Here is a 72,089-nt window from a genome sequence, read left to right as displayed (position 1 = left end):
AGATCCGCCATTATTGAGTACAAGAATTCAGTTGATCAGTTTTGTGTTTACTAAACTGTTTAGTTATGGGTGAAAGACAAGATCATTTACCATTTAACCCCTCTTTCTCTCTCCTCCCTACTCTACAATCTACATCAGCTTCAATAATTCCTTAGTCTCCCCACATAGTATTATCAGATTGGCGCAGCACTGGAATCAGAGATGGGACTTAGGGATTAACACTAAAACAGGTGGACAAAGGGGTCAAATGGCAGCCAGCGTGGAAGCTGATGGCAGACACCAAAGTTAATGTGCAAACCAAGCCAATGACGAGCCAGCTAACCAAAGGTACACTATCATCATTGATGGTGCTTGGAAGGAAGTGGATAGCAAGCATAGCAACGCATGGAGAGCAGCTCGAAGTGCGCCTACGTTAAAAGCATGTGTGAATATGCTTGGCAATCATAGGAAGTGGGAATTGACATTATGATTAGGGACAACGATTAGGGACAAATAAAGTAGGGAGCCGCCAACAAGTTTTTAAGGAACTTGTAAACCGTTCACGGATCATAAAAGGCAACCACGAATAAGGGACAACGAAGGCAACAACGATTGACCCGTGAAGGTACGAAGTGAGTCATGGAGTCACATTCGCCCGTATTGGCCTCTACTCGATTCTTATATTGAAAAGCATTCCTGTGATCTTAAAGGCATACAAACAATAATTCAATTCGCTCCAAACTATTATTTAACTAAATTAGTTGAATATTAATGCACACATAATTCTAAAAATTTGGTGATCACTTCAATTAATAATAAGATTAAAAGGGATCCTAAACCGGTTGTCCAAATTATCTTATTAGGCGTGATTTTCAATTACATATTCCCTTTAACATGCAATATGGTGATCATAACAATTATAGAACAACTTTAATATTAAAACCAATTTTATCACAATTCCAACAACATAAAATCGTTAGAAAAATAATAAAAACAAAAGGAGCATGATCCTTACTTTGATTCTGTTTGTTTGCAACTACAAAATAATAAACCAGTTAGTAACTTCAAGGAAATAATAAAACAATAATTAAATTAAATTAAATTAAATAAAGTTGATTTTGGGGGCCAAACCCTCAAACAGTTCTACCTTTCACGCCTTGGCTTAAGGAAAGAACCTCAAGTAAAATATGGACTCCTTTGAGTACTTGAAGAAGGAATTTTGAAGTGAAAAGGGTAGGCTAGTGTTAACGCTAAAGCATAGAAGAGAGAAAATAAAATAAGAGAATTACTCGGTGTCCTGTTCATCAGAAATGAGGGGTATTTGTAGGGAAAATGTGCTGAGGGAGCACACGGAACCCTAAAATGATAAAAACCCTAAAAAAGTATCCCGTGACACGGTCAAACTGTACCGTGACACGGGAAGCTCTACCGTCAGACGATACACTTTCCCGTGACACGGTACATTTTTGGTATGACGCGGGAAATTTTCAGAAAACGGAATAAAAAACGCGTTAAGGGTTTACGCGGAAAAGACACGGAATGTACCGTGTCACGGCAGACCTCCCGTGTCACGGGAAATTCCACCGTCAGACGGGAAGGATTCCCGTGACACGGTAGGTACCCGACGTGGCGCGGGAAATTCCAGCCTGTTTTTCCGTCTAAATACATTTTTAACCCTAATTTCCTTCGGTAATTTATTAAGTGCCGATTGATAATTTCGGGCCTTTTCTGACTTTTATTATTCGGGCTAAAATAAGAAAATAATTAAATAAAAATAAATAAAGGGTTTGGGCCAAAAATAATAAAACAATAAAATAAAAAGGTTTGGGCTAAAAATTAATTAATAAGTTTGGGCTGAAATTAAAACTATGCTTTTACCAAACATCAAGACTAATCCATGGACTGTTCAAAAATATGAATTTAATAAAATACGATTTTTTAAGCACTCTCGGGATTAAATATTAAACCCGACCAATAGTGGCGGTGAAAGGTTGTTCATCATCGGGTTTGGTTTTGGGGAGACATTTTTAGCAAACCCACTCGTGCTTTCGACAAGATCAAACAAGGAGAAAGGCAAACAAGATCAGGACCCGACCAGTGTCTCGAGGTGGTCCTAGGAGCGGACGATCGAAGCTGGCTTCAGTTTTAGCTCGTGGCTTCGACATGGAGGATACGACGGCTGAGCAACGAGTGCGGATCTTCATCCTGATCCTGATCTTTATGACCCTTTCTCCTGATAGGAGTTCACGTGTACTCCTTTGCTACCTCCCTGCTTTGGTCAGGATCCATGAGATAGGATCCTATAGCTGGGCCAGCCTTGGATACGCCGATCTTCTCTTATCGCTACGTCATGGCTGTCGGCAGCTGAATGACGAGTCTCCCATCACCGTCTATGGTCTATGGAGAGTCGTAGAGGTGATGATCTTTTCCCTTTTTGTTTCACTTTAATTTGTTCGACTCATGTGCTAAAGATTACTTTTCATCGCAGTTATGGTTCTACGAGTACTTCCCAGGCTTGGTTCCTCGCCGGCGTCGTGGAGCGGTCCATGATTTCCCCGTCGGGGCCAGCTGGTGTGATCGAGGAGAGTCGCGGGTGGAGTCCGTCCCTGCACTGCGTGGACTACTACGCCGAGGCACCTCTTCTGTTGGCGTAAGGATTAGTTTTATTGCTTGTTATTTTCCTTCTGATGTTGTTTCCGTCGTTTCACGCCAACTTTTTTTATGATTTTCAGGTTGCCATTGACGTCCAGTATCGTCCTTGGGCCGGGATGACTGATCTACCTGAGGCCTTACGTCTTTCAGCGCACCGTACCATTTTGGTTGGTACCGGACGCTTTGTCTGGTATTTGGGGGAGCGAGTCGTTCGTCAGCATAGCGGTGATCTCTTTGTGGTGCCCTCATCTCCACCAGAGTCGATGCTGGACTCACGCTTGATCAGAGAGTTGATCAACAGGGGAGAGCGCTATATTTTTCCATGGCAGGAGCTTGTACACATGGAGAGTGACTATGCGCGGGACTTGCTTCCCTCTCTGGCTCCTCCACCTCGTCTTCCTGAGGTATGATTTCTTTTGAGGATCTTGTTTACTAGTCTCTGTTTTAAATAGTCGAATAACTTGATTATTCGATCATATTTTCAAACGACTATTCGCCCTGTAGGGAGGATCGAGATTCCTCCTCAGTCCGTCCGCTATCCAGGGCCGATTGGTACCACCGAGGACCATATTGCTAACGCGCCAGAGGGTTACAGACAGGCGCATGAGTCTCTGCCCGAGGTCTTTGAGCCGGTGAGTTTTCTTTGATGCATTATTCGTCCTTTTAACATTGCTTGTTACTGACTTTTCTTTGTTTTATCCTCAGCCTAACCGCCCGGAGATGATGGGACTCATGAAGCTAGTTGACGCCCTGAAGTATTGCATCATCAAGCTTCGGCGTGGTGCGAGTTGTCGGAGCTCTAGTGACGTTCTTGAGGTATCATTTATTTTTTACTTCTGCCATTTGTTTTATTTTGCACTGTTGACACCTTTTGATTTTGTATCTTTCAGGAGCGACGGAGGTCCCGCTCGCGCTCGAGGCCTAAAGGCTCGGACGAGGAGGAGCTTGGTCATGGTAGACGATCTCCTTAGATTCACCGGCGTTCTTATTCTCAGCGAGAGCCTCAGACTACTCAGCCATTTCAGGAGGCTCAGTGGCAGCAGCCTCAGTCTTCCCAGCGCTTTCCGGGCCAGAGTCAGGGGCAGCCACAGTCGTTTTCACAGCCTCCACAGCCTGAGCTTGGGTCTGTTTTAACTCCCTTGGATCCTGGTTCATTTTCAGCTCCATTGTCCGGGATTCCTCCACCGGTGTCGAGCTTGTTCTCAATTCCGATGTATGGGACGATGCCTTCACCGACGATTCCAGTGTCTTTGGGCCAGTCTAAACCGTTTTCCGGCTGGATGGGTCCTGCCTTGAGCTTGACTAATGCTGGGGTTACATGGACTAGTAGGGACACTACTCCCCGTACTCGGATGGTGGAGGGACTCTTCGGCTCACCGTTCCCATATGCGCAGGGTGGAGATGATACTGATTCTGGCTCTAGAGACTTTTGACTGAGGGTTTTTATTTGTACATACTATGATGACACTTGACATGTTTATTTATCACGACTCTTTTGTACATTATTCACGGTTTATGTATTTATTATTGTGTGTTAGTGTGTGCTTGAAACTCCTTGTGTGTGATTGTGTATTTATTAATGACGCGACAAAAAAACATAAGTGGAGTAATGGAGGGTACTGACCTTCCCCAAAAGAAACAGAAATAAAAAGACAAGCAAAAATAAAATTACCTTCCCCAAAAGAAAAAGAAATAAAAAGACAAGCAAAAATAAATAAAATGATAAAGAAATAAAATAAATAAATAAAATTACCTTCACCAAAAGAAAAAGAAATAAAAAGACAAAAAATAAATAAAGTGATAAAGAAATAAAATCTTAAAGTGATGAATAAATAAATAAATAAAATAAAGATAATAATAATAATAAGAATATAGATAAAAAAGGTGAGAATTTTATTAGAAATAAAACTCTCAAAAAAACTGAAAAATAAACGGTGAAGATAAAATACTATAAAAACCCGGATAGATACGGGAAAAGATGATAAAAGAAGACGCGTGAAGTGCCGTGACACGACACTGTGTACCGTGTCACGGCAAAACTTGCCGTGTCACGACAAAAGTTCCCGTGACACGGTGGAACTTCCCGTGTCACGGGACGCGCATTACTCAGCAGTGTGTTTTACGCGTATGTAAGATAAATTCTGGGTAGTTTCGAGCGCTTTTGCTATAAAATAAGACCAGTTTATTCATGATATGCATAATTACGAAACACAAAATAATTTAGAATTTCATATTTCAATAATCATGTCTCAGAATTTTGATAATACATTGCGCGACTGGTCTTATTCTTTGACCAATGCTGAAAAAAGAGAGTTAGAATTATTTCATGTCAAGGGTTTGCTAGCCTTGCGACACGTAGCTATTGAACATGATTTTCTTAGGGCAGCATTAGATTATTGGATTTCAGAAACACACTGTTTCAAATTTGATTATGATGAAATCTGTTCCTTGCCGGAGGAATTCGGCGCAATCTTTGGATTTCCTGCTAGAAATCTTATTGCCATGCCTACCCTACCTGAATATTATTACCGAGATTTTGAACTCCATCTGAATCTAACAGATCCAGATTTAAATAGAATTGTTTGTGGTAATGAAGTAGACTTAGAAAAACTTGCTAATCTATATTTTAATCGTCCTATCTCCGAGTCATATCATGTATATCGTAGAAGGGCATATATTTTTTGCATGTTTAACAAGCTTTTATTTGCAAACGGTAGGGTAGGACATGCTTGTCTAGCGTCTGTGCTTGAGCATGTCGAATCTGGAAGATCTCCTATGCCGGCGTGCCTTGGAGAAACATTTCGTGGCCTTAACGAGGCAAAAGCTGACCGGAAAGCCATCAGGATGGGCTCTCTGGTACTACTGCAAGAAAAAATACGCTCCGAGTAGCCCCCGTGACACCAAACAGGCACCGTGTCACGGTGGGTGTCTGCCGTGACACGGTGAAACCTGTCGTGTCACGGGAATCTGCAAATTTTTTTTTTTTTTTTTTTTTTTGCAGATTTGGTTGATGGAGCGTTTGAAATTATTTGAAGCCCCCGACAATGTTGAAAAATATGGCCCTAACGACCTAGTCCGCAGGAAAAAGAATTACTCTGCGAACATGTCGTATGAAGATTGGAAAAATTTCTTTGCAAAGAGGGAGTTTTCCATTCGTTGGGTGGTGCCTTGGTGGAGGCTTACTAGGATGGTTGGCACGAATGAAACTCCATATTGCCGTGTTCCTAGTATCTCAAAACTGACCTTTTATTGTCCTTCTCGACTGATGCGGTAGTATGGACTTGAACAAGTAATTCCACGCTATAACGATAGTCCTCGTGAAGTATCGTTGCATGAAAGTAACGTTCACAAGTACGAGGCTTATTGGATTGGAAGACCTTTGTGGACCGTTTCTGCAAGTGACCAAGCTCCTCCTCCTTTATCTAGTGCATACAAGGCATGGTTGAACCCTAGAAGTAGGAGGGAACGATTCGGATCACGCAAGTCTGATGTGAAGAGTCGTCTTGGAAATAAGAAAGCTCCTCCTAAAGATCGTCTAGGTCCGAGAACACAAGTGATTGAGTTTAAGACTCTTATAATGCCAAGAAAGAAGAATTATGTGAAAGGAAAGGGTAAGGAAAAGATGGTGTATAGGGAGAAGCAAGCGAGAAAATTCAAGAAAGGTGAAAGGGGTGAAAGTTCGACTAGGGGTGTGACGGTTCTGGCTACGAAAGACACATTAATGGTGAAGGTCGACCTAATTGATCAAGAGAAGGATGTTCCTAAAGAGAAGAGAGATTAGATCAATAGTGCTTTGCTTTTTATGATTTATAATTTTTATTTAAAATAAGGCAAATGATGCCAATACTTGTAGTCGCATTTATTTTAATAGCACATTTATTTCAGCCTTAAAAATAAAAATTACAATGACTTTTATTTATTATTTATTTATCTTAGTCAAGGAGTCGGATGCAATGGAAGAACGAAAATAAAAACTCGAACAATGAATTCGTAACGAATGCGCCACTAAAAAAACGAAAAACCTGAAATTCCATCGTGTCGCGGTGAAAAGATCCCGTGACACGTTACAAATTCCGCGTCACGGCAATTTTCCTTTTTTTTTTTTTTTTTTGCTCAGGGCCACCGTGTCACGGTGAACAGTACCGTGACACGGTGGGATGTCCCGTGTCGCGGCAATTTCCCCCTTTTTTTTGTTTTTTTTGTTTTTTTGGTCGTGACGCAATGCTGAACTGACGCGCATACCAGAGGGAGGATTTTTATTTTTTAAAGTGGCCAGGCCCCCTTGAGGGGTTGCCTACGTATCCTAAAAAGGAATCAGGCCAAACGTAGCTCTATTGGGTCATGAACCCATGCGACTAGGCATAGAATTTGTTGAGTTGATCCAAGTTGGTTAAATTATGGAAGTCGTTACCGTCCATGTCTACCAAATGTACGGACCTGACCAATTCGTTCTGAATTTTCCTCTTGGATCTAACACATTTTTACGAAGTGTCTTAAGCACTAGGTCACCCTCTTTGATATTTCTGGTCTTGACTTTTTTATTAAAATGCCGTGCCATACGCTGTTGGTAGGTTTGGACATGATGCAAAGCTACCAAGCGTTTTTCATCAAGTAAGACCAGTTCGTCGTATCTTGCTCTAATCCAGTCGACTTCATCTAGTTGGCTTTCCAATGCGATTCGAAGGGAAGGGATTTCGAGCTCGATTGGTTGTACAGCTTCAACTCCATAGACCAAAGAGAAAAGGGTTGCCCCCGTTGATGTACGAACAGAGGTTCGATAACCCCAAAGGGAAAAATGTAGCTTACATGGCCAATCCTTGTGATTTTCTGTCATCTTTTCGATGATAGTTTTCACATTTTTGTTGGCCGATTCGACTGCTCCGTTTGTTTGTGGTCTGTAAGGTGATGATCGGTGATGCTTGATATGATAATTCTGTAATAATTCCGCGCATTCGGCTTGGAAATGTGTTCCATTTTCACTGATCATCTCATGTGGTACCCCATAGCGGCATATGATATTTCTCTCAATGAATTGAGCCACATGTTTCGCTGTCAGCTTAGCATATGAGGCTGCTTCGACCCATTTGGTGAAATAGTCGATTGCTACTAGAATGAATTCATGCCCTCCTTGTCCTGGTGGTGTTATTTTTCCAATGATGTCGATGCCCCAAGTGGAGAAAGGCCATGGAGAAGTATACGTGTAGAGAAGCGAAGGTGGAACATGCTGTAAGTTTGCGTAGACTTGACACTTCATACATTTCTTGACGTATTCGTGACATTCTCTTTCCATTGTAGTCCAATAGTAACCTTGTCGTTGAATCTTTTGGACTAACATCTTTGCATTCATGTGTGTTTCACATATACTGGCATGAAGGTTTTCCATGGTTTTATGTGCTTCTTTCTTGGCTATGCATAAGAGATTTCTTCCCATTGTAGTTCTCTTGTGGAGTTCTCCCCTGATGAGCACATACTGTGAGGCCAGGAGCCTCAAAGCACGACGTGCCCTTTTATCAGTGTTAGAAGGGTATTCTCCTCTTGTCACATAATTAAGGATGTCTGTATACCAAGGCTCTTCATCTTCTTCCTGTGGTTCTTGTTCATCGTCAAGTGCGTGAACATAAGCCGGCTCATATCTTCTTTCTATGGTTAGTGGCATTCTGATTGTATCAGTTGGAATTCGCACCATTGATGCTAATTTAGCTAGTGCGTCGGCGAATTGGTTTTCTTCTCTTGGCAAATACGTATATTCCACTTCATCTAGTTGCTCCGTGAGAGTTTCTAGATTAGCTTGATACGTGGCGAGACTTTCACTTCTCACTTTCCATCTCTTCGGGATTTGGTTAATGATTAGTGAAGAATCACCATAGATTCTGAGTTTCTTAATTTCCAAGGCGACATCTGTTTCTACCCCAAAATGCATGCTTCATATTCTGCGGCATTGTTGGTGACATCAAAATCGAGCTTCATGGAAATTGGGATTTGTTCTTCATTGGGTGATACGAGCAAGACTCCTACACCACATCCCTTTTGGTTTGAAACTCCATCGAAATAGAGCGTCCAGCTATCATCTTCGGTCATGAGTAAATCTTCGTCAGGGAAATCGTACTCATCTTCTTCTTTTTCAGCCTCTTCTAGCGGAAAGTCTGCTAAGAAGTCAAAAACTGCAGAACCTTTGATGGCTTTTTGTGGCACAAATCTCAAGTCAAACTGAGCAAGATTGACTATCCACCTTGATAATCTGCCGTTGAGTGTTGCTTTTTCGAACAAGTATTTGAGAGGATCCATCTTGGACACGACATGCACTGTATGAGTGAGCATGTAATGTCTTAGTTTCTGTGCGGCCCATACGAGTGCGAGACACAACTTCTCAAGTGGTGTGTATCGCGTCTCATATCCTTTAAGTTTCTTGCTCAAGTAATAGATTACATTATCCTTGCTTTCGATTTCTTGTGCTAGCATTGCCCCCATCGTTTCTCTTGTCACCGTAAGGTAGAGTCGAAGAGGAAAGTCAGGTATTGCCGGCGCTAGCACGGGTGGGTTTGCCAAATACTCTTTGATTTTGTCGAAAGCCTTTTGACAATCATCATCCCATGTGACTGGGACATTCTTCTTAAGCTTCTTGAATATAGGTTCACATATCGTTGTGAGCTTTGATATGAACCTACTTATATACTGCAACCTTCCAATGAAACCTCGAATTTCCTTCTCACTTTTGGGTGGTGGCATGGCCATGATCGCCTTTATTTTTGTAGGATCTATTTCAATCCCTCGAGAACTGATCTATCCAAGTAATTTGCCTGACGTGACTCCGAATGCACATTTTGCTGGATTTAATCTCATGTTGTACTTACGGAGTCTTTCAAAGAATTTGCGAAGTGCAATAATGTGACCTGGGCAATCTTTAGACTCAACGATCATATCATCGACATAGACCTCCACCTCTTTGTGCATCATGTCGTGTAACAATGCTGTAGCTGCTCTTTGGTAGGTGGCACCCGCGTTTTTCTACCCGAATGGCATTACCGTATAGAAATATGTACCCCATTGCGTGATGAATGTGGTTTTCTCCATGTCTTCTTCGGCCATCAATACCTGATTATATCCGGCGTAACCATCCATGAATGACAGGAGTGCATGGTTTGCTGTATTATCGACCAGAATGTCAATGTGAGGTAGAGGGAACCCATCTTTTGGGCTTGCTTTATTAAGATCCCTGTAATCAACACACATTCTGACCCTTCCATCCTTCTTTGGAATTGAAACCACATTTTCTATCCATTCCGGATATTTGGATACTCTGATGAAACCTGCGGCCAACTGCTTCCTGATTTCTTCCTTGATTTTGAGAGCCACATCCGGTTTCATACGGCGCAACTTTTGTTTGATAGGCTTCACACCTGGAATGAGTGGTATCGTATGCTGAGCTATATCCCTGTCAATTCCTTTTATGTCTTGGTATGACCAAGCAAATACATCAACAAATTCACTAAGCAAGTTAATTAACTCTTTGCGTTCATCTTGACTTAGTGTTAATCCAATTTTTACTTCTTTAACAGTCGTATTATTGGAAATGTTAACTGTTTCTGTATCTTCAATAACTGTTGTTTTATTTTCGTGTTCTTCCATTGCTTTTATTATTTCTTGGTCATTTTTATCATTAGCAAAGCAATATTGATCAGGGCTAGGGGAATGACACGGATTGTAAGCAAAGGTATTCATTTTATTGAATTTATTGGCTAATACATCAAGAGAGGCAAGGTCGGCTGCGACCTCACCAGAATTATTCGAACTAGAAAGAGAGGACTCAACAAGAGACTAAGGGTTGAACTCTATAGCAGAAAGAGGGTCGGCCTCAGACTCTAAGGACTCGTTTACAGACTTAGACTCAGACTCGGACTCGGACCCAGAAGACTCAGACTCATCAAACATAGGACCCTCGCCAGCGGTTATTTCCAACTTCTCTCCACTCGGCGTAGTGATCCTTAATGTCTTGCGCCATCCCCTTGAAATGTTGTCAGCTTGGACGTTTAACCTGGAGGGGTCAAAATCCTTGTTCGCTATGACAGCTTGAACGAGCTCGGATTTATCATTGCGGACCATCTTGGACTCATTTTTCTCCATTCCAAAAAGAAGGTTGATTCCTAGATCATCAGATTTCAGGCTAGCCGGCTTCTCGGTTGTGAAGAGCTCTTCGTCTTCATCAACGAAGTCACAATCGAGGAACACCTCAAATCCTGGTTCACGGATCCCATCATGGACGAATGGCACAGGGAATTCATAGCATGGGAACTCTTCCCCTTCATTGATGTACTGGCCATTGAGGGTGAACGGATATGGATCCATGGCCATTTCCGTCTTCATGATTTGAGAATTATAACGAGCCTTCATCTTCAATGAAGCTTGTTTCCTATCTTCTTTTGTTGGCTTGAATCCCAAGCCAAAAGTATCCTTCTTGAGTGCACCAGGATAGCCCCAAGATTCAGCCATTTTCTTCTTGAGTCCAAGGGTCATTCCAGGTAAATGACCTTGCTTCTTCAGAATGGCATTGATACTGGTGTTTGAATAGGGATCGAAGTCGAGATAACACTTTTCCTCCTCTCCGATCACGAAAACATCAGCTAGTGAAAACCCCCAAAGATCTTCATCTTCTTCGTCATGTTCAACATGGACGATGGGAGTATCAATAACTTGAATGTGAATAGGAGAAGCACCGATAGTAATCGGAACCCCTCCAACTATGGCTTTCACTTTCTGGTGAAGCGATGATGGAATCGCCTTTAGCTCATGAAGCCAAGGGCGTCCTAACAACAGATTGAAAGAGGCCTTAATGTCCACCACCTGAAATTTGGTGCGACGTTCAATGGCCCCAGTAGTTATATTCAGTATGATAGTACCCACGGCTTGACGACAAGTATTATCATAAGCGCGAATCCCTTGAGTGGAGGGAGTCAATTCTTCATTCTTTATGCCCAACTTCTTTGCAGTACGGAGTGGGCACACATTGATTGCAGAGCCATTATCAACCAGGCTCATGGGAACATTCATCTGCCTACACACCACAGTGAGGTGTAAGGCCTTATTATGTTGGTCCCCTTCCGGGGGTAGATCCTTATCAGCAAACGAAATCAAATTGCTAGTACTTGGCATCTCAGTAGTGAGAAAGTTGACCAATCTTTGAGGAGTCATGTCATCATCAACTCCTATCTTCACCAGAGCATTCATTAGAGCCTTTTGATGCTCGTGGGAAGTGGCCAAAAGCTTCCATACATTCATCTCCACCTTGGTCTTTTGAAGTTGTTTAACCACATCGCTGTTCAAAGGGTCGATGGGATCAACTATCAGATGTGATTGTGGTGGAGGTGGGTTAGGTTGTTGCAACCGTCCACTTCTGGTGAAAACCTTGACCTCAAAGTCCCCCCAAACATCTTCACTGGTGCCAAGAGATGAACAGGCTATATCCTTGAGATAGACGTCTTCATCATCACTATCCCAAATCCCATTCACTTCTTCAGTACTTGAGATAAATACAACATCCGGCAGAGGTTCATTCACAGGTTGAATGAGTATCGACGGATCAAAGGAGACTTCATCTCCCATGATAGCCAAAGCATTAGAAAGAGGACCTGTTTGAATGTTAGGCTTCTTGCCCCCTGGAGGGACAGGAAGTTGATTAACATCGATCAAGTCTTGGATTTCATCCTTCAGCCTCCAACACTTCTCAGTGTTATGACCCTTGCCTTGATGAAACTTGCAATAAGCATTGGGGTCATAGCTAGCGGTCCTATTCTCAGGTCGAGGTTTTGGAAATGGTCTGATTGGCATAATCAATCCTTGACCATGCAAACGGTCATAAGCAGCATCATAAGTCATTCCCAAAGGCGTGTAAACCCTCCTTTGCCTTTTAAATCTTTGAGGAGGAGCATTAAGGGCCAGCACATCATTGATGTTGATGTTGTTGGTAGCATTATTGGGCTTAGAAGACGAAGAAGAAGGAGTGTCGTTCTTCTTGTTTTTCCAAGTGCTGTTATTGTTGTTGCTACCAACAGACTTCATCAATTCATCCTCGATATTGATTCCGATATCATATACAGCTTCAAAGGTACTCAGAGGCAGAAACTTCAAGTGTTGCTTGTACTTATGAGTCAGATTGGCAATGAACAAGAGAACCATTTCTTTCTCCTTGGGGGGATCCACCAGGAGCGCAGCTGTTTCCCTCCACCTGCTTAAGTAAGTGGTGAAGCCTTCATTCTCTTTCTGTTTAAGAATGGAGAGTTCACGTTCAGAAGTCTTGGCCTGGATGTTACACTTGTAACGATTCATAAAGCTTTCAGCAACATCCTCCCAGGTCGCGACATGTTTGGATTCCAATGAATAAAACCACTATTGACAGGCATGCTCTAAGGAAAGAGGGAACACCGTAGGGAAGAGTGTCACATCTACTCCCTTAAGAGCCATAGTTGCAGAAAAAGCCTTCAAATGGAAAAGCAGATTATCAGTAAGCTTGAATTTGGGAATGTCAGCAGTGGAAAACTTCTCAGGAAGCTTCTCTCTTATGGACGAAGAGATGACAGGCTGTTCCACATAAGTGAACTTGTCCATTGCAGCATTAGTGACATTGTTTTGATTATCTTGTTCTACAGTACTGACTCTAGTGGTGAGTGTCTGCATCATGTCAGACAATCTTTCAATTGTCCTGTTGAGGTCCTCAATGTTTTCCTTAGTGGCCATTGGTTGAAAGTAGACTTGTAGACACCTAAAAATGTCTCCCCAAAACCAAACCCGATGATAAATAACCTTTCACCGCCATTATTGGTCGGGTTTAGTATTTAATCCCGAGAGTGCTTAAAAAATCGTATTTTATTAAATTCATACTTTTGAAAGGTCCATGGATTAGTCTTGATGTTTGGTAAAAGCATAGTTTTAATTTTAGCCCAAGCTTATTAATTAATTTTAAGCCCCAACCTTTTTATTTTATTATTTTATTATTTATTTTTGGCCCAAACATTTTATTTATTTTTATTTTATTATTTTCTTATTTTAGCCCGAATAATAAAAGTCAGAAAAAAGCCCGAAATTATCGATCGGCACTTAAAAAGCCGAAGGAAATTAGGGTTAAAAATGAATTTAGACGGAAAAATGGACTGGAAGTGACTGTGTCACGGTACAGTCTGACCGTGTCACGGGAACCCTTCCCGTCTGACGGTGGGAAGTCCCGTGACACGGGAGGTCTGCCGTGACACGGGATGTTCCGTGTCCTTTCCGCGAAAACCCTTAACGCGTTTTTCATTCCGTTTTCTGAAAATTTCCCGCGTCACTCCAAAACTGTACCGTGTCACGGGAAAGTGTACCGTCTGACGGTACAGTCTGACCGTGTCACGTTATACTTTTTTAGGGTTTTTATCATTTTAGGGTTCCGTGTGCTCCCTCAGCACATTTTCCCAATAAATACCCCCTCATTTCTGATGTAGGGCAACCAAAATTTTATTATTCTTATTTTCTCTCTTCTATGTTATTAACCTAAACACTAGCCTACCCCTTTTCACTTCAAAATTCCTTCTTCAAGCACTCAAAGGAGTCCATATTTTACTCGAGGTTCTGTCCTTAAGCCAAGGCGTGAAAGGTAGAATCGTTTGAGGGTTTGGCCCCAAAATCAACCTTATTTTATTTAATTTAATTTAGTTATTGTTTTATTATTTCCTTGAAGTTACTAACTCGTTTATTATTTTGTAGTTGCAAACAAACAGATTCAAAGTAAGGATCATGCTCTTTTTATTATTATTATTATTTTTCTAACAATTTTTTATGTTGTTGGAATTGTGATTAAATTGGTTTTTAATATTAATGTTTATTCTATTATTGTTATGATCACCATATTGCATGTTTAAAGGGAATATGTAATTGAAAATCACGCCTAATAAGATAATTTGGACAACCGGTTTAAGATCCTTTTTAATCTTATTATTAATTGAAGTGATCACCAAATTTTTAGAATTATGGGTGCATTAATTTTGAACCAATTTAGCTTAATAATAGTTTGGAGCAAATTGAATATTTTGTTTGTATGCCTTTGAGATCACAGGAATGCTTTTCACTATAAGAATCGAGTAGAGGCCAATACGGGCGAATGTGACTCCATGACTCAGTTCGTACCATCATCCCCGATCCTCCTTTCGTGGTTCCGAACTATATGGAGTTAGTAATCTCATAGATTATGAATGGGGTGTAACCTTCACGGGTCAATCGTTGTTGCCTTCGTTGTCCCTTATTCGTGGTTGCCTTTTATGATCCGTGAACGGTTTACAAGTTCCTTAAAAACTTGTTGGCGGCTCCCTACTTTATTTGTCCCTAATCGTTGTCCCTAATCGTATTGTCAATTCCCACTTCCTATGAGTGCTAAGCATATTCACAACATGCTTTTAACGTAGGCTCACTTCGAGCGACGCCTACAATTCGGCGACTCCACTGGGGAGGATTCTTAATTATTTATCGATTTGAGCGATCGGTATTTAATTAAGATGAGTGGATGAGACTTGAAAGATTCTTGAAAAAATATTCCTGTGATTAATTTGGCATTTTTGCATCTGCATAGACGTTTTAACGTCGCATTCAAGTCTGTCCTGTAGGAAAAATTGGATAATTTGGTTGCGCGCAAAAGCAAACAGGGCACCAGTCAGATTTTCTGACTGCCGTGTCATGGCAGAGTCTGCCGTGTCACGGTACAGTGTACCGTCTGACGGTACACTGTACAGTGACACGGGAATTTTTGCCGTGTCACGGCAGTCCTAAAATCAGTCCGGTGGCTTATTTTCTTTTCTCACAGTCGACTTCCTTCGATTTTTCTGAAAAAACGTATGTGTTCTACATGCGTCTTAGCCCCGGGGGATTTAAGCTCTATCGACCCAAAAACGCTCATGGCAATAAGGGTTCATCCGAGTCATTAAATCCACCCAAACCATGGAGTCGAGTTCGTTTCATCACAAACTCGCGGAGCCGCCCGTTGGCATACACCCTCAAGGGAGGCTGCCTTGCTAACGCGTCCAAACTCTTAACCATGGTACCATTTTGACACCCAAAGCTTGACCAATAGTTGAACATAGATCTTGACTTTAGGTTGCGAACTTTTTTTTTTTACATCATCGTGCCTAAATGCCATGTGGTTGTTTGGTGCTAACCCTCACACGTTTGCTCTTTTTGTTTAACCCATGACCGAGGGTTTTTATTCTCACATAGTAATTAGTACGGACTTAAAATCGATTAAAATTTGAAAAAAATCACAAAACTGACCTGGAACTGCGTACCGTGTCACGGCATGTTCTGCCATGTCACGGTGAACAGTGCCGTGATACGAGAAAGTCTACCGTCTGACGGTAGACTGAACCGTGTCACGCCAGTCTGCACCGTGACACGGTGCCCAGGAAAGTGTCCTGTCAGTCTTTTTTCTCGATTTTTGTGCGAATGCAGTGTCCAGTTCTGAGTCGTGTCTAGCTATACGGTCAAAACACGCGTCTATAACCTCACCTAATCACTCACATATTATGTCCACACACTTTTTTCTTTAGTCGTACACCACTCTTGACCGTATTTTAGGGAAGTCTCGTTTTTTGTATCGTTTTTTTTCGGAGTAAGTCGGATGGTATCCTCCCATGTTTTTCTTTTTTTAAAAAAATATAATAATAGGTAAAGCTTCAAAATAAAAAAAAATAAATAAAAAAAAAATAAAAAAAAATTTCTTTTTTTTTCCGGATAGGTTAAGGTTAAGTTTGGTCATTAAAGGTGTGTTTGTTTCGGTGTCACAGCGCTGTGATAAGAAGCAGGGGTAGATTGTTAAAGTTCGAATCCATACCTCAACAACCTCTTATACCAAAGAGGCGTACAAGGAAACCACCTCAGTCATCTCCACAAGATCCGTCTCCAGTCTACTTTCAACTAATGGCTACCAAGGAAGACATTGAGAACCTCAACAGGACAATCGAAAGATTGTCTTACATGATGCAGACACTCACTACTAGAGTCAGCACTGTAGAGCAAGACAAGCAAAACAGTGTCACTACTGCTGCGATGGACAAGATCAAGGATCAGATGAGCAAGATTTCCGAAGAGTTCACTTATGTGGAACAGCCTATCACCTCCTCGTCCATAAGAGAGAAGCTTCCTGAGAAGTTTTCCACTGCTGATATTCCCAAGTTCAAGCCTACTTATAATCCACATTTCCATTTGAAGGCTTTTTCTGCAACTATGGCTCTTAAGGGAGTAGATGTGACACTCTTCCCTACGGTGTTTCCTCTTTCCTTAGAGCATGCTTGTCAACAGTGGTTCTATTCTTTGGAATCCAAGCATGTCGCGACCTGGGAAGATGTTGTTGAAAGCTTTATGAACCGGTACAAGTGTAACATCCAGGCCAAGACTTATGAACGTTAACTCTCCATTCTCAAACAAAAAGAGAATGAAGGCTTCACCACTTACTTAAGCAGGTGGAGAGAAACAGCTGCGCTCTTGGTGGATCCGCCCAAGGAGAAAGAAATGGTTCGCTTGTTCATTGCCAATCTGACTCATAAATACAAGCAACACCTGAAGTTTCTGCCTCTAAGTACCTTTGAAGCTGTATACGATATTGGAATCAATATCGAAGATGAACTGATGAAGTCTGTTGGTAGCAACAATAACAACAGTACTTGGAAAAACAAGAAGAACGACACTCCTTCTTCTTCGTCTTCTAAGCCCAATAATGCTACCAACAATATCAACATCAATGATGTGCTGGCCCTTAATGCTCCTCCTCAAAGATTCCAAAGGCAAAGGAGGGTTTATACGCCTTTGGGAATGACTTATGATGCTGCTTATGACCGTTTGCACGGTCAAGGACTAATTATGCCAATCGGACCATTTCCAGAACCTCGACCTGAGAATAGGACCGCTAGTTATGACCCTAATGCTTATTGCAAGTATCATCAAGGCAAGGGTCATAACACTGAGAAGTGTTGGAGGCTGAAAGATGCAATCCAAGACCTGATTGATGCTAACCAACTTCCTGTCCCTCCAGGGGGCAAGAAGCCTAACATTCAAACAGGTCCTCTTTCTGATGCTTTGGCTATCATGGGAGATGAAGTCTCCTTTGATCCGTCAATACTCATTCAACCTTTGAATGAACCTCTGCCGGAAGTTGTATTTATCTCAAGCACTGAAGAAGTGAATGGGATCTGGGATAGTGATGATGAAGACGTCTATCTCAAAGACATAGCCTGTTCATCTCTCGGTACCAGTGAAGATGTTTGGGGGGACCTTGAGGTCAAGGTTCTCACCAGAAGTGGACGGTTGCAACAACCTAACCCACCTCCACCTCCACCACAATCACACCCGATAGTTGATCCCATCGACCCTAGCGATGTGGTCAAACAACTACAAAAGACCAAGGTGGAGATGAATGTATGGAAGCTTTTGGCCACTTCCCACGAGCATCGAAAGGTTGTGATGAATGCTCTGGTGAAAATAGGAGTCGATGATGACATGACTCCTCAAAGATTGGTCAACTTTCTCACTACTGAGCTGCCGAGTACTAGCAATCTGATTTCCTTTTCTGATAAGGATCTACATCCGGAAGGGGACCAACATAATAAGGCCTTACACCTCACTGTAGTGTGTAGGCAGATGAATGTTCCTATGAGCCTGGTTGATAATGGCTCTGCAATCAATGTGTGCCCACTCCGTACTGCAAGGAAGTTGGGTATAAAGAATGAAGAGTTGACTCCCTCCACTCAAGGGATTCGAGCTTACGATAATACTCGTCGTCAAGCCGTGGGTACTATCGTACTGAATATAACTACTGGGGCCATTGAACGTCGCACCAAATTTAAGGTGGTGGACATTAAGGCCTCTTTCAATATGTTATTAGGACGCCCTTGGCTTCATGAGCTAAAGGTGATTCCGTCATTGCTTCACCAGAAAGTGAAAGACATAGTTGGAGGGGTCCCGATTACCATCGACGCTTGTCCTATGCGCATTCAAGTTATTGATACCCCTATCGTCCATGTTGAACATGACGAGGAAGATGAAGATCTGTGGGGGTTTTAACTAGATGATGTTCTTGTGATCAAAGAAGAGGAAAGGTGCCATCTCGACTTCGATCCCTACTCAAACACCAGTATCAACGCCATTCTGAAGAAGCAAGGTCACTTCCCTGGAATGACCCTTGGGATCAAGAAGAAAATGGCTAAATCTTGGGGCCATCCTGGTGCGCTCAAGAAGGACAGTTTCAGCTTAGGATTCGAGCCAACAAAGGAAGATCTGAAACAAGCTGCGTTGAAAATGAAGGCTCGCAACAACGCTCAAATCACGAGACGAAGAAGGGGAAGACTTCCCATGCTATGAATTCCCTGAACCATTTGTCCATAATGGGATCCGTGAACCGGGATTCGAAGTGTTCCTCGATTGTGACTTCATCGATGAAGAGCTCTCCACAGTCAAGAAGTCAGCTAGCCTGAACTCTGATGATCTGGGAATCAACCTTCTTTTTGGAATGGAGAAGAATGAATCCAAGCCGGTCTGCAATGATAACTCTGAGCTCGTTCAAGCCGTCATAGCGAACAAGGATTTCGACCCCTCCGAGTTGATCATCCAAGCTGACAACATTTCAAGGGGATGGCGCAAGACATTGAGGATCACTACGCCAAGTGGAGAGAAGTTGGAAATAACCGCTGGCGAGGGTCCTATGTTTGATGAGTCTGAATCGTCTGGGTCCGAGTCCGAGTCTGAGTCTAAGTCTATAGATGAGTCCTTAGAGTCTGAGGCTGACCCTCTGTCTGCTATAGAGTTCAACCCTGAGTCTCTTGTTGAGTCCTATCCTTCTAGTCCTAATAATTATGGTGAGGTCGCAGCTGACCTTGCCTCTTTTGATGTATTAGCCAGTGAATTTAATAAAATGAGTACCTTTGCTTACGATGCGTGCCATTCCTCTAGCCCTGATCAATATTGCTTTGCTAATGATAAAAATGACAAAGAAATAATAAAAGCAATGGAAGAACACGAAAATAAAACAGCAGTTATTGAAGATACATAAACAGTTAACATTTCCAATGATACGACTGTTAAAGAAGTAAAAATTGGATTAACACTAAGTCAAGCTGAACGCAAAGAGCTAATTAACTTGCTTAGTGAATTTGTTGATGTATTTGCTTGGTCATACCAGGATATGCCAGGAATTGACAGGGATATAGCTCAGCATACGATACCACTCATTCCAGGTATGAAGCCTGTCAAACAAAAGCTGCGCCGAATGAAACCAGATGTGGCTCTCAAAATCAAGGAAGAAATCAGGAAGCAATTGGCCGCAGGTTTCATCAGAGTATCCAAGTATCCGGAATGGATAGCAAATGTGGTTCCAGTTCCAAAAAAGGATCGAAGGGTCAGAATGTGTGTTGATTACAGGGATCTCAATAAAGCAAGCCTAAAAGATGGTTTCCCTCTACCTCACATTGACATTCTGGTCGATAATACATCAAACCATGCACTCCTGTCATTCATGGATGGTTACGCCGGATATAATCAGGTATTGATGGCCGAAGAAGACATCGAGAAAACCACATTCATCACACAGTGGGGTACATATTGCTATACGGTAATGCCATTCGGGTTCAAAAACGCGGGTGCCACCTACCAAAGAGCAGCTACAGCACTGTTACATGACATGATGCACAAAGAGGTGGAGGTCTATGTCGATGATATGATTGTCAAGTCTAAAGATCGCCCAGGCCATATCGTCGCACTTCGCAAGTTCTTTGAAAGACTCCGTAAGTACAACATGAGATTAAATCCAGCAAAATGTGCATTCGGTGTCACGTCAGGAAAATTACTTGGATATGTGATCAGTTCCCGAGGGATTGAAATAGATCCTTCAAAAGTAAAAGCGATCATGGCCATGCCACCACCCAAAAATGAGAAGGAGATTCGAGGCTTCATTGGAAGGTTGCAGTATATAAGTAGGTTCATATCAAAGCTCACAACAATATGTGAACCTATATTCAAGAAGCTTAAGAAGAATGTCCCAGTCACATGGGATGATGATTGCCAAAAGGCCTTCGATAAAATCAAAGAGTATTTGGCAAACCCACCCGTGCTAGCGCTAGTAATACCTGACTTTCCTCTTCGACTCTACCTTACGGTCACAAGAGAAACGATGGGGGCAATGCTAGCACAAGAGATCGAAAGCAAGGAGAATGCAATCTATTACTTGAGCAAGAAACTCCAAGGATATGAGACGCGATACACGCCACTCGAGAAGTTGTGTCTCGCACTTGTATGGGCCGCGCAGAAACTAAGACATTACATGCTCACTCATACAGTGCATGTTGTGTCTAAGATGGATCCTCTAAAATACCTGTTCGAGAAAGCAACACTCAACGACAGATTATCAAGGTGGATAGTCAATCTAGCTCAATTTGACTTGAGATTTGTGCCACAAAAGGCCATCAAAGGTTTTGCAGTTTCTGACTTCTTAGCAGACTTTCCGCTGGAAGAAGCTGAAAAAGAAGAAGATGAGTACGATTTCCCTGACGAAGATTTACTCATGACCGAAGACGATAGTTGGACGCTCTATTTCGATGGAGCTTCAAACCAAAAAGGATGTGGCGTGGGAGTCTTGCTCGTATCGCCCAATGAAGAACACATCCCAATTTCCATGAAGCTTGACTTTGATGTCACCAACAATGCCGCAGATTATGAAGCATGCATTTTGGGATTAGAAACAGCTGTCGCCTTGGGAATCAAGAAACTCAGAATCTACGGTGATTCTTCACTAATCATTAACCAAATCTCCAAGAGATGGAAAGTGAGAAGTGAAAGTCTCGCTACATATCAAGCTCATTTGGAAACTCTCACGGAGCAACTAGATGAAGTGGAATATACGTATTTGCCAAGAGAAGAAAACCAGTTCGCCGACGCACTAGCTAAATTAGCATCAATGGTGCGAATTCCAGCTGACACAATCAGAATGCCACTGACCATAGAGAGAAGATATGAACCAGCTTATGTTCATGCACTAGACGATGAACAAGAACCACAGGAAGAAGATGAAGAGCCATGGTATATGGACATCCTTAATTATGTGACGAGAGCAGAATACCCTCCTAATACTGATAAAAGGGCACGCCGTGCTTTGAGGCTCCTGGCCTCATAGTATGTGCTCATCAGGGGAGAACTTCACAAGAGAACTGCAACAGGAAGGAATCTCTTATGTATAGCCAAGAAAGAAGCACATAAAACCATGGAAAACCTTCATGCTGGTATATGTGGAACTCACATGAATGCAAAAATGCTAGTCCAAAAGATTCAACGACAAGGTTACTATTGGACTACTATGGAGAGAGATTGTCATGAGTACGTCAAGATATGTATGAATTGTCAAATCTACGCAAACTTACAGCATGTTCCACCTTCGCTTCTCTACACGTATACTTCTCCATTGCCTTTCTCCACTTGGGGCATTGACATCATTGGAAAAATAACACCACAAGGACAAGGGGGGCATGAATTCATTCTCGTAGCAATCAATTACTTCACCAAATGGGTCGAGGCCGCCTCATATGCCAAGCTGACGGAAAAACACGTAGCTCAATTCATTGAGAAAAATATCATATGCCGCTATGGGGTACCCCATGAGATGATCAGTGATAATGGAACACATTTCCAAGCCGAATGCGCGGAGTTATTGCAGAAATATCATATCAAACATCACCGATCATCACCTTATAGACCACAAACAAACGAAGCAGTCGAATCGGCCAACAAAAATATGAAGACCATCATCGAAAAGATGACGGAAAATTATAAGGATTGGCCAAGTAAGTTACATTTCGCCCTTTGGGGTTATCGAACCTCTGTTCGTACATCGACAGGGGCTACCCCTTTCTCTTTAGTCTATGGCGTCGAAGCTGTACAACCAATCGAGCTCGAGATACCTTCTCTCCGAATCGCATTGGAAAGCCTACTAGATGAAGTCGACTGGATTAGAGCAAGATACGACGAACTGGTCTTGCTTGATGAAAAACGCTTGGCAGCTTTGCATCATGTCCAAACCTACCAACAGCGTATGGCACGACATTTTAATAAAAAAGTCAAGACCAGGAATATCAAAGAGGGTGACCTAGTGTTTAAGGCACTTCGTAAAAATGTGTTAGATCCAAGAGGCAAGTTCAGACCGAACTGGTCAGGCCCGTACATTGTTAAAGCCATCCTGTCTGGCGGAGCGGCACAATTGGTAGACATGGACGGTAACGGCTTCCATAATTTGACCAACTTGGATCAACTCAAGAAATTCTATGCCTAATCGCATGGGTTCATGACCCAATAGTGCTACGTCTGGCCTGATTCCTTTTTAGGATACGTAGGCAACCCCTCAAGGGGGCCCGACCACTTTAAAATAAAAAAAATCCTCCCTCTGTTGATTAAATATCTGCGTCGGTTCAGCATTGCGTTACAGCAAAAAATAAAAAATAAAAAAGGGGAAAATGCCGCGACACGGGATTTAATTCCGTCTGACAGGAGAAGTTCCCGTGTCACGGCAACCTCTGAACGAAAAAAAGGAAGGGGAACCTCCCGTGACACGGGACATTTCTCCCGCCACGTCACCTCTGTCAGTAAAAAAAAAAAAATTAAAATTTGCCGTGACGCGGGAATTTTTATCGTGTCACGGGACCCTTTCACCGTGACACGGTGGATTTTCAGTTTCCCGTTTTATTTATTGGCGCATTCGTTGTGAATTCATTGTTCGAGTTTTTATTTTCGTTCTTCCATTGCGTCCGACTCCTTGACTCGGATAAATAAATAATGAATAAAAGTCATTGTAATTTTTATTTTTAAGGCTGAAATAAATGTGCTATTATTAAAATAAATGCGACTACAAGTATTGGCATCATATGCCTTATTTTAAATAAAAATTATAAATAAGCAAAGCACTATTGATCTAATCTCTTTTCTCTTTAGGAACATCCTTCTCTTGCTCAATTAGGTCGGCCTTCACCATTAGTGTGTCTTTTGTAGCCCGAACCGTCATACCACTAGTCGAACTTTCACCCCTTTCACCTTTCTTGAACTTTTTCGGTTGTTTCTCCCTATACACCATCTTTTCTTTACCCTTTCCTTTCACATAGGTCTTCTTTCTTGGAATCTTAGGAGTCTTAAACTCAATTCCTTGTGTTCTCGGACCTAGACGATCTTTAAGAGGAGCTTTCTTATCTCCAAGACGACTCTTTACATCAGACTTGCGTGATCCAAATCGTTCCCTCCTACTTCTAGGGTTCAACCATGCCTTCTATGCACTAGATAAAGGAGGAGGAGCTTGGTCACTTGCAGAAACGGTCCACAAAGGTCTTCCAATCCAATAAGCCTCGTACTTGTGAACGTTACTTTCATGCAACAATACTTCACGAGGACTATCGTTATAGTGTGGAATTACTTGTTCAAGTCCATACTGCCGCATCAGTCGAGAGGGACAGTAAAAAGTCAGTTTGGAGATACTAGGAACACGGTAATATGGAGTTTCATTCGTGCCAACCATCCTAGTAAGCCTCCACCAAGGCACCACCCAACGAATGGAAAATTCCCTCTTTGCAAAGAAATTTTTCCAATCTTGATACGACATGTTCGCAGAGTAATTCTTCTTCCTACGGACTAAGTCGTTAGGGCCATATTTTTCAATATCGTCGGGGGCTTCAAATAATTCCAAACACTCCATCAACAAAATCTGCAAAAAAAAAAAAAGAAAAAAAAGAAAATTAATCAAAATCGAAAAAAAAAAAGTACTGCAGATTCCCGTGACACGGCAGTTTTAACTGTGTCACGGCAGACACCCGCCGTGACACGGTGCCTGTTTTGTGTCACGGGGGCTATTCGGCGCGTGTTTTTATCTGTAATAGTACCAGAGAGCCCTTCCTGATGGCTTTCCGGTCAGCTTTTGCCTCGTCAAGACCACGAAATGTTTCTCCAAGGCACGTCGGCATAGGAGATCTTCCGGATTCGACATGCTCAAGCACAGACGCTAAACAAGCATGTCCTACCCTACCGTTTGCAAATAGTAGCTTGATAAACATGCAAAAAATATATGCCCTTCTACGATATACAAGCATGTCCTACCCTACCGTTTGCAAATAGTAGCTTGATAAACATGCAAAAAATATATGCCCTTCTACCACAAACAATTCTATTTAAATCTGGATATGTTAGATTCAGATGGCGTTCAAAGTCTTGGTAATAATATCCATGTAGGGTAGGCATGGAAATAAGATTTCTAGCAGGAAATCCAAAAATTGCACCAAATTCCTCCGGAAAAGGACAGATTTCATCATAATCAAATTTGAAACAGTGCGTTTCTGGACTCCAATAATCTAATGCTGCCCTAAGAAAATCATGTTCAATAGCTACGTGTCGCAGGGCTAGCAAACCCCTGACATGAAATAATTCTAACTCTCTTTTTTCAGCATTGGTCAAAGAATAAGACCAGTCGCGCAATGTATTATCAAAATTCTGAGACACAATTATTGAAATATGAAATTCTAAATTATTTTGTGTTTCGTAATTATGCAAATCGTGAATAATCTGGTCTTATTTTATAGCAAAAGCGCTCGAAACTGCCCAGGATTTATCTTTTCATACGCGTAAAATACATAAACTGTAAATAATGTACAAAGAGTCATAATACATAAGTATGTCAAATGTCATCATAGTATGTATAAAAACCCTCGGTCAAAAATCCCTAGAGCCAGAATCAGTCTCATCTCCACCATGTGTATATGGGAACGACGAACCGAAGAGTCCCTCGACCATCTAAGTACGGGGAGTAGCGTCCCTACTAGTCCCCGTAGGCCCAGTAGTAGCCAAGCTCAAAGCAGGACCCGTCCAGCCGGAAAACGGAGTAGACTGGCCCAAAGATACTGGAATCGTCGACGAAGGCATCGTCCCATACATCGGAACCGAGAACAAGCCCGACAGTGGTGGAGGAATCCGGGATAATGGAGCTGAAAATGAACCAGGATCCAAAGGAGACCCAAAATCGGGAACTGGAGGCTGTGAAAATGACTGACGCTGCCCCTGACTCTGGCCTGGGAAACGCTGAGAATACTGACCCTGCTGCCACTGAGCCTCCTGGAATGGCTGAGTAGTTTGAGGCTCTCGCTGAGAACGCCGGGGAGCCTCAGGAGATCGTCTACCACGACCAAGCTCCTCCTCGTCCGAGCCTCTGGGCCTCGAGCGCGAGCGGGACCTCCGTCGCTCCTGAAAGACACAAAATCAAAAGGTGTCAACAATGCAAAATAAAACAAATGGTAGAAATAAAAAATAATAAGTGATACCTCAAGATCGTCGCTAGAGCTCCGACAACTCGCACCACGCCGAAGCTTGATGATGCAATACTTCAGCGCGTCCACCAGCTTCATAATCCCCATTATCTCCGGCTGCCGTGACACGGGATGTTCCGTGTCCTTTTCGCGTAAACCCTTAACGCGTTTTTCATTCCGTTTTCTGAAAATTTCCCGCGTCACTCCAAAACTGTACCGTGTCACGGGAAAGTGTACCGTATAACGGTACAGTCTTACCGTGTCACGGTACAGTCTGACCGTGTCACGGGATACTTTTTAGGATTTTTATCATTTTAGGGTTCCGTGTGCTCCCTTAGCACATTTTCCCTATAAATACCCCCTCATTTCTGATGTACGGGGCAACCAGAATTTTATTATTCTTATTTTCTCTCTTCTATGCTATTAACCTAAACACTAGCCTACCCCTTTTCACTTCAAAATTCCTTCTTCAAGCACTCAAAGGAGTCCATATTTTACTCGAGGTTCTGTCCTTAAGCCAAGGCGTGAAAGGTAGAATCGTTTAAGGGTTTGGCCCCAAAATCAACCTTATTTTATTTAATTTAATTTAGTTATTGTTTTATTATTTCCTTGAAGTTACTAACTCGTTATTATTTTGTAGTTGCAAACAAACAGATTCAAAGTAAGGATCGTGCTCTTTTTATTATTATTATTATTTTTCTAACAATTTTTTATGTTGTTGGAATTGTGATTAAATTGGTTTTTAATATTAATGTTTATTCTATTATTGTTATGATCACCATATTGCATGTTTAAAGGGAATATGTAATTGAAAATCACGCCTAATAAGATAATTTGGACAACCGGTTTAGGATCCTTTTTAATCTTATTATTAATTGAAGTGATCACCAAATTTTTAAAATTATGTGTGCATTAATTTTGAACCAATTTAGCTTAATAATAGTTTGGAGCAAATTGAATATTTTGTTTGTATGCCTTTGAGATCACAGGAATGCTTTTCACTATAAGAATCGAGTAGAGACTAATACGGGCGAATGTGACTCCATGTCTCACTTCGTACCATCATCCCCGATCCTCCTTTCGTGGTTCCGAACCATATGGAGTTAGTAATCTCATGGATTATGAATTGGGTGTAACCTTCACGAGTCAATCGTTGTTGCCTTCGTTGTTCCTTATTCGTGGTTGCCTTTTATGATCCATGAACGGTTTACAAGTTCCTTAAACACTTATTGGCGGCTCCCTACTTTATTTGTCCCTAATCGTTGTCCCTAATCGTAATGTCAATTCCCACTTCCTATGAGTGCCAAGCATATTCACAACATGCTTTTAACGTAGGCGCACTTCGAGCGACGCCTACAAGACTGGAGATGGATCTTGTGGAGATGATTGAGGTGGTTTCCTTGTACACCTATTTGGTATAAGAGATTGTTGAGGTATGGACTCGAACCGTAACAATCTACCCCTGCTTCTTGACCAAGTGCTGTGACACCGAAACAAACACACCTTTAATGACCAAACTTAACCTTAACTTATCCGGATTAAAAAGAACATAAGAAAATATTTTTTTATTAAAAATCAATAATTTTGAAACTCTACTTATTATTTTTTGTGTTTTTTTTTTATTAAAAAGAAAAAAGTAAATACTTATTATTAAAAATACATGGGAGGATACCATCCGACTTACTCCGAAAAAAAAAACGACACAAAAACTAGACTTCCCTAAAATACGGTAAAAAAAATGGTGCACGACTAAAAAAAAAAGTGTGAACACGATATGTGAGTGATTAAGTGAGGTTATAGACGCGTGTTTTGACCGTATGGCTAGACACGACACAAAACTGGACACAACATTCGCACAAAAAAAAAACGAAAAAAAGACTAACATGACACTTTCCTGGGCACCGTGTCACGATGCAGACTGTCGTGACACGGTGCAGTCTACCGTCAGACGGTAGACATCCCCGTGTCACGGCACTGTTCACCATGGCGCGGCAGAACACGCCGTGACACGGTGCGTAGTTCCAGGTCAGTTTTGTGATTTTTTTTTTTTAGATTTTAACCGATTTTAGGTCCGTACTAATTACTATGTGAGAATAAAAACCCTCGGTCATGGGTTAAACAAAAGAGCAAACACATGAGGTTTAGCACCAAACAACCACATAGCATTTAGGCACGATGATATAAAAAAAGTTCCTAGGGTCAAGATCTATGTTCAACTATTGGTCAAGCTTTGGGTGTCAAAAGGGTACCATGGTTAAGAGTTTGGACGCGTTAGCAAGGCAGCCTCCCTTGAGGGTGTATGCCAACAGGCGGCTCCGCGAGTTCGTGATGAAATCGAAATCGACTCCATGGTTTGGGTAGATTTAATAACTCGGATGAACCCTTATTGCCATGAGCGTTTTTGGGTCGATAGAGCTTAAATCCCCCAGGGCTAAGACGCATGTAGAACACATACGTTTTTTTTTCTGAAAAATCGAAGGAAGTCGACTGTGAGGAAAGAAAATAAGCCACTGGACTGATTTTAGGACTGCCGTGACACGGCAAAAGTTCCCGTGTCACATTACTTTGCACCGTCAGACGGTGCACTGTACCGTGACACGGAAGATTCTGCCGTGGCACGGCAGTCAGAAAATCTTACTGGTGCCCTGTTTTCCTTCGCGCACAACCAAGTTATCCAATTTTTCCTACGGGACAGACCTGAATGCGATGTTAAAACGTCTATGCAGATGCAAAAATGTTAAATTAATCACAGGAATATTTTTTCAAGAATCTTTCAAGTCTCATCCACTCATCTTAATTAAATACCGATCACTCAAATCGATAAATAATTAAGAATCCTCCCCAGTGGAGTCGCCAGATTGTAGGCGTCGCTCGAAGTGCGCATACGTTAAAAGCATGTGTGAATATGCTTGGCAATCATAGGAAGTGGGAATTGACATTATGATTAGGGACAACGATTAGGGACAAATAAAGTTGGGAGCCGCCAACAAGTTTTTAAGGAACTTGTAAACCGTTCACGGATCATAAAAGGCAACCACGAATAAAGGGACAACGAAGGCAACAACGATTGACCCGTGAAGGTTACACCCCATTCATAATCCATGAGATTACTAACTTCATATGGTTCGGAACCACGAAAGCAGGATCGGGGATGATGGTACGAAGTGAGTCATGGAGTCACATTCTCCCGTATTGGCCTCTACTCGATTCTTATATTGAAAAGCATTCCCGTGATCTTAAAGGCACACAAACAATAATTCAATTCGCTCCAAACTATTATTTAACTAAATTGGTTGAATATTAATGCACACATAATTCTAAAATATTGGTGATCACATCAATTAATAATAAGATTAAAAGGGATCCTAAACCGGTTGTCCAAATTATCTTATTAGGCGTGATTTTCAATTACATATTCCCTTTAACATGCAATATGGTGATCATAACAATTATAGAACAACTTTAATATTAAAACCAATTTAATCACAATTCCAACAACATAAAATCGTTAGAAAAATAATAAAAACAAAAGGAGCATGATCCTTAATTTGATTCTGTTTGTTTGCAACTACAAAATAATAAACGAGTTAGTAACTTCAAGGAAATAATAAAACAATAATTAAATAAAATTAAATAAAATAAAGTTGATTTTGGGGGCCAAACCCTCAAACAGTTCTACCTTTCACGCCTTGGCTTAAGGACAGAACCTCGAGTAAAATATGGACTCCTTTGAGTACTTAAAGAAGGAATTTTGAAGTGAAAAGGGTAGGCTAGTGTTTAGGCTAAAGCATAGAAGAGAGAAAATAAAATAAGAGAATTACTCGGTGCCCCATTCATCAGAAATGAGGGGGTATTTATAGGGAAAATGTGCTGAGGGAGCGCACGGAACCCTAAAATGATAAAAACCCTAAAAAAGTATCCTGTGACACAGTCAAACTGTATCGTGACACGGGAAGCTCTACCGTCAAACGGTACACTTTGCCATGACACGGTACATTTTTGGTGTGACGCGGGAAGTTTTCAGAAAACAGAATAAAAAACGTGTTAAGGGTTTACGCGGAAAAGATACAGAATGTCCCGTGTCACAGCAGACCTCCCGTGTCACGGGAAATCCCACCGTCAGACGGGAAGGATTCCCGTGACATGGTAGGTACCTGCCATGGCGCGGGAAATTCCAACCTGTTTTTCCGTCTAAATACATTTTTAACCCTAATTTCCTTCGGCATTTTAAGTGCTGATTGATAATTTCGGGCCTTTTCTGACTTTTATTATTCGGGCTAAAATAAGAAAATAATTAAATAAAAATAAATAAAGGGTTTGGGCCAAAAATAATAAAACAATAAAATAAAAAGGTTTGGGCTAAAAATTAATTAATAAGTTTGGGCTGAAATTAAAACTATGCTTTTACCAAACATCAAGACTAATCCATGGACTGTTCAAAAATATGAATTTAATAAAATATGATTTTTTAAGCACTCTCGGGATTAAATACTAAACTCGACCAATAGTGGCGGTGAAAGGTTGTTTATCATCGGGTTTGGTTTTGGGGAGACATTTTTAGGTGTCTACAGTAACTAAAGACAGAGGTAATGTAATTGACAGGGGAAAAAGTCCAGTTTTTCTGTCAAGCTGAAGCTAAAGCGGCATTAATGTCTCTACAAAGCTCAAATTTAGAAAGGGACAACGTTGTGATGTTTACTGATTCTATAGAGTTGGCCCAAGCAGTCTCGGATAGTACTAAAGCCAGAAGGGAGATCAAGCAAATTGTGGAGGAAGTTAAAAAATATGCTCTCTCATTCCAAAGTTATGTTATTAGGAAAGCAAATAGAAGTAGAGTCTTTGAAGCCCATAAACTTGCAGCTATAGCAAGAAAGGGCATTTGAGTCTTCTCTGTTTTCCTGATTGTCAAAAAAAAAAAAAAAAAAAAACCATCTCCCATCCTTTTCATCTCTCCTTTTCTCTTCTGTTTTAATGATAGTAATTGGTTAATGCTCTCAGATTCTTCTGACCCTCTTCTCTTTTCCCTGAGCTTGTCTAACACCCTCTCCAATGGTGAGACTTGAGTGAGTTTTTTTTAGAAGAGAGAGAGTTTTCACTACAAAGGACACCAATAAGTTGGTATCTAAACTTAGCAAATCCAAATGAAAGTTGCTAAGTTAAGATACTCAATTTTGAAAATCATTTGACAAAAAGTGTGGGCCCTAGATCTGGCAAATGGGTCATTCGGGTCGGGTCACTTTCGGGTCGGGTCGTTTCAGGTCAGCTAACATTCGGGTTGGGTATGGGTTGGGTCGGGTCGATTCGGGTTTCGGGTCAACTTCGGGTCATATATTGGGTCAAAATCAGGTTGGGTCAATTTTCGGGTCGGGTATGTTCGGGTCGGATTAATTTTGGGTCAAGTATATTCGGGTCATATTCGGGTAAGGTCAAATCTGGCCGGGTCATGTTCAGGTTGTTTCCTTTGTGGATCAAGCTCAAATCAATAATTTTATAGGGTGTATATTTCAGTTTATGAGCTTAGCTACAGTTGAAAATGAACAATTTGAGTTATTTTTGGTACAATACATTTTTTGTTCAATTTTAAGGTAATTTTAGTTCGGGGCATTTGTGGTATTGGGTCTGTTTGGGTCTATATTGTGTCTGTTTGGGTCAATTTCTGGTATCGGGTCTAATCGGGTCAAACACTTTGGGTCAATTTCGGGTCGGGTCAGTTCGGGTGTCGGGTTAGGGTCGGGTCCACTCCATTTTTGGGTCGGGTATGGGTCGGGTCAATTTCGGGTTTCAGGTCATTTTCGGGTCACTATTTTTGGGTCAATTTTGGGTCATGGGTCGGGTCATTCGAGTCGGGTCAACGGGTCTGGGTCAGGATTGCCAGGTCTAGTAGGCCCTTATCAATATTATAATATGTTTTGTAATTTATTTAAGTTTTAATTTTATTTTTTTTCTAAAAAAACTTAAAATATGATTTGGTGGGCCATAAATTGAAATTGACATTAGTATACTTTAGAAAGTCTCACCATTGGGAAATTAGATTTCACATGAGTTGCTAAATTGAGTGGGTTGAGTATCACTATTGAAGGTAAAAAACAACTCATTTTGTATTTCAACATTCAAAGTTGAGTCTCGCCATTGGAGATGGTATAAAGGGAGTATAGATTAGATATGCATATGCAAATGCATATAGACGGGCAATTCTGTAAATTCGCGCGCTTTATTGGAATTCCAACTCAACTTGTTTTTCACACGTATTTCGTGTTTCTTGAGTGTATTTGGATTTTGTGTACATCTTGTCTTCATATTTTGTATTTGCCTAGTTTAATGTACATCTTGTCTAGTCTTTTCCTGTCTGAGTAAATGCCTCACTCTCTCTCTCTCTTCCAATTTTTCTTTTTTGAAACACACACTTGTAAGGAGGGTGTGCTCATCGGAGGGGATCCTTCTTCTTATATGTTCATGACACTTTAAAAGCGTAGGACTTTATACCTGTAAGGGTCTATGGGAGCTTTTACGTAAAGCACCACTACGGAACGTCTTAAGACATGCTCACGAAAAACATCTAAAACATATGTTTAGGGCAGGCACAAAGCACGATGTGCATGTTAGATGATGGAAAAAACTATTAAAGAAGAAAATAAACTACAGAATGCGAAGCGAATAAAAAGATTTCGATAATATGTGCGCCATTACGTCTAAGGACAAGCAAAAACAGTTAAAAATTGATCCAACTAATCTAAGTCTGAATACCGATCTTTTAAGTGACCAGTATGTGCACGCAACTCAGTGGGTCGCACTGGCCAAGCGCGCGCAATGTTTGGAATTGCGCTGGTCTGTCACGCGCAACAGATTGAGTTGCACGCGACATTTAAATCAACAAAAAGAAAATCGCTGGGCGTGATTTTTCATTTCGTCCTCTCTCTCCTTCCTTCACCATTTTCGCTTCTTTCTCTCTCTAAAAATCTCGGATTTACTTGTTATTTTGAAGCTAAAGGAAGTAGATCTCGTCCCTTATTCATATTTATCATAATCCAATGTAAGTTTTTTGCTAAATTTCGTTCGTTTTTGGCTAAATTTGGGCAATTTTCGAACCGTAAAACCCCAAAATTCGAATTTGGGGGTTCTTTATTTGTTTCTTTATTCTTGAAATTTCTTGTTCCATGTTGTTATATTATGTTTAAGGAGTGTTTTACAACAAATTTCATGAAAAATTATTGATTATTGAACCTTGTATGAGCATTTCTTTGTTTAAGTACGTTCTTGCTTTTTTTTTTTAATTCTAATTTAGTTCGAATATGTTGTTTTGCTTGCTCATTTTAGTTGTACTGGTTGATTATGAAGTAATTATAGCATTGGAACAAATGTTACTTTCACGAATCAAGCTTTGAAAATTTTAAATCCGAGAAAATGGCGCTAAATATGCATTTAGCTTGTTTTTGCCATGTTCGAACTTCAAGATTGTTTGGTAGACTATAATTATGTTTATGTTATTATTATTCGTCTAAAAGTAGTTGATTCTTTGAGATCTAAGAATACAATCTCAAGAACATTTTAGTTGAAAATGGTATAGGATGGTTTTTGTGGGTGTTAAAAGCCCCCATTTACTAAGTTTAACTGCAGATATCGTAGCTCCCAAGCGTGAGTGGCATTCGATTTTGGTGTTTTGCCCTCTCGGCAGCCGTTATGCTACCGAAGTGGGTCTAGAACACGTGTATTAGTTTTTCTTTAGAATAAAAGAAACTAATAAGGAACTTTATTAGTTATAGCATGGATTCCCCTCCGTTTGTCGATGCTGAGGAGAACCTAGGAGAACATGTGCCTGACGAGGTAGTTAGCCCTCAAAAGAGGGTGACACGTCCTCATGAGGAGGTTTAGGAGCGACGTGTCGGAGCTGATCGACGACGCCTGAAGAATATGGTCTGGGAGGACCCTCTCAATTGGGATCCTCGGGTCCTTATGTGGGACCTAGACCATCATGTTTCGGTTTGGAGTTGGCGCGGTATAGTGAGTTCTTTTGTGTCTCCGTTTTTTGAATAAGCCGTAACTGTATTTTTTTCATATGTTTGTTAATTTTAGAGCGTTCCTAACATGCATTTGTATGGCTCATGCGACTTGAGAGACCCTTTTTAAAGTTTACCCGACATGGTAAAGGGTATAGTAGAGTTTTTGGGGATCAGCCCCCAGCTGGCAGCTCTTCAGGATTTATCGAGTCAGCCTATATTGTCAGCTTTCCTTTGTGGGTTGCTGGAGTTTTGGTTCCCATGGGGAGAGATGACAGTTACCCCTTTCGATTTTTCTATGATCACGGGTTTTCCTTTTGGAGGTGAGCTTGTGATTATGGAGACCGTAAAGGGGTTAGGCGAGAGACTGTGTGACCTTGTGGGGCACCGTCTTATGGCGGCTCTTCAAATGTACGCGCAGTCTTGTTCGTACTCAGTTCTTGCTAACGAGCTGTCAGCCGACGAGGTTGATCGGGAGTGTACACCTATGCAGCTAGCTCGGATATACGAACATTGCTCATGTTGTTTCCGTTAGTATCTTGAGTGATTGGGGAGAGCGTTTCGCCATCGGATTACTTATTTGCCTCTGTGATTTAGGGCAAGTAGGTAATCCGAGTTGGGCGGAGGTGTCGTATGCCTGTATGCTTACAACAATGGGCAAGGCGACCCGGGTGATGGATTCTTCGGCAACTACTGAGGTGCCTCGGATCTCCATTTCGTGGCACGGTCGTATCCTCGAGGTGTGTATTTGTCTCAATATTTTATCCTTAATCACCATTTTTTCCTTTTTGATCTTAATGTTTTCTCTTGTTTCTTTTAGGCTTGGGGATACTCGTACCTGCCTTTCTTAGCCCCCGGGATGCTTGGGGCGGCTTGTTTTCCTATTGGCCATCATCTGGTCATGATTAGGAAGAAACGAGCAACTTTAGCCGGTGTAATACCCCGTATTTTTATACGTATTTTATTTAAAATGTGTATTTTATAAAGGTATTTAAATATTTTTAATATTTTAATTATGGTGTTGTAACCACTTATTCAATGTAAGTTGGAAATATTTTTATAAAAGGAAAGTTTATTTAATTACTTTATTTATAAAAGTTGGGGTTTTATTTTAAGAAAGTTTAATTTTAACAAGTTTTATTTGGGAAGGGATTAGAAAAAATTAAAAGAGGAAAGTTTAGGGAAAAAGGGTTGGTAGAGAAAGGGTATAAATATCCCTCTTATGAGACAAATCAACTTTGCCTAGAGTGGAGAAAACCCAAGGTAAACTTCTCTCCCTTTTCTCCTTATTTTTCTTTCTTTTTCTTTCTTCTACCCCCTTTCCCTTTATTTTCGGACCACCACCACCACCGACAGCCAGCACCACCGGTGGGCCGCCGACCACCAGCCACCCAATCGGCAACAGCGGAGACCACCAGTGATGGCAGCAGCCGGTAGTGGCGCCGGCCTGCTGTCAGCAGCCTTGATTCCCGAAAAAAAAAAAAAACTTTTACAAAAATCTAATCTTTCTTGTTTAAAAGTAATCTATGCATTAATCTAATTGTAATTTATGAGTTTTGGGATTTGATTTTGATGTTTGATTATATTAATTATGTTGATTAATTTTCATATTTGGTTTTTAATTAAAAAGCCCCATTTTTTAAAACCCTAGGTTCTTGATTTATGAAGTATTGAAGGAATATGATGTATATTGGTTTAGATCCTTGTTTCATGTGTTTTAAGGCTTAATTACAACAAGTTTAAATTAAAATAAAGTGTTGGAATTTTATGTAGAACACTTAATATTATGAATCTTGAAGGAATTTTAATTACCCATTAATTGGGACTTAATTACGGTGTTTTAAATATAATTTCAGCTTACATTAATTAAATTATGAGGGGTTTTAAAATAGTATTTATTGCTGGAAATTTGTTTAGAGTGGATTTTAATACTCAATTATGATTCTAATGTGTAGGAGACTTCGAAGTAAGCAATTTCTATTAGTCGTGGCGATTTTAAGATTGTACTCAAGGTACGTTCGCGTACTTAGTATATTTTGATGATGTAGAATCATGCTAGGTTTGGTTTCAATCAATTACAAGTAGTATCATGCTAAGGTTTATGTATGGAATTGTGAATTATTGGTGTTGGTAATTGAATTGTGAAGCATGAATTATTTGTGATGGTTTATTGATTGGAAAATTATATTTTGGCATGATTATATGGACTACACTTTTATTTATGACATGTTAGAATGCATGATTAATTAATTTACATGTTTAATTATGTTTTGAATATTGAAAAGGAATTTAATTATGGTTCATATAATTTTTATTGATGCTTTAAGCATGAGGAAGGAGCTATATAAGTGTCTATGTACACGAGGAATAAATTGTATGTTGGTGCCTTTGTGCACTTAAGGTATTTTTAACACCGAGGGATAGGATTTTTGGCGCTTTATGCGTTTAAGGTGTATTTGACACTGAGGTAGAATTAAAAAGGGTTCAACACTAAATATTATGTGGTCACTAAATATTCAAGAATTAAACTGGTATGTTTGTTGATTGAATAATTATTGATGATTGGATTGTTATGCTTTGAGAATCATCACAAAGTCTAATAATATGTAAATAACGTAAAGTGAAAGAGATTACGCACCAAAACTCTTGGAACGTATATACCTTGAGTATGAACATACGGGGGGAGTTATGTGACTTTATATTTGATAATAACTTCTAACGGAGTACAGGACGCTTTTCATTCCTTTTTATTATTATTATGCGCTGGAATTCCGCCACCTATGTGTGGTTTTGTCGCTGGCACGGTTAACTCCCGTGTCAGTTAACCTCAATTTATTTGGGGGAGGTAGAGTTAGAAACCCGTTCTATGCGTAATTGATAAGTGACATTTATGTCACTCCTAGGGGCAGTGTTTAGGTTATTTTCGTGTTTATTTTCCCTTATTTTTCCTTTTATTCTCTTGTTTTCTCTTTAATAAAGTTTCTAGTTTATTTTGATAATTTTGGAGCGTTTTAGTTTTTTTTCTTTATTTATTAGAATTAGTTTTTTTTTCGTATTTTATTTGCTTTCGTTTTATTTTATTTCGTTCCTTTCCTTTGTTACTTTCATAGTTTTAATTAGTTTTAAGTTTATTTTATTTACTTGTATAGTTTTATGTCTTTATTAGTTTTAGTTTTATTTCTCTTATTTCTATTTTTACTTTTATTTATTTTTATTAGTTTAGTGTTACATCTCTTTTTTCTATTTTATTTTATTAATTTCCTTTTTATTAATTTTATTTTATTTGTCTCAGTTTCACACTTTTATCCTCGGGTTTGTTTGTGTGTAGGCTCGAGTTCAAGGTCCAAGTCAAGGCTTTTCAATTACCGCCCAAAATCAGCCTGCTGCCTCCTTGCACCACATCAGCCCCTCACCAATACCCCGTAACAGCCACCACCACAATCAACCACAGCAGCCACCAATCACCCCCGTAACAATCACCAACTCACCTGCGAACAGCCACCACCATCTCCAATCACAAACCCACAATCAACCACCAATTACCACCGGCCACCGTCATCCACCATCTTCAACCTCCAAAACCGAAAACCACCTGCGACCCCATCTCACCACCTTCAATTACAGCAGCCCTACCACGTACCACAAACCAACCTCCTCTACTTCTCCCCTGCTCCACCACGCATCTACTAACCCCAACAACTACAGTAGCCACGCACCACGCACCACCAGCTCCAGCAATCACAGCCACCACTACCCCCTGTTTTCACGCACACCACAAATAAAAACCCCCTGCTCCAATTCACTAACCTTCTGCCACCCTCACAGCACCACCAACCGCAACAGCAGCGCCACCTGCGACCTGCATCTCACCGCCATTAACACCAGTCACGCACTCCCACCACCAAAACACTCGCAACCACCACACATCACCACACTCACAGCACCGCAGCCACCACTGAACCACCATCACAGCAACCTCCAATCAGAGCAGCCAGCATCGGCAATTCAGCCCCAAATTCTATACCCTCTAGAGCGGGCGCTCAACTATATCAAAGCGGTCGCTCAACTATATCAAAGCGGTCGCTCCATTTAGTTCAATTTCTCCAACTTGAGGCAGAAGCTCGGAGCGGACGCTCCGATTTGGGTTACGCGGCCGCTCCTTGAATTCCTTAATTCTCACGTGCCTTGCTCGTGAATGGGGGTTTTTATTGAATTTGGATGGCAACGATTGAAGGTGATCGATGGTGATGGCTTGAAGACTCATGCGTGAATGGTGAAGATGATAATTCAGAGCAGCCAAGCTATTTGAGGGAAGGAGGATTTTCGGTCTGATGAATTCGAGGGGTTTGAGGAATTTGGGGATTTTTGGTTCTTTTTTTCCTTTTAATTTTAGTTTTGTTATTTTAATTATTTTAATTAGTTTTATTTTCTTTTTATTTCTTTTATTTTATTTTAAGCCTTGTATTATAAAAACCCTTTTTTTGGGGGTTAATACTCTCTTATCTTTCATCCATCTATTATTCTACTCTCTAATTAGTTTTTAGGAGAGCTTCTCTCTCTAGGTTTAGCTTAGGGTTAGGATAGTTTAGAGAGAGAAAGTGAGGGTTTCACCATTGTTGAACTTGGATTTTGAAGAAGAAATTGATCATCTTTTCTATGGATTTACATCTTCAATCAATGAGAATCTCTAACTCTGTCTCCTTTATTTTTATTGCTTTATTTTGATTATTATTTTTGTTGTTGGTATTGCTTGTTGATCATGTTGATTCTTGATTATTTGTTGATTAATCTTGTTATTATCATGATTAGTGAGTAATTTCCCCATTGAGGGGATGGTTGTGGTGTAGTTGGATCTTGAGCATGTTCTAGGTTTAGAGTTGATTTATTTGTGATTAAAGTCTTTATATGCTTGATATTCTTTAATCTTCTTGCAAGTGCACATTGTTGGTTGATTAAAGGTGAATCTTTGCTAACAAGGAACGAAAGTTGACTTAGTTAAGGTTCATTATTATCGATTGTTATTTGACAGTACCTCCTAGTATATGGTTCTAATGTGGAAGCATAGAGGCTATGTTAGGAGAAGCCCATTAACCCCGGAAGGCGGTTAGATTGGACCTTACTTTGATATTCGAGCATGTTTAGTTCATAATTAATTCAACTTCTATGCCTTTGTTTATGCTTGAGTGATTGCTATTCCTAGACCATTTCCCTTAATGTTTTATCTCTAGTGTTAGTTTGTTTAGACCTTTAGTTTACCTTCCCTTATTCCGGACTAGCTTAGTTGTTGTTAGCATTAGGTAGTGTTTATCTGTTCCTTATGGTTCGACCCCTCTTCTTACCATATACTCGTATTAGGTTAGTTGAGTGTTATAAATTGTATTTGATCTAGGTGTAGTCGTCTAACGACGCGATTATTACCTTGTCAGTAATTAACGCTAAATGAATTATTTAGTGTCTAGTTAATGTGTCTTGTTGATTGTTGTTTGTGCTTGTAAACAGGTGCAATGAGGTAAGTGTGTGTTGATAGGTGAAAGCATGTTAGTGTGTTCAATTATGCTTATGTACTCATCTTTACTGATTGTGTGTGTTTGGCCATGTCTTTATCTTGGCCCTATGATGACCCATTTTTAATGGAGAGTAGTGGGGACAAGTAGAGATAAACTTTTCAGGTATTGAAGCATATTCATGACGGGGCATGAGTGAAGAGTGAATCATGCTAGTTTCCATTAGTTTACGATGTGTTTTATGCTTTATTTTGTGTGGACTAACACAAAGGTTTGGTTTTGGAACGGTTTTGAATAAGGGCGTTCCAAGTTGTAGTTTCATTTTAATTCACTTTGTTTGTTTGGTTTTAAACATTACTTTCGTTTGGTTGACTTTTAAGTTGACTTGTTTAAATGGTTTTTAATTTTAAGTCTTCCGCTGTGTATCTTTGATAGTTGCCTTAGTCGTTCTCACGGTGGCGGTAATGTCTTAAATATAGAGTAAAATGGGTATTTAAAGAAACGGAATTTCTAGGGTGTTACAGCCGGCGACTCCCGTTGAGTATTCTGATAACACACATGTTCAAATATATGGTTCTATGAGTATTTCCCGGGATTGGCCCCTCGTCGGCGTCGTGGAGCGGTCCATGACTTCCCTGTTGAGGCACCTCTTCTGTTGGTGTAAGAATTAATTTTGCAGCCTGCCATTCTTTATCTTGACGTCATTTTCAGCATTTCATTGCAACTTTTTATGGTTTTCAGGTGGCTATTGATGTCCAATATCGGCCTTGGGCTGGGATGACTGACCTTTCTGAGGCCTTGCAGCTTTCGACGCGCCGTACCGTTTTTGTCGGTACTGGTCGCTTTGTTTGGTATCTTGGAGAACGTGTCGTTCGCCAGCACAGTGATGATCGCTTTGTGATGCCTTTGCCTCCACCAGAGTCGATGTTGGACTCACGCTTGCTTAGGGAGTTGATAAACAGAGGAGAACGCTTCACTTTTCCTTGGCAGGGGCTCGTGCGCATGGAGGGTGATTATTCGCAGGACATGCTTCCCCTTTTGGCTTATCCACCCCGTCTTCCCGAGGTATGGTTTCTTTTGAGAATTTTGTCACTAGTCCTTGTTTAAACCGTCGAATAACCTGATTATTCGATCGTATTTTGAGACGAATGTTCGCCCTGTGGGGAGGATCGAGGTGCCACCTCAATATGTCCGTTACCCGGGGCCTATCGGTATTACTGAGGACCAAATTGCTGACGCGCCAGAGGGTTTCAGACAGGCGTAGGAGTCTTTGCCTGACGTGTTTGAGCCGGTAAGCTTTTGACATATTGTTCACCCTTTTTAATACCTCTTGGTACTTATTTTCCTTTGCTTTGTTCTCAGCCTACTCACCCTGAGATGATGGGATTCATGAAGCTGGTTGACGCTTTGAAGTATTGCATCATCAAGCTTCGGCGTGGCGCGAGTTGTCGAGGCGGTTCTAGCGATGTTCTTGAGGTATGTTCACCTTTTCATTTTTACCTGTTGTTCTATCTTGCATCATTGACATCTTTGATTTCGTGTTTTTCATGAGTGACGGAGGTCCAAATCGCGCTCGAGGCATAGAGACTCGGACGAGGGGGAGCCTAGTCGTGGGCAGACGATCTCCAGAGGTTTGTCGGCATTCTCAGTCTCAGCGGGAGCCTCCGCTTTCCTGGCCGTCTCGTGAGACTTAGTGGCAGCAGCCTCAACCTTCCCAGCCATTCCAGCACTTTCAGGGTCAGTGGCAGCATCATTCATTTTCACAGCCTTCACAACCTGAGTTCAGTCCGGTCATCACTCCTGTGGATCGGGGCTTATATTCAGTTCCATTGTCTGGGGCGATGCCTCCACCAATGCCCGGCTTGTTTTCAGTTCCAGTGTTTAGGACGATGCCTTCACCGACGCTTCCTACTACTTGGAGTCAGTCTACGCTGTTTACCAGCTGGACGGGCCCTGCCTTGAGCATGTCTTCTACTGGAGCTACTGGGACTAGTAGGGACACTACTCCTCGTACCCGGATGATGGAGGGACTCTTTGGTTCTCAGCCCCTGTGTACTCAGGATACACAGGCTGGAGATGATACTGATCCTCAGTCTTCTAGTTATAGAGATTTTTGACCGAGGGTTTTTATTATGTATCTTAACTGATGACACTTGACACTATCTATGTACTATGACTCACTTTGTATATTTTATTCACCCTCTATGCTATTGATTTTATTTATTTAATTAATGTGTATGTTAGTGTGTGCTTGAGATTGATTGTGTGTGACTTTGTGTTTATTAACAACGCAAAAAAAAAATACCGTTATTTTTCGTAAGTGGATGGTACCGACCTTCTCCCAAAAGAAAAAAAAATAAAAGAAAAAAGATATAAAAAGAGGCTAATTTTACAACTTTCCCAGAATAAAAATGGAGCGAGTTTAATAACTTCCCAAAAAAAAAAAAAAAAAAATGGAACAAGTTTAACAACTTCCCCAAAAATAAAAATAATATAAAATAAAATGGAGCGAATAAAAACAAAAATAAAATAAATAAAATGGAGCAAATAAAATAAAATAAAGTGGAGCAAGTTTAAAAAAACTTCCCCCAAAAAAAATATAAATAAAAATAAAAGGGAGAAATTTATTGGGAATAAAACTCGGGAAACAAAAAAAACCCGAAAGAAATAGGTCAAGGATAAAAAATAGAAAGCGCGTGAACACCGTGACACGTATTTTTTTACTGCGTCACGGTAGGATTTCCCGTGCCACGGTATGGTTTCCCGTGTCACGGTGGAAGTTCTCGTGTCACGGTGGAAGTTCCCGTGTCACGGTGGGAATTCCCGTGTCACGGTGATAAAATACTGCAGCCGCGTTTTGTACGCGTGAAACTAGATAAATTTTTCCATGTCCTGACCCTTTTCGCCTATAAAATACAACCCATAATTCATGATATGCATAATTACGAAACACAAAATAACTAGAATTTTATATTTCAATAATAATGTCTCAGAATTTTGATAACATATTGCGTGATTGGTCATATTCTCTGACTAATGCTGACAAAAGAGAATTGGAGTTGTTTTATGTGAGAGGTTTATTAGCCCTGAGGCATGTCGCGATTGAACATGATTTTCTGAGAGCAGCCTTAGATTACTGGAGTCCAGAAACTCATTGCTTTAAGTTTGATTATGATGAACTCTGCCCTCTGCTAGAGGAATTCGGTGCCATCTTTTGCTTTCCTGCTAGGAATCTTGTTGCCATGCCTACTCTGCGCGAATACTATTACCAGGATTTTGAACGTCATCTGAATCTGACAGATCTTGATTTGAATAGGATTATGTGCGGTAATGAAGTAGATCTAGACAAGCTTGCAAATTTATATTTTAATCGCCCTGTCTCTGAGTCATATCATGTATACCGTAGAAGGGCTTATATTTTTTGCATGTTTAGCAAGCTTTTATTTCCAAACGGTAGGGTAGGACATGCTTGTTTAGCGTCTGTGCTTGAACATGTTGAATCTAGAAGATCTCCTATGCCTACTTGCCTTGGAGAAACTTTGCGCAGCCTCGACGAAGCAAAATATGACTTGAAAGCCATCAGGAAGGGCTCTCTAATACTGTTGCAGGTAAAGACGGCCTCTGGTTGACCCCCGTGACATCTGGCAGGCCCCGTTTCACGGTAAAGCTCTCCCGTGACACGGTGCAGTCTGCCGTGTCACGGTGGAAATCAGCCTTTTTTTTTTTTTTTTTTTTTTTTTTTTTTTTTTTGCAGATTTGGTTGATGGAGCGTTTAGAACTTTTTGAAGCCCCCGACGATATTGAAAAATATGGTCCCAATGATCTAGTCCGAAGGAAGAAAAATTACTCCACAAACATGTCGTATGATGATTAGAAGGTGTTCTTCGCAAAGAGAGAATTTTCCATTCGATGGGTGGCGCCTTGGTGGAGACTTACTAGAATGGTTGGGACGCATGATACACCGTATTTTCGTGTTCCTAGTATATCAAAGTTGACTTTTTATTGCCCTTCCCGAGTGATGCGACAATATGGACTTGAACAAGTAATTCCACGCTATAATGATAGTCCCCGTGAAGTATCATTGCATGAAAGTAATGTTCACAAGTATGAGGTCTATTGGATTGCAAGGCCTATGTGGACCGTTTTGCGAGTGATCAGGTTATTTTCCAATAATTTCACCCTTTTTATCCTTTATTCTTATTATTTTATTATTCTTGTCTTTTATTCTTTATTTTGAGTATTTTTGTAATTTTCTATAGTTTTTAGTTTATTTTCGTGTTTTATTTTTATTTTTCTTTCTTTTAATGTTTGTAGTTTAAGTCGTTAGTTTATATTTTTAATAATTTCTCTTTTTATCTCGTTTTCTTATTTATTTTAGTTTCGTATTTTATTTTATTTTATTTTATTTCATTTAATTTTATTTTTTCTTTAGTTTTAGCATCTTATTTTATTTTATTTTATTTTATTTTATTTATCTTATTTTATTTTACTTTATTTTATTTATTTTATTTTATTTTCTATTTCACCCTCGTGTTGTTTTTGGTTGTAGGCGCTCCGGGTTTCAAAGTCAAGTTTGTGTTCGGGGTCCAAGGTTCGAGCAAACTTCACAATGCCCCTAACCGACCTAGCTGCTGCCCACCTCTTAACCTACACCACACCATCCCTTAACCTCCACCACACCATCTCCCCTGCTCCAACACACACAACATCACTTCCCCTGCTCCCTGCTCTCCCAATCCACCACCAGCCCTCACAGCAAAGCTGCCCACTCACACCATTCCCATTTCACCACCAGCCCTCACAACACCACCCAACAACCGTCAACAACACCAACACCATCAGCCATCTCCAATTAAACCACCAGCCACAATCCCCTGCTTCCACCAACGCGCAACCCCACAATAACACCAACAACGCAACCAATCGCAACTTACAACCACCCACCACCACTCACGCGCAACCACTGTTGCGCTGCACCTATCACCAAACACAAACCTGAATAGCAGCGACAACAATCTGCAATTCGCAGCACCAGCCACCAATTTCAACCACCAGCCTTCGCAACCCACTCAATTTCAGCCACCTTCAATCACACCAATTTCCAGCCACCGCAACCAATTCACCCAAGCAAACCCCAACACCTCCAATCACCACAACGTCAACCACCAATTCACAGAAACACCAGCAGCAACCCGCAACAATTGCAGCAACACTTACCTCCGCGGCCGCGCACCCCTGTCAGAAAGCGCACACGATTGGAGTCCAAATTCAGAGTCGAGGCAGAAGCTATGCGCGACCTCTGCGCTGTGTCTTCGCGGGCGCGCATTCGTGGGTCAATCACGAGCTCTTCACGTGATTTTTAATGAGAATTGAACGGCTTCGATTGATGCTTGATTGATGACGATGAGGATTGACGGTGGTGATTGAGTGATAATTGATGATGCGTGATGGTGATGCAGGTGATGCAAATCAGAGCAGCCAAGATCGAAAGAGAAAGAAATGGAAGCTGATTTGTTTTACTGTTTTAGGGATTTGTTGGGTTTTGTTTTTGTTTTCCTTTTTTCTTTTCATTTTCTTTTATTTTATTTTATTTTTAGTTTAGTTTTATTTTTGGTTTTTAAGTTTAGTTATTTTAATTATTTTAGTTTAGTTTTTATTTCTTTTTAGTTTTCTCTTTTACTTTATTTTATTTAGCCTTGTATTATAAATACTCCTTTGGGGGGGGTAATTAGAGGGGAGGCCATTATGCTATTTTCTTAGTTAGTTTAGGAGAGCTTCTCTCTCTTAGGGTTAGATTAGATAGTTTTTAGAGAGAAAAAAGTAGATTATTGCTCAATTTTCTTCCAAGTAATCAATTTTGGTCAAGTTTAATTTCCAATCAAGCAATTCCTTCAAGTTTTCATCTTTCATTAATCCTCTCTCTAGTAATCTCTAATCCTTTCCTTTAGCTTTATTTATTTGCTTTATTGTTGCTTATTTTTGTTAGTCTTTTTAGTTCATCTAGTTATTATTGTTTTCATTGTTTTTAATCATGTTTTGTTTTGTGTTTCTTGAATATATTTTTGGTTTTGCTATTATGTTTAATCTCCTTTCTCTAGGCTAATCTTTTAGCTAGGGGAAGGGGGTGGAAAATATGTGTTGAATGTTGGATGAATGATGATAGTGGATTGATTACATGCCTTAAATTGATGAAAGATATGATTTTTATTGACTTTAGACTATTGTAGCACTTTATTTGATTGCCTTCTAGTTTAAATGCATGAAAATGATTTGAACTAGATTTAGATCACCTCTATTTTAATGATTGCATGAGAATGAGTTGTTAAAAATGGAGTTCCATGTATTGTGCCCCTTTATTCCTTGGTTAGCTTGTGCCTAATGGGATGCATGAGAATGATCCTTATTAGCATAGACCTCTTTCATTGATTTGCCTAGACTATTGCATGAGAATGAATTGTTTAGGTAGGATCTTGTGTTCTTTGGCATGTTCTTCATGATAACTATGATTATTCCCCTTTTTTCTAATCATGTTTGACACCCCCGTATCCCTAGCGTTGTTCTTTCTTGATTTTATTCGTCTTTATCTTTGCTTATTCGTAGTTTTAGTGCTTTTTATCCAATATATCAACAAAAACATTTCCCCTTTTGACTCTTGCATTAGTGATATTGATGTTGGACGAGTGAGCTTCCTTAGTGGTTCGACCCTTTACTTGCCACTAACTAGTTTAGTGTAAGTTTAGGCATTATAAATTGTTAATTTGATTAGGGTTAGTAGAACCAACGACCTATTAATCCCGATAAAATTTTGGCGCCGTTGCCGGGGAAGCGGCTTGTTTAGCATTTGTTTTTGCTATTGTTAGAGTCATTTTATTTGCTTTCTTTTTATTATTTTGCCTTTTTTTTAATCCTACTTGTCATTGCTAATCGTGTGCTTAGCTTTGTTGTATTCAAAGAGAGATATGGCAAGACAAGAGGATGACCTTCTTTTTAGGGAGTTTGGAAATCCGGAAGTCTATGAGCTCACGAGTGGTATACTTCTCCCAACCACAGAGTCTAATTTCACAATCCATCCACAATATGCTAGGATGGTACAAGTCGAGCAATTTTCCGGAAGTGCAAGTGAAGACCCCATTGAGCATTTGGACCGATTCCTTGAGTTGTGTGCAATGATGCAAACAAATGAAGTGAGCCAAGATTACATTCGTATGCATCTCTTTCGGCAATCTCTCACCGGAAGAGCAAAGAAATGGCTCAAGCTTTTGAAGCCCAACTCTCTCACCACATGGAAAGATGTTGCGAAGGCCTTTCTCAAGAGGTTCATTTCCGATGAGCAAACCGCAAAAATGAGGAGGAAGATAGCTTCTTTTGAGCAAGAACCGGATGAAACTCTTGGGGAAGCATGGGAAAGGTTTAAGGATATGATTAGAGCATGTCCTAACCATGGATTCAACCATAATTTGCTCATGAGATTCTTTTATGATGGCTTAGAGCCAATTTCAAGAACCAATCTAGATGCGGGTGCCGGTGGCCAATTGATTAAGATCCCTCAAAGCCAAGTTGAAGCTATAATTGAAGAGGTGGCTACTAGCTATTCTTGGGGAGGTCAAAGAAGGTCCCAAGGAAAGCAAGGTGATCTTTATGAGTTGGAGAAAGTCAGTCAACTTAAGCACATAGTTGAACTCTTGAATGAAGGTCTTTCCAAGTTGAACTCAAGTGTTGGTTTGGGTTCAAAACTGTCACAAATCATTGATTTCTCATGTGCTTGTTGTGGTGGGACGGATCATGATGCATCGTATTGTAGAGAGTTCAATCCCAAGCAAGGTGAGGCTTTGACTTTGAGGGAAGGAGAGTTTGTAACCCAAGCTCATTCTCAACAACTTCAACAACCTCCAAAACAAGAAAACTCCTACCTCCAAGATGAACCTCTTTTCAATCCTCTAACCGAAAATTTTTCTTACCCTTCCATCCAAATGGGGAACTTTCAAGGTCAACATCATGACCAAAATCCTCAAGCGTATGAAGAACAATCCCCACTCGACCACACACAAACCCAAATTCTTCAACAACGTCAAATTCTCACTCAACAATTCCAAGAGATCAAATCTCACAATGAAGTTGTTGACTCCCAACTAGCCAACATTTCTTCTCTCCATTTAACCGCAAAACTCCCCTTACAATCATCTACTAACCCTTCATATGCTTATCATCTCGAAACTTGCAAGGAGGATGAAAGTAAGGAAGACAAGGTTGTGGAGGATGTGGTTGAGAAGAAGGTTCAAGAACAAAATGAGGAGCCATTAGATTTTAGTGAGCCAAACAAGTTTGAAGGCCCGGTTCCCTTCCCTTGTAGGCTAGTTGAGAATGTTGTTTTGAAGAGCCCTATGGCGGTGAGCATATGTAGAGTTGATGTGGTCGATGGTGTGATGGATAATGAGAGCTTACCTCCATGTGATGGTAAGGTGACAATGAGGTATGATAACTTTCTTGAAGTTCCTACTTGGTTTGAAGGCTCTCTTGAGGAAGGTGAGGTTTCCCTTCCTAATATCGAGGATTCCAAGCTTCATCGCCCTTTTAGAAGAAACGACAAGAAGAAGAGAAAAATAAAAGATGAGCCACCATTGGCTCTTGATTCATTCCCTCCTTTCCCTTGTGGTGATTTGAGACCTCAAGGAGTGCTAGTTCTCAAGCTTGGGGGCATCTATGATTCACTACTCAAGTTGATGAGGGTGATGTTCTTTATTCCACCTTGAAGGAGGTGAAGGGTCAAGCTAGAGACCATAAACAAGCGCTTCCCGGGAGGCAACCCGGAGGATTTCTACCCTTTCCCCCCCCCCCCTTTCTTTTTCTTTTTTGTTTTCTTTCTTTGTTTTCTTTTAATGTTTTCTTTTATGTCTTGTCTTGCCTTGTAGGTTGCATTTTGGAAGCTTGGAGCGGAGTGACATTTGGTGAACTCGATTTTATGCTCCATTATTCTTTTAAGCCAACCTCTCGGTGAGACCTTTCTTGTTTTCACTCTTTTAATTTTTCTTTGAGTGCTTAGTTTAAGGTTAGTTTAGGAAGAAGTTGAATGGTTCGAGGTTGTTTGCATTGGTTCTAAGGAACCTGGGATCGTTGATGTTGTTATCAACGGTCATTTGTATGACGATTGGGATTTACTTGAATTACATGCCTCATTTGTGAACCTTTTTATTTCTTCCTCTTGTTTTTGTGTTGTTTTTCCCTTTTTATCTGACAAACATGGCTATGACGAGTTGAAATTATTTTGATTTGGAATTGCTCATTCATTTGGATTTGTGTGCCTTTCATGATGATGTGTCTTTGAATGCTTATCTTCCTAGTTGATGAGGGTTTACACGGTTTGAGAGTGCTTAAGGTTGAATTAGACACATTGTAAGCTAAGGTAGCCCGATTTAGAACTCTTGAGGACGTTTGAACCCCTAGTTTACGGGAAAGTGGTAAAATGGTGTTGCTCTCTATGGTGAATAGGATTCCCTTGGTTGGTATTTGCTTATTTCTTATCCCGTGTGAGCGTCATTTGTTCTAGCCTTCATCATTCTTGTGAGCGGCATTTAGGATCCTTAACTATGCATAACTTAATCCTTGTGTTGTTCTCTAGCTCCCAAGATCGTGACCAAGCAACTCTAGGGGAGGAAAAGGGCACCATTTTTCTTTTTTTTCTTTATCTTCTTTTTGTTTTGTTACTTATTTTGTTCTTATTTTGCATTTGCTCCTCTTGCCAACCCTTTGAGCCTATTCCCTTTCTTGATTATGAGCCACATTACAAGCCTTATGACCTTTCGTTTCCCTATCCCTTAGTTTGTAAAGCATTTCGGTTCAAGAGTTTGTTTTGTGTTGTAATAAAATGAGAAAGTATTATGCTCTTTGCACCAAGCAAGAAAGTAAATTGTATATATTGTTTGTAACAAAGAAAATGTTAAGAAAAAGCCGTCCAAAGTTTTTAAAAAAAAAGGCAAGGACAAAAAAAAAAAAAAAAAAAAAAAAAACTAGTTTGGTTTCGTTTTCTTCCCTAGCTTTAGCATTGAGGACAATGCTTTGTTCAAGCTTGGGGGGGAGCGTTACGTCGTTTTTGTTTTTATTGAGTGTGGGTGTCGAATAAGCTTGGGGGAGATGCCATTATTGTTTTTTTTTTTTTTTTTTTTTTTTTTTTTTTTTTTTTTTGTTTGATGTTTGGTGATTTCTTGAGTTTGTTTTTGAGGTTTGATCACCCTTTTGTTTCACTTAGGAAATATCACCAAAATTTTCAAATTGTTGCCCCGCCTTGACCCTTAGCCTTACGTTACAACCCTAGTAAAGACCCTTTGACTTTAGAGGGGTGAGGTCAATGACCGGTGGAGGGAGATAGATTTCAACCCTATGGAGAGAGTATGCATAGTTGAGATGTCGGGATGACCTTATGATTCCACATAAAAAATTCTTTTTCCGATTCCCTCGAGGAATCATGAGGAGCTAACTAAGGGATGATTTGAAGCTAGTGGAGAGAGCGTGGACCGTCTTGGATGGGGCTAGGGCGGAGAGTGAAATCATTAGTTCTCTATGCTTAGCTTAGGTTTGTCTTTTTCAACCATGAGCATCTTGGAACGTTTATTCCCTCATTTAATTAAGAAAGGTGAGCATTCTTTGGTGCATGTCTCTATGTTTTGAGTCCGAATGGAGCATTTTCTATCTAAAAGCTTGTTTGGTTTTCTTAAGCCTTGTCATGTCATGTTGGTCGTGGTTGTGCTTGCTTTTTGTTTTTGCTTTTCTTTTTCTTTTTGTTTTGCCTTGGTTTTGTTTAGAGTTGTGGGTTAAACTCTTAGGACACCCTCACGAGAGCACACTCGTCCTCTAGGGCGATCTAGGGGTTTAAAGGGCTTGTCATTAGTTGCTAAAAGTGACCGTGATTCCTACGAAAGTGAGTTAGTGTACATTCTTGTCTCCTTTAGTGTCTTAGTTTTGCTTGAATAAATCATTCTCCTTCTCCCGTGTTTCATGTTAATTTGCTCGAGGACGAGCAAAAGGTCATATTCTCTGACTAATGCTGACAAAAGAGAATTGGAGTTGTTTTATGTGAGAGGTTTATTAGCCCTGAGGCATGTCGCGATTGAACATGATTTTCTGAGAGCAGCCTTAGATTACTGGAGTCCAGAAACTCATTGCTTTAAGTTTGATTATGATGAACTCTGCCCTCTGCTAGAGAAATTCGGTGCCATCTTTTGCTTTCCTGCTAGGAATCTTGTTGCCATGCCTACTCTGCGCGAATACTATTACCAGGATTTTGAACGTCATCTGAATCTGACAGATCTTGATTTGAATAGGATTATGTGCGGTAATGAAGTAGATCTAGACAAGCTTGCAAATTTATATTTTAATCGCCCTGTCTCTGAGTCATATCATGTATACCGTAGAAGGGCTTATATTTTTTGCATGTTTAGCAAGCTTTTATTTCCAAACGGTAGGGTAGGACATGCTTGTTTAGCGTCTGTGCTTGAACATGTTGAATCTAGAAGATCTCCTATGCCTACTTGCCTTGGAGAAACTTTGCGCAGCCTCGACGAAGCAAAATATGACTTGAAAGCCATCAGGAAGGGCTCTCTAATACTGTTGCAGGTAAAGACGGCCTCTGGTTGACCCCCGTGACATCTGGCAGGCCCCGTTTCACGGTAAAGCTCTCCCGTGACACGGTGCAGTCTGCCGTGTCACGGTGGAAATCAGCCTTTTTTTTTTTTTTTTTTTTTTTTTTTTTTTTGCAGATTTGGTTGATGGAGCGTTTAGAACTTTTTGAAGCCCCCGACGATATTGAAAAATATGGTCCCAATGATCTAGTCCGAAGGAAGAAAAATTACTCTACAAACATGTCGTATGATGATTAGAAGGTGTTCTTCGCAAAGAGAGAATTTTCCATTCGATGGGTGGCGCCTTGGTGGAGACTTACTAGAATGGTTGGGACGCATGATACACCGTATTTTCGTGTTCCTAGTATATCAAAGTTGACTTTTTTATTGCCCTTCCCGAGTGATGCGACAATATGGACTTGAACAAGTAATTCCACGCTATAATGATAGTCCCCGTGAAGTATCATTGCATGAAAGTAATGTTCACAAGTATGAGGTCTATTGGATTGCAAGGCCTATGTGGACCGTTTCTGCGAGTGATCAAGCTCCTCCCCCCTTATCTAATGTATACAAGACATGGTTGAATCCTCGGAGTAGGAGGGAGAGGTTTAGATCACGTAGGTTTGATATGAAGGAACGACTGGGAAGTAAGAAGGCGCCCCCTAAAGATAGTCTTGGTCCGAGAACACAAGGAATTGAGTTTAAAACTCCTATAATGCCTAAGAATAAGACATATGTGAAGGGAAAGGGTAAAGAAAAGATGGTTTACAGGGAAAAGCAACCTAAGAACTATAAGAGGGATGAAAGGGGTGAGAGTTCGACAAGAGGTGTGACGGTTCGGGCTATTTATGATTTTAAGTTTTATTTTTAAATAAGGCGTATGATGCCAATAATTGTAGTCACATTTATTTCAATAATAATAGCATATTTATTTTTGCCTTAATTAAAAAATTACAATGACTTTTTTTTTTTTTTTTTTTATCCGAGTTAAGAAGTCGGACGCATTGGAAGAATAATAATAATTGTCGAATAAATTATTAAAAAACGCAACAAAAATAACAAAATTTACAAAATCTGCATTGCCGTGTCATGAAGATATCTACCGTGTCACGGTGGTAACTTCCGTTGCGCGGTAATTGTCAGCTGCAATTCATGACTGAAAAATCCACCGTGTCACGGTAGACCATAGTGTGTAACGGTGGAATATGGTATGTCGCGGTTGCAATTTAAGTGTCGCAGCATCAAAAATCGAAGAACAAGGCTGCCGTGGCGCGGTAGCCACTGCCGTGTCACGGTGGGTTCTGCCGTGTCACGGTGGCTTCTATCGTGTCACGGTGGGTTCCGTCGTGGCGCGGTAAATATTCCTTTGCAATTTTATTGCGTTTTTCTATCTCGTGTGCCATTTTTAGTCGACGAAGAAAGGATTTTTGTTTTTAAAGTGGCCGGGCCTCCTTGAAGGGTTGCCTACGTATCCTTGAAAAGGAATCAGGCCAAACGTAGCTCTATTGGTTCATGAACCCACGCAACTAGGCATAAAACTTCTTGAGTTGATCCAAATTGGTTAAGTTGTGGAACCCGTTGCCATCCATGTCTACTAATTGTGCTGCTCCGCCAGACAAAATGGATTTGACAATATATGGACCTGACCAGTTTGGTCTAAATTTTCCTCTTGGGTCAAGCACGTTTTTGCGAAGTGCTTTAAGCAACAAATCTCCTTCCTTGATATTCCTAGTCTTGACTTTTTTATTGAAATGTCATGCCATACGCTGTTGGTAGGTTTGGACATGATGCAAAGCTGCCAAGCGTTTTTCGTCAAGTAAGACTAGTTCATCATATCTTGCTCTAATCTAGTCGACTTCATCTTATTGGCTTTCCAATGCAATTCGTAGAGAGGGGATTTCGAGCTCTATTGGTTGTACGGCTTCAACTCCATAGACCAAAGAGAAGGGGGTAGCCCCCGTTGATGTACGAACATAAGTTCGATACCCCCAAAGGGCGAAATGTTGCTTGCTCGGCCAATCCTTATAATTTTCCGTCATCTTTTCGATGATAGTTTTCACATTTTTGTTAGCCGATTCGACTGCACCGTTTTTTTGTGGTCTAAGGGTGATGATCTGTGATGCTTGATATGATATTTCTTTAATAATTCTATGCACTCGGCTTGGAAGTGTGTCCCATTGTCACTGATCATTTCATGAGGTACCCCATAGCGGCATCTGATATTTTTCTCAATGAATTGAGCTACATGCTTCACTGTTAACTTAGCATATGAGGCAGCTTCGACCCACTTAGTGAAATAGTCGATCGCTACGAGGATGAATTAATGTCCTCCTTGTCCTGGTGGTGTTATTTTGCCGATGATGTCAATACCCCAAGTAGAGAAAGGCCATGGGGAAGTGTATGTGTAGAGAAGCAAAGGTGGAACGTGCTACAAATTTGCGTAGACTTGACACTTCATACATTTCTTGGCGTAATCGTGACAATCTCTCTCCATAGTAGTCCAATAATATCATTGTCGTTGAATCTTTTGGACTAACATCTTAGCATTCATATGCGTTCCACATATTCCGGCATGAAGGTTCTCCATGGTATTATGTGCTTCTTTCCCAGCTATGCACAAGAGATTTCTCCCTAGCGCAGTCCTTTTGTGGAGTTCTCCCCTGATGAGCACATACTGTGAGGCCAGGAGCCTCAAAGCACGGCGTGCCCTTTTATCAGTGTTAGGAGGGTATTCACCCTTGGTCACGTAGTTAAGGATATCCATATACCATGGTTCTTCATCTTCTTCTTGTGATTCTTGTTCATCATCAAGTGCATGAACATAGGTTGGCTCATATCTTCGCTCTATAGTTAGTGGCATCCTGATCGTGTCTGTCGGAATGCGCACCATTGATGCTAGCTTTGCCAGTGCGTCAGCAAATTGATTTTCTTCTCTAGGAAAGTATGTGTATTCCACTTCATCTAGTTGCTCCGTGAGAGTTTCCAGATGAGCTTGATACGTAGCGAGACTTTCACTTCTCACCTTCCATCTCTTGGAGATCTGGTTAATGATTAGTGATGAATCACCATAAATTCTAAGCTTCTTAATTCCCAAGGCCACCGCTGTTTCTATTCCCAAAATGCATGCTTCATACTCTGTGGCATTGTTAGTGACATCAAAGTCGAGTTTCATGGAAATTGGGATGTGCTCTTCACTGGGTAATACGAGCAAGACCCCTACACCACACCCCCTTTGTTTTGAAGCTCCATCAAAATAGAGCGTCCATCTATCGTCTTCAGTCATAAGTAGATCTTCGTCAGGGAAATCATACTCATCTTCTTCTTTCTCAACTTCTTCAAGTGGAAAGTCCGCTAAGAAGTCGGAAACCGCAGAACCTTTGATGGCCTTTTGTGGCACGAATTTTAAATCAAACTGAGCAAGGTTGACTATCCATCTTGAAAACCTACCATTGAGTGTTGCTTTTTCGAACAAGTATTTGAGAGGATCCATCTTGGACACGACATGTACTGTATGAGTAAGCTTGTAATGCCTTAATTTCTGTGCGACCCACACAAGAGAGAGACACAACTTCTCAAGTAATGTGTATCGTGTCTCATATCCTTGAAGCTTCTTGCTCAAATAGTAGATTGCATTCTCCTTGCTTTCGATCTCTTGTGCTAGCATTGCCCCCATCGTTTCTCTTGTGACCGTAAGGTAGAGTCGAAGAGGAAAGTCAGGCATTGCTGGTGCTAGCACAGGTGGGTTTGACAGGTACTCTTTGATCTTGTCGAAAGCTTTTTAGCAATCGTCATCCCATGTGACTGGAACGTTCTTCTTGAGCTTTTTGAATATAGGTTCGCATATCGCCGTGAGTTTGGATATGAAACTACTTATGTATTGCACTCTTCCAATAAATCCTCGAATCTCCTTCTCAGACTTGGGTGGTGGCATGGCCATTATTGCTTTGACTTTTGCGGGATCTATTTCAATCCCTCGAGAACTGATCACATAGCCAAGCAATTTGCCTGATGTAACTCCGAATGCACAATTTGCTAGATTTAATCTCATGTTGTACTTGCGGAGTCTTTCAAAGAACTTGCAAAGTGCAATGATGTGGCCTGGGCAATCTTTTTATTTGACGATCATATCATCAACATAAACTTCCACCTCTTTGTGCATCATATCATGTAACAATGCTGTGGCTGCTCTTTGGTAGGTGGCACCCGCGTTTTTCAACCCGAATGGCATTACCGTATAGCAATATGTTCCCCATTGTGTAATGAATGTGGTTTTCTCCATGGCTTCCTCGGCCATAAGTACTTGGTTATATCCAGCGTAACTGTCCTTGAAGGAGAGAAGTGCATGGTTTGTTGTGTTGTCGACCAGAATGTCAATGTGAGGTAGAGGGAACCCGTCTTTGGGACTTGCCTTGTTGAGATCCCTGTAATCAACAAACATTCTGACCCTTCCATCTTTCTTTTGGACAGGAACCGCATTAGCTATCTATTCTGGATACTTGGACACTTTGATGAAACCTGCAGCTAGTTGCTTTCTGATTTCTTCTTTGATCTTGAGAGCCACATCCGGCTTCATACGACGCAACTTTTGCTTGACAGGCTTCATACCTGGAATGAGTGGTATCTTATGTTGAGCAATATCCCTGTCAATACCTGGCATGTCTTGGTAAGACCAAGCAAATACATCAACAAATTTGCTAAGTAAGTTAATTAACTCTTTGCGTTCATCTTGACTTAGTGTTAATCCAATTTTTACTTCTTTGGTAGTCGTATCATTGGAAATATTGATTGTTTCTGTATCTTCAATAATTGTCGTTTTATTATCATGTTCTTCCATTGCTTTTATTATTTCTTTGTCATTTTTATCATTAGCAAAGCAATATTGATCAGGGTTGGGGGAATGACACACATCGTAAGCAAAGGTACTCATTTCATTAAAATCGTTGGTCATTACATCAAGGAGGGCAAGGTCAGCTGCGATCTCGCCAGAATTATTTGGAATAGAAAGGGGAGACTCAATAAGAGGCTTAACACTAGGGGGAACTACAGAAAAAGACTCGATAGCAGAAAGGGGGTCGGCCTTAGATCCTAAGGGTTCATTAACGGACTCTAACTCGCACTCGGACCTAGACGATTCAGGTTCATCAGACATGGGGCCTTCGCCAATGGTTACTTCAAGCTTTTCTCCATTCGGCATGGTAACCTTCACTGTCTTGCTCCATCCTTTCGGAACACCATCAGCTGGGGCAATTAACTCCGAGGGATCAAAATCTTTGCTTGACACGACCGCTTGAATGAGCGCAGAGTCGTCATTGTTGGTGTGCCTAGGTTCATTCTTTTCCAACCCGAACAGAAGATTAATACTCATATCATCGGACCCTGGGCTAGTTGGTTCTTCGACTGTTGAGGAGACATTACCTTCGTCAATGAAGTCACAATCCATGAACACCTAAAAACCTGGTTCGCGTTTCCCTTTGTAGATGAGAGGTTCAGGAAATTGACCATTGAGCGTGAGGGGATAAGGATTTATACCATTTCCTTGTTCTCTTTTCGAGCTGCGTTCCGAGCAACCATCTTGATCACAACTTGTTTCATATCTTCTTTTGTTGGTATGAATCCTAGGCCAAAGGTGTCCTTCTTTAACGAACCTGGATGGCCCCAAAGTTCAGCTATCTTCTTTTTTATGCCAAGGGTCATCCCAGGGAAATGCCCTTGCTTCTTCATTATCGCATTAATGTTGTCTTTTGAATAAGGGTCAAACTCAAGGTGACACTTCTCATCTTCCTCGATCATAAGAACATCTTCTAGAGAAAACCCCCAAAGATTCTCATCTTCCTCATCATGCTCGACTTGACCAATGGGGGTATCAATGACTTGAATACGCATGGGAGAGGCATCAATTGTTATTGGAACTCCTCCAACTATAGCTTTAACTTTCAGGTGCAGTGATGATAGGATCGCCTTCAACTCATGAAGCCAAGGGCGACCTAACAATAGATTGAAAGAAGCCTTGATGTCCACCACCTGAAACTTGGTGCGACGTTCAATGGCTCCAGTAGTGATATTCAACATGATAGTACCCACGGCTTGACGACGAGTATTATCATAAGCTCGGATCCCCTGAGTAGAGGGAATTAATTCTTCATCTTTTATGCCCAACTTCTTTGCAGTGCGCAACGGGCATACATTGATTGCTGAGCCATTATCAACTAGGCTCATGGGAACATTCATCTGCCTACACACCACAGTAAGGTGTATGGCTTTGTTATGTTGATCCCCTTACGGGGGTAAATCCTTATCAGAGAAGGAAATTAAGTTACTAGGACTTGGCAATTCAGTAGTGAGAAAGCTGACTAGTCTTTGAGGAGTTATATCATTATCAACACCTATCTTCACAAGAGCATTCATCATAGCCTTCCGATGCTCATGAGACGTAGCCAACGGCTTCCAAACATTCATTTCCACCTTGGTCTTTTGCAATTGTTTGATCACATCGTTGTTCACAGGGTTGATGGGATCAACTATTGCTTGTGCTTGCGGTGGAGGTGTTGGTGGAGTGGGTTGTTGTAACCTTCCACTTCTAGTGAGAACCTTGAATTCAAGGTCCCCCTAAACTTCTTCGCTATCTTTTAGGTTGATAGCGCCAAGAGATGAACAAACAATATCTTTGAGATAGACTTCTCATCGTCGCTATCCCAAATTCCATTAACTTCTTCACACCTTGAAATAAAAATAACCTCTGGTAAAGGTTCATCCACAGGTTTAATGAGTATTGACAGATCAAAGGAGACTTCATCTCCCATGATAGCCAAAGCATCAGAAAGAGGACCTGTTTAAATATTAGGCTTCTTGCCCCCTGGAGGGACAGGAAGTTGATTAGCAACAATCAAGTCTTGGATCGCATCCTTCAACTTCCAACACTTCTCAGTAGTATGACCTTTGCCTTGATGAAACTTGCAATGAGCATTGGGGTCATAACTAGAAGTTCTGTTCTCTGGTCGAGGTTCTGGAAAAGGTCCAATTGGCATAATCAGTCCTTGACTATGCAAGCGATCAAAAGCAGCATCATAAGTCATTCCCAAAGGCGTGTAAACCCTCCTTGGCCTTTGGAATCTCTGAGGGGCAGCATTAAGAGCCAGCACATCATTGATATTGACGTTGTTGGTAGCATTATTGGGCTTGGAAGACGAAGAAGAAGGACTGTCGTTCTTCTTGTTTTTCCAAGTGTTGTTGTTATTATTGTTGTTGCTACCAGCAGTCTTCATCAATTCATCTTCGATATTGATCCTAATATCGTACACAGCTTCAAATGTGTTTAGTGCAAGGAATTTCAAGTGTTTCTTATACTTATGAGTCAGATTTGCAATAAATTGGCGAACCATCTCTTTCTCCTTGGGAGGATCCACCAAGAGCGCACATGTTTCCCTCCACCTGCTTAAATAAGTAGTGAAGCCTTCATTCTCTTTCTGTTTGAGAATGGAGAGTTCACGTTCAAAAGTTTTGGTTTGGATGTTACACTTGTAACGGTTCATGAAACTTTCAGTAACGTCCTCCCAAGTTGCGACGTGCTTGGTTTCCAGAGAGTAGAACCATTGTTGACAGCTATGCTCCAGGGAAAGAGGGAACACAGTAGGGAAGAGTGTCACATCTAACACCTTAAGAGCCATGGTTGCAGAAAAGGCTTTCAAATGAAACATAGGGTTATCAGTAGGCTTGAACTTGGGAATGTCAGCAGTGGAAAACTTCTCAGGAAGCCTATCCCTTATGTTTAGAGAAGTGGCAGGTTGCTCTACATAGGTAAACTCTTTAGAGATCTTACTCATTTATTCTCTGATTTTGTCTATTGCAGCTACAGTGGCATTACTTTGATTGTTTTGCTCTACCGTGTGAACCCTGGTAGTGAGTGCTTCCATCATAGTAGACAACCTGTCAATGGCATGGTTAATGTTTTCCATATCCTCCTTAGTGGCCATTGGTTGAAAGTAAATGGGAGATGGATTCTGTGGAGATGGTTGTGGTGGTTTTCTTTTACGCCTCATAGGTATAAGAGGTTGTTAAGGTAGCAACTCAAATCGTAATAGTCTACCCCTGCTTCTTGACCAAGTGCTGGGACATTGAAAAAAACGCACATTTAATGACTAGACTTATCCTTGACCCATCCGAAAAATAAGAAGGGGAAGAAAAAAAAAATTTAAAAACAAAAAAGCATGTATGGGAGGATAACATCCGACTTACTCCTTAAAAAAAACGGAAAAAACGCAAGACTTTCTTAATGTACGGTCACAAACAAAATAGTGCATAACTCGAGGAAAAGTGTGTGAACTCGACACGACTTGTGAGTGATTAAGTGAGGTTATGGACACGTGTTATGACCGTACAGCTAAACATGACACCAAGCTGGACACATAAACCACATACGTACGCACAAAGAACCAAAAAATGGACTGACGGGACATTCTCCTGGGCACCGTGTCACAATGCTGACTGTCGTGACACGGTGCAGTCCACCGTCAGACGGTAGATTGCCCTGTGTCACGGCACTGTTCACCGTGTCACGGCAGACTTCCTGTGACGCGGTGCTCAGTTCCAGGCGTTTTTCAAGATTTTAATTGATTTTATGGTCCGTACTAATTACTAGGTGGAAATAAATACCCTCGGTCATAGATTAGTCAAAAAACAAAATGAACAAACACATGTGGGTTAGCACTAAATAAACCACGTAGCATTTAGTCATGATGATGCAAAAAGTTCTCAACCTAAGTTCAAATTCTATGTTCAACTATGGTCAAGCTTTTGGTGTCAAAAGGGTACCATGGTTAAGAGTTTGGACGTGTTAGCAAGGCAGCCTCCCTTGAGGAAGTATGCCAACGGGCGGCTCTGCGAATTCGTGATGAAATCGAACTCGACTCCATGGTTTGGGTCGATTTAATAACTCTGATGAACCCTTATTGCCATGAGCATTTTTGGGTTGATAGAGCTTAAATCCCCTGAGGCTAAGACGTATGTAGAACACATACGGTTTTCCCGAAGAATCAAAGGAAGTTGACTGTGAGAAGAGAAAATAAGCCACTGGACTTATTTAAGGACTGTCGTGACACGACAATGACCACCGTGTGATGGTGTTGTTTACCGTCAGACGGTAAACTGCACCGTGACACGGCAGGTTTTGCCGTGACACGGCAGTCAGGAAATCTGACTGGTGCCCTGTTTTTCTTCGTACGCAATCAAGTTGTTCAATTTTACCTATGGGACAGATCTAAATGCGACGTTAAAACGTCTATGCTTATGCAAAAATGCCAAAATAATCACAGGAATATTTTTCAAGAATCTTTCAAGTCTCATCAACTCATCTTAATTAAATATCGATCACTCAAATCGATAAATAACCAAGAATCCTCCCCAGTGGAGTCGCCAAATTGTAGGCGTCGTTTGAAGTGCGCCTACGTTAAAGCATGTGGTGAGTATGCTTGGCACTTATAGGAAGTGGGAATTGACATATACGATTAGGGACACGATTAGGGACAAGGAAAGTAGGGAGCCGCCAACAAGTTTTTAAGGAACTTGTAAACCGTTCACGGATCATTTAAGGCAACCACGAAAAGGGACAACAAAAGGCAACAACGATTGACCCATGAAGGTTACACCCCATTCTTAATCCATGAGATTACTAACTCCATATGGTTCGGAACCACGAAAGGAGGATCGGGGATGATGGTACGAAGTGAGTCATGGAGTCATATTCGCCCGTATTGGCCTCTACTCGATTCTTATTGTGAAAAGCATTCTTGTGATCTCAAAGGCATACAAACAAAATATTCAATTCGCTCCAAACTATTATTAAGCTAAATTGGTTGAATATTAATGAAACATATAATTTTATAATACCGTGACCACTTTGATTTAATAATAAGATTAAAGGAACCTAAACCGGTCGACCAAATTATCTTATTAGGCGTGATTTTCAATTACATATTCCCTTTAACATGCAATATGGTGATCAATAAATATAGAATAAATAAACATTAATATTGGAAGCAATTTAACAATAAATCCAACAATATAAAATCGTTAGAAAAATAATAGAAATAAAAGGAGTATGATTCCTTACTTTGAATTTTCTTGCTTGCTACTATAAAAACAATAAACGCGTCAGTAAATTCAAGGAAAATTAATTAAACAATAATTAAAATGGAATTAAGTTAAATTAAATAGAATTGATTTAGGGCCAAACCCTCAAACAGTTCTACCTTTCACGCCGTGGTTTAAGGATAGAACCTCGGGTAAAGTACGGACTCCTTGGAGTGCTTAAGGAAGGTATTTTGAGAGAGAAGGGTAGGCTAGTGTTTAGGCTAGAGCATAGAAGAGAAATGAGAGATTTCATTCATGCCCCGTACATCAGAAATGAGGGGGTATTTATAGAAAAAATGTGATGTGGGAACACACGGAACCGTAAAAAGATTAAAACCCTAAAAAGTATCCCGTGACACGGTAAACTGTACCGTGACACGAGAAGTTCCACCGTCAGACGGGAACGATTCCCGTGACACGGTAAAGTTTTTGAGTGACACGGGATATTTTTAGCAAACGGGGAAGAAAACGCGTTAGGGTTTACGCGAAAAGGACATGTAATGCCCCCGTGTTACAGCAGGTATCCCGTGACACGAAAATTTCTACCGTCAGACGGGAGATTTTCCCGTGTCACGGTGTACTGTTGCCGGGACGCGAGAGATTTTTGTCCGTTTTTCCGTCTAAATTCATTTTTAAACCCTAATTTCGTTCAGCATTTTAAGTGCCGATTGATAATTTCGGGCCATTTTCTGATTTATTATTATTTGGGCTAAAATAAGAAAATAAGTAAAAGAAATAAATAAAAAGGTTTGGGCCAAAAATAATAAAACAATAAAATAAAAGAGATTATGGGCTGATATTAAAACTATGCTTTTACCAAACATCAAGACTGATCCATGGACTATTAAAAAATACGAATTTAATTAAATATGATTTTTAAGCACTCTAAAGATTAAATACTGAACCCGACCAATAGTGGTAGTGAAAGGTTGTTCATCATCGGGTTTGGTTTTGGGGAGACATTTTTAGGTGTCTACAAGGGCCCAATGCCAATGTTAATTCCTTACTAGGATTAATTATAATTTTCTAGAAGTCTCTAGAAGGTTCTTTTAAATGCTGATAGAGTTAGGATTAGTAATTATATTATGATGAATTTTTATTTGGAATCAATATTATTATTTTATTATTTTATTAAAATACTATTTTAGCTTCTGTACGGATTCCGTAGATTAAATTTGGTTAAAGATCGGATTCCGCGTGGAAAGTGCGTAAAAGCCAGACTGTCGCCAAACGAAAAGTCTGTCGCCTCGCGACAGACTCTGTTATCCCCAAGCGACAGAGTGGTTTTGCGGCGACAGCGTGTAGTTTTATTCCTTATCAAACTCTATGCTTTTCTGAACTATTTTTCTTATAAATAGGATCCTCGACCTCCGCTTTTTAATCATCAACTCTCATCAAGGCTTACTTGATATTCTCTCTCTCTCTTTCTTAACCACCCTTTTACAAACACAATACCGCATACACAAAATCTAGACACACTTAGCAAAGTTCGAAGTTGCCTTCCCCCTAGACGTGCAAGGTTGATAATTTCTGAGGGTTTGGTCCCAAATCCATTCTAAACTTTTTTCTCTTTCTTTCAATTATTTAATTTAATTCTTTGATTTTATTATTTTCATTGAAGTTTACTAACGCGTGTATTTTTTTGATACAAAGAGGTACGAGGCATCAAAGTATGTAATCTTATTGCTTTATTTCTTATAGAAAGCATGCTTAAATTTGTATTAATTTCTAGTATCATGTTGGGATGTTATTATTGCTTTCTAGTATCATGTTTAAGTCGCCTTTTATTCTTTCTAATATCATGTTAGTATCATGTTAGGCCTAAAGCTTTGATCTTTATTGCTTAGTGACATGCTAGGATTTGTTATAAATCTTGTTAGTATCATGCCAAGGATCTTGCTATTACTATTAAGCTTTATTATGCCTTATTATTATTATTATGAATATATTTATTATGATTATTTTTGTTATGCTTATTATTATGTTGCTTGATATTTATATTTATTGTTATTGCTTGATCACGCCTTTTATTCATGTTTAAAGGGAATTTGTACTTAAAATCATGCTTAATAAGATAATTAATAATTTCGTTTAGGCTAATATGATTTTAATTCAAGTGATTGCCAATAATAGCTTTATTTCTGCATTAATATTCAACCAACATAGATAAATAGGTTTAGGATTAATCTAATGTTTATTTGTTAGTCAACATGCGCACATAAATACGAGTAGAATAAAGTAGAGGCCTATTTTATAGGGCGGGTCCTTTTTTTTGTAGATTGGATTCGTACCCTCATCCCGGAACCCTATTTGGTTCAAGACCTTATGGAGTTGACGATCTCATGGATCGTTAAGGGGTGTAACCTTCACCTCGTGAACGGTTTACAAGTTCCTAAAACTTGTTGGCGACTCTTTTGCTCTCTTTTCTTTCTCTTTGGACGCCACCATACTTTAGTGTATGATCGCATTGGGGTTCAAGCTTGGGGTTATGATGCTTGAAATATTCCCTAAAGTTTTTGGCGACTACAGTGGGGATCGGACAATTTCTATTTTAATTCCTGAAATTTATTTTGGCAATGATTTAGAATGAGCGGATAAGACTCGAAAAGTTCTAAGTTTTCATGTGCATAATTTTGATTAACATTATTGTCATATGCATAAAAAAAGGTCCTCATTGGATAGATTATCCGAAATGATTCAAAAACATAAGATTTTACACGTAGGAAATTTGAGAAATATCTTTCATAACTAGAATTGAAATAATACTGCAAAATCTGGAAAATTCTAAGAACACAGATATCTGCCAAGGCATGTAGGAACTAGCGTCTAGAAAACAGGGCTTGTTGCCTGTAAAGAGCTTATGTCGCCTGGCGACAGTTCTGTTGCTTGGCGACATATTTTCTTTTTCGGCGACAGCCCCTGTAGTCTGGTGCCATGTTCTTCCAATACCGAGCTTGATTTTCTAGTACTGTTGGCTCGATTCTACTTCTTGATTGAGTTATTCTCACTTTTCTGAAACCCATATGTGTTTAACATATGGCTATAACCCTCTGGGGGTTCACGCTCCATCTACGCAATCGAACGCTCCTGGCAACGACGGGTACATCCAAGTTTGTCAATCCACCCAACCATGGAAGCAAGTTTTTTAACTTGCTGGGTCCCATCCATACGCGCCAACCCTTCCAAAGGTAAGGCTTCCGCGAGATGCATCCGGACTCATAACTATGGACCCTCTTTGACTTACCCATATCCTTGAACTTTAGAGAACTAGAGCCATGGTTAGGTTGCAAACTCATTGCATCATATTATGACTATTTGAACTACTTGTGCATCTTTGCTTGCGCATACTATATATGTGCTAACCGTTTGTTTGACTTGTGTTTAAGTTTAAATAAACCGATTAATGACTAAAAAGGACTTTGTCTAATTAATTAATTATTTTGACTAATTAAAGGCCATTAAATTAATCAATTTGACTTAGTACGACTTTAGGCATGTCCCCTTAGAGTAAAATTACTAGAAACAGACCAAATTAATGTTCTAGCAATGGCTCAAAAATCTGGGCTCTGGCGCCTTTGTTTACTGTCTTTCGCCTGGCGAAAATTCTGTCGTCTGGCGACAGGCTTTAAACGATGGCGACAATTCTGTTGTTCCGACGATAGTCCAGTTTCTTACTCGAGTCATCACGACGAGTCTAATTAAACAATCTACTAATCAGTTTCACCAGTTTATTAATGGTTTAAACAATGTTTAAGTATTTAATTGAGTCTAGGCACTTAGTCCCATGGTCACGCACAAGAGTCAAAACATGTCACTTACACTCACTTATAAAGCACACACTTAACATGTTTTTCACACTATGACCATGTCTAGAGAGTCTTAAATGCGTGCTTTCCGTCCTTTTTTTAGGGGGGTAAGTCGGATATTAATCCTCCAATTAACCACTTGTTTTAACCCATTCCGAAAAATATGCACCCTATTTTTGCTTTTTAAACCATAAAATCAAAGTCAATTTATTTCGAGTCATTAAAACGAATATGGTTTAATATACAGCGCGTGGTCAAGAAAGGAAGGGTGTCTAATCAAGGACAACACTTTCGTTCAAGTCTTACTTTTCGATAAGCGAATCGGTAGGAAAAGGAAAGCTAAGAAGATAATGGCAAGTCAAGAAGAGCTCAATGAGGTTAAGGGAGAGGTGGCTAACTTGGCTGAAATGTTGAAGGGTTTAACTCTTCAAATTAATGACCCTGCAAGATAACAGCAAATGGAGCTCATTCAGGAAAGTTTGAGCAAACTAACTAATGACTATAGATTCCAGGGGATTATCTCGCAAGGGGTCTCGGTGGACAAGGACCTTCTTCCGCAGAAGTTCAATGCCAACGACATTCCAAAATTTAAGCCAATGGACAACCCTTATTTTCATTTAAGAGCATTTGAAACTGTAATGAACATTAAGGAAATAGATAAGAAAGCTTTTCATTCTATGTTCTTTATCTTTAGAAAATGTGTGTAAACAATGGTACTTTTCTCTTGACAAAGAGAAAACCTCTAGTTGGGAGTCTATTGTGAGTGCTTTCAATAATAGATACTAGTGCAATATTTAAGTTGAAACCGATCATAGGGCACTTGAAATACTGAAACAAAAAGAAAATGAAGGCTTTACTTCCTTTTTTAGCAAATGGAGGGAAACTTCTGCAAAAATGGTTGAGGTTCCTAGTGAAAAAGAATCTGTAAGGATGTTCATCAAGAACCTCCAAGAAAAATACTCAAAGCATCTCAAGTACCAAAACAATTTGCACACTTTCAAGGCCGTCTATGACATTGGCATGAATATCGAGGACGACCTAGCTAAACAAAAAGCTGCTAACAACAATAACTCCAATAGTGGCTGGAAAGGTAATAAGAACGACAATCCTTCTTCTTCCAAAACCGCCCACTCAAATAATGTTGGCACCTTTAATTTGAATGAAGTCCTTGCTATGAATAATCAAGGACAAAAGAAACCGTTTAGGAAGAACTTTACTCCTATCGGCATGAGTTATGACACCGCGTTCGATCGCCTACACGGAAAAGGTCTTATAACTCCCATTGGACCGTTTGGGGATCCACGTGTCGAAAGGAGAATGGCTAGCTGGAATCCCAACGCACACTGTAAATATCATCAAGGTAGGGGCCATCCCGCGTAAAATTTTTGGAAGCTAAAGGAAGCTATCCAGGATCTGATTGATAACAACAAACTTCCATTGCCCCTTGCAAGAAAGAAGCTAAGCATCAACACTGCACCGCTATCGGATTCTTTGGCTATTTCCGATGAGGAAAATCAAGTAGACCCATCAAGTCTCATTAAACCTGTTGAGGCCATTGAAGAAGAGGAAATCTTCGAGGATGCTAATGACTATTTCCCTTATGGGCAAGAACCTGCAACTAAATAGGAAGTGTACATGCTTATGCAGGTTATGTTAGAAGCAAACAGGTTGATGTACCAGGCCACAGAGGTTATAAAAGAACACAACGAAGTACTCAAAAATAGGCCTCCACCAAAGGAGAAGAAACCCTTCTCCCTCCAAGTGATTGATACCTCTAAAAGGAACAATAGGCTATACACTCCAATTGGGACATCCTATGCAAACATGTTCAAAATGCTCTCCGAGAATTGTAAAATTCAACCTCTCGAACTGAGACCATTTGAGTCACTTAAAAGGACAAATAGGTATTAATGTCCATATCATCAGTCAGGAGGACATACAATACAGAATTGTTTCAAGTTCAAAGAATTGGTCCAACGTCTGATTGATGACAAGAAACTAGTCCAACTCTCACGAGAAGCTACAATTAACGGAGTGTGGGAAAGTGATGATGAGGATGTCTACCTCAAAGATGTCTAAGAAACTCCATTTTTGGCAATATATCCAGTAGGTGACATTTGGGACGAAGAGGATTCACCTATAGATGTCCTCACAAGGTCCGGGAGAATGCAACCTCCCATCACGACACAACCTATGCCTACTATTCAACAATTTCCCATACCAATCATAGAAGACAACGATGTTGTTAAACAGTTAAAAAAGACTAAGGTTAAAATGAATGTATGGAAACTTCTATCTACATCCAGAGAGCATAGAGTTGCGGTTATGGATGCTCTAGCCAAATTAGGCATAGACTCGGACACCACTCCTGAGGTTTTGTCTAACTTCCTCACGAGTGATCTCCCAAGTCCCAACAATTTGATCACTTTTTCCGATAAGGATTTACCGCCGGAAGGTGACAAGCATAACAAAGCTCTTAACCTCACAGTAATCTGCAAGAGGATGAACGTTCCTATGACTCTTGTACATAATGGATCGGCAATTAATGTTTGCCCACTTAGAACTGCGAGAGTGTTAGGAATAAGAGATGATGATTTATCCCCATCAACAGAAGAAATAAGAGCCTACAATAATTCACGTCGCCAAGCATTAGGTACAATTACTATGAATATAACGGCGGGAGCAATCGAACATGCTAATACGTTCCAAGTGGTAGACATTAAGGCTTTGTTAAATTTACTATTGGGACGCCCTTGGCTTCATGACCTAAAGGTCGTCCCTTTATCTCTTCTTCAACAAGTAAAAGCCATAATTGGAGGAATATCGATTACGATCGATGCTTCACCTATGAGAATCAAAACAGTAAAAAATCCACTAATTAATGTGGAGCATGATGAAAACGATGAAGATTTGTGGAGCTTTAATGAAGAGGTCTCCTTGATAGAGGAAGATGAAAGGACCCTTATTTACTATGACCTCCACTCAAACATGGTAACCAATGCTATCATGAGAAAACAAGGGCACTTCCCTGGAATGACTCTAGGAAAGAAGAAAGAGATAGCCAAACATATGGGACTACCTGACCTCCCTAAGTTAGACACTTTCGGACTGGGTTTCGAACCAACTCTCGAAGATCTTAAGCGAGCCCAGGAAAAATCAAAGGCACGTAGGAATGCTCGCACACAAAAGAAAGTAATTCCAAGAATCAATACCCTCTTACCTTCAACGGACTGTTTATAAGAGAGGAAGAGGATTATCCATGTTATGAATTTCCGGAACTTTTCGTTGTAAATGGAATAAGACAACCTGGGTTCGAAATATTTCTGGATTGTTGCTTTCTAGATGAGATCCCAACTCCTAACTATAAGGAGAAAGCACCCCCAAGCTTTGACTTTAATGTCATGGGACTCCTCTTTGGGCAAGAAAAGAATGAGCCAAGATATGTAGAAGATAACTCTTCACTCATTCAAACGGTCCTACAAAGTGAGAACTTTGATCCATCAAAGCTCATCACTCCAGCAGATGATTTAGTACGAGGATGGCGCAAGACAGTAAAGGTGACTACTGCAAATGGAAAGAAGATCTCTATAACTACATGATAAGGGCTAATGTTTGAAGAATCGTCTGAGTTAGAGTCCAAGTCAGAGTCTTCCCCTATCGAGTCCTCTAAGTCTTTAGTTGTAACACCACCCTCTAGTTCTTCTATTTCTACATCTATTCCTAGGATAGTTACTAATCAAGTCCCAACGGACATTTCTTTGTTTGATGTAATGATTTTAGAGTTCAATAATATGTTTTCTTCCCCTTACTCTTTGTGCTGTTCTTTTACTCAAGATGACGAGCATTGCTTAACTAATGATGAAAATGACACAGAAATTATTAAAGCAATGGAAACACTTGAAAACTAGACACCAATAATTGAGAACATAAGTTAAAATCAGACTCACGCTAAACAAAGATGAAAGAACCGATTTAATTATTCTACTCGAAGAATTTATTGATGTATGGACTTGGTCATACAAAGATATGTCAGGGATTAATAGAGAAATATCTCAACACACCATACCACTAATCCCAGGAATGAAACCTTTAAAACAAAAGTTACATCGAATGAAACCCGATGTAGCTCTTAAAATAAAAGAAGAAGGACAAAAACAAATAATTGCAGGTTTTATCAGGGTATCCAAATACCCCGAATGGGTTGCAAATGTGGTCCCAGTTTCGAAAAAGGATGGTAGGGTTCGAATGTGCGTCGGCTATTGAGATTTAAATAAGGCATGTCCAAAGGACGACTTCCCTTTATCATACATCGTTATTTTGGTAGATAATACAGCGAATCATGCACTTATCTCATTTATGGATGGATACGCGCGGTACAACCAATTTCTCATGGCCGAAGAAGACATGGAGAAGACAACATTCATAACACCTTGGGGTACTTACTGTTACACGGTAATGCCATTCGGGTCGAAAAACGCGGGTGCTACTTATCAACGAGTAGCGACTGCCCTACTCCATGACATGATGTAGAAGGAAGTTGAAGTATACGTGGACGACATGATTGTGAAATCCAAAGACTGTCCAAGACATCAAACAGCCTTAAGAAAATTCTTCGAAAAGCTAAGGAAATAAAACATGAGGTTAAACCCATCCAAATGTGCTTTTGGAGTAACCTCAGGAAAACTCTTAGGATATGTCATAAGCTCTAGAGGAATAGAGATAGACCCAACCAAGATCAAAGCAATCATGTCAATGCCACCGCCCAAAACCGCGAAGCAAATTCGGGGATTTGTTGGCCGGTTGCAATACATAAGTAGGTTCATATCCAAGTTGACAACAATATGTGAACCAATATTCTAGAAGCTCAAGAAAAATGTGCCAGTAATATGGGACGATGAGTGTCAAAAAGCCTTTGAGAAGATCAAAGCCTATCTCTCTAATCCTCACGTATTAGCATCAGCACTCCCAGGAATCCCTCTTAGGTGGTACTTAACAGTCAACAAAGAAACAATGGGAGCTATGCTCGCACAAGAAGTAGAAGAAAAAGAAAACGCCATCTACTATTTAAGCAAAAACATGCTCGAATATGAAACACGCTATACACCACTTGAGAAATTTTGTCTCGCATTGGTGTGGGCCACAACCAAGTTCAGACACTACATGCTCATTCACACAGTCTTTGTAGTGTCATGAATGGATCCTCTCAAGTACTTATTCGAGAAATCTACGCTTAACGGATGCATTTCAAGGTGGATAGTTAATCTAGCCCAGTTTGATATAAGATTCATGCCTCAAAAGGCTATTAAAGGATCTGTGGTCTCAGACTTCCTAGCGGACTTCCCAATAGAAGATTCGACACCAATACAGGATAATGAATTTCCAGATGAAGACCTGATGGTCACAAAAGATGATACTTGGACTCTATATACTTCGATGGAGCCTCAAACCAAAAGGGATGTGGCGTAGGAGTCCTATTAGTATCACTTAAAGAGGAACATGTCTCAATCTCAATAAAGCTAGACTACGACATTACCAACAAAGCTGCAGAATACGAAGCATGCGTGGTAGGCCTCGAAACAACTCTAGCATTAGGTGTAAAGAAACTTCGAATTTTCGGAGATTCCTCTTTGATCATCAACCAAATCTCCAAGAGATGGAAAGTTAGGAGCGAAAGCTTAGCTCTTACCAAACTTACTTAGAAACTCTCACAGATCAACTGGAAAAAGTAGAATACACCTATCTACCTAGAGAAGAAAATTAATTTGTCAATGCCTTGGCAAGACTAGCCTCAATGGTTAGAATTCCTAAGGAAATTAAACAAATGCCTCTAACTATAGAGAAAAGGCATAAACCAGCATATATCCAAGCCATAGAAGACGATGAAGCGGTCTAAGAGGAAGAAGAAGAAGAAGAAGAAGAAGAACCATGGTATACTGATATACTCAATTATGTCACCAAGGAAGAATATCCTCCTCATGCAGACAAAAGAGCAAAACGAGCCTTGAGACTTTTGGCTTCCCAATACGTGCTCATAGGAGATGAGTTACACAAACGGGTACCTTAAGTTCGAGCTCTCTTATGTGTAGGCAAAAAAGACGCTCGAAGGGCTATGAGAATAGTCCATGAAGGAATATGTGGAACACATGTTAACGGCAAAATGCTAGTCCAAAAGATAATGCGAGAAGGATACTATTGGACTACCATGAACAGAGATTGTCATCAATATGTAAAAAGATGCCCTAAATGCCAAATTTATGCAAACCTACATCATATTCCTCCATCTCTACTCTACACTTACACATCACCATGGCCATTCTCAACATGGGGAATCGACATAATTGGAAAAATAACACCTCCTGGAATAGGAGGTCAAGAATACATCCTAGTCGTAATTGATTACTTCACAAAGTGGGTTAATGCACAATCATATGCTAAACTCACTGAAAAACATGTAGCACTCTTTATCGAAAGGAACATAATTTGCCGATATGGAGTCCCACATGAGATGATAAGTGACAATGGAACTCCCTTTCAAGCCGAATGTGAAGAATTGCTACAAAAGTATGGTATTCAACATCATCATTCCTCCCCTTATAGGCCTCAAGCAAATGGAGCAGTTGAGGTAGCCAATAAAAATTTAAAGACTATCATCAAGAAAATGACATAAAATTACAAAGATTGGCCTGACAAACTCCATTTTGCACTTTGGGGTTATCGCACGTTAATTTAAACATCAATCAACAGGAATTACGCCATTCGCCTTAGTTTATGGAATGGATGTCGTACAACCTGTGGAATTAGAAATACCTTCTCTATGCATCGCGTTAGAAAGTAAACTCGATGAAGTTGAATGGACTAGAGCACGGTATGAAGAGCTAATTCTACTTGACGAAAAGCGACTAGAAGCTCTACATCATACCCAATGCTACCAAACTCGTATGCCTAGACACTTCAACAAAAAGGTCAAGACTAGAAATATATCAAGGTTGGAGACTTGGTATTAAAAGCACTAAGGAAAAATGTTTTGGATCCAAGAGGCAAGTTTAGGCCCAATTGGTCCGGACCATACATTGTCAAAACAATCTTGTCAGGAGGC

At 40.4% G+C, this 72,089-nt stretch overlaps 1 non-coding gene across 1 annotated transcript; it reads right to left on the bottom strand.

Moving 5' to 3' along the window:
* Positions 1–46,790: 46,790 nt before the first annotated feature.
* LOC145637381 (small nucleolar RNA R71) lies at positions 46,791–46,897 on the bottom strand. The gene has a single exon (XR_014114172.1). It is a non-coding gene; the product is annotated as a small nucleolar RNA R71 (small nucleolar RNA).
* Positions 46,898–72,089: the final 25,192 nt, after the last annotated feature.

Source organism: Chenopodium album, chromosome 6, assembly GCF_948465745.1.
Source record: "Chenopodium album chromosome 6, dcCheAlbu1.1, whole genome shotgun sequence".
In the NCBI taxonomy this organism is placed as follows: Eukaryota; Viridiplantae; Streptophyta; class Magnoliopsida; order Caryophyllales; family Amaranthaceae; genus Chenopodium; species Chenopodium album.
The sequence above is the reverse complement of the archived record's forward strand: the minus strand, read 5'-3'. Positions and strand labels throughout refer to the sequence as shown.